The sequence below is a fragment of the Drosophila novamexicana genome, unplaced genomic scaffold, assembly GCF_003285875.2.
Source record: "Drosophila novamexicana strain 15010-1031.04,08,12 unplaced genomic scaffold, DnovRS2.1 tig00002145-arrow-arrow-pilon, whole genome shotgun sequence".
Lineage (NCBI taxonomy): Eukaryota > Metazoa > Arthropoda > Insecta > Diptera > Drosophilidae > Drosophila > Drosophila novamexicana.
The window spans coordinates 79,302-140,661 of record NW_020824947.1 but is presented as its reverse complement, the minus strand read 5'-3'; the positions used below and the strand labels follow the sequence as shown (position 1 = coordinate 140,661).

The window sequence follows — 61,360 nt, the reverse complement described above, 5'->3', positions numbered from 1 at the left end:
CGTGGATATAGAGTAAATTATACGGAATCACATCGCACCACTCCCTGTGACTGGCTACGTGCCCAACTAGCACAACTAGGGTATGCGACCAGGTACATCAACGTCTTGAAACATCGCTTCACCGGCAAGACTATGAATATTTTTGAAGTTGAGCTGAAGCCAAGAGCTGACGGCGAGCACGAGAAAAATATGCAATCTAAAGGAGCTGGGTAACCAGCACATATCTGTCGAACGCCAACTAAGAAGAACAGACCCAGTGCAGTGCCACCGCTGCCAGGAGTTCGGCCACAGTAAGAATTACTGCCGTAGGCCGTTTGTTTGCTTAAAATGCGCAGGAGGCCACATGACAACTGAGTGTACCAAAGACAGGAACACAGAAGCCAAATGTGCCAACTGCCACGGAAAGCACATAGCCAGCTACAAGGGGTGCCCGGCATTTAAAAACGCGCAGAGCAAGCTTCTAGCAAATCGAGTTCGAGCCACAAGTGGGCGCCAGAAACATCAACAGCAGACCGGACCTGCAGCCAACAAGCAGCCAAACATAGGCAGCTCCTCACCTCCGCAGTGGCAGCAACAACAACAGCACACCGGCATGCAACAGCAACATCATGAACGCCAGACCAGTGAACGCCAACAAGGGGAACAAATGCAGCACCAGCATAGTGAACGCCAGCAACATAAGCAGCAGCTGCAACACCAGCACCAATACAAACAAAATAACAACAATCTTACTCTCACTTACAGTCAAGTTGCACGCAGCAAGGGCCCTTCTGCAGAAGGGCGCAACCCGGCTATGAGGCACCTGCAGAAAGTCCAGCAGCAGCTTCGACTGGAGCAGGAGAAACAGCAGCCAAGCAAGCAGAAGAAGCAACAGCAGCAACTCCATCTCCAGCAACTGACTAGCAGTCCTCGCCTACAGATAGATACGCAACAGCAGCATCAGCAAATACAGCCCAGTCATCGGCAGCAACATCAGCCACAGCAGCGACAGCTAAACAACAGCAGGGAATTCAACCCCACCCCAGGTCAACTGACTCCAGTAAAAAACACAGAGAGGAAAATACGCAACCCGGCAATGTTGCATCTACAAAACCTGCAGCAACAGCTTCGACTCAAGCAGTCACAACACCAGCACGGTGTACAACATCTGCAGCAGCAAGAAGAAGGCCCCCGCATGCATGAACAGCACCACAGTGAGCAACAACAGCAACAAGGACAGCGGCAACAGCATGATGGGCCTCTTATGTACGCACTGGAGCGAAACCTGCGCATTGTTAACGATATGGGTGAAAAGATTGACAAATTGCTAAGCATCTTGCATGCACTTGTTCTGCCCAGAATTAACAACCAGCCCATGGCAGTATTAAATCCACAAGTCTCAGCGCAAGAATATAGCGCTGCAGACCCAACTAATGACTGTCAAATGACTGATGATCATAATCCCAACACTGTCAATGACATGTCAAATGATGGATAGACTACAATCAAACTACCTTCCTGACGGCCAGATCAACATGACTGCAAATATATTAAATTATGATGATGCTAATAATATCAGAGCCACAGAGAATAGCCCCACAGTAGTTGCCGGCCAAGGCGGCGATCAATATGGCGACTCCTTTAAAATCGCCTATTGGAACGCCGCCGGTGTCGGCAACAAGCAATTGGAGCTGGAAATATTCATGCAACGAAACAAAATAGACATCATGATGGTAATTGAAACCCGCATCTCTCCAACAAGAACACTTCAGGTGAATGGATACTACACATACACTTCCTCGCATCCGCATAGTCACAGAAGTGGTGGAGTTGCAACATTAATAAAACACGGGATCAAGCATTCAGCTCTTCAGCCAATAGCAGCATCGTTCCTGCAATGTGCTCCAATTACCGTGACCACTGAAGAAAACAACAGAATAAACACGGTCATTATTGCGCCAATATATTGCCCTCCACAACATACCTGGTCTACAAATCACTTTAAGATGCTATTCAAACACTTCGACAGTCTCATCAAAGGTTCCAGTTTCATCCTTTGCGGCGACTGGAACGCAAAGCATCAGTGGTGGGGCAATACTCGTTCCTGTCGCCGTGGTAGAGCCATAATGGAGTGTATTCATAAATACAATCGCTACAATGTGCTTGCAACAGGAGGTGCAACGCACTTTCCTTACGACAAGAAGAAGAAACCGTCCGCCATTGATTTCGCCGTCTACGGTGGACTGAGTAAAGGATTACTCGTTACTCACTCCACAATCGATTTAGATTCCGACCACCTCCCAATCCACGTTGAACTTGGAGTCAGAGGTCCAATAACTAAAACGCAGTCTTCAAGACGTCGACTTCTGCCAAAAAAAGTAAATCTTAGAAAATTCCAAGAAGATTTAAACCAGCGAGTTCTGCTAAATACAGAAATCAAATCAGGCATCGACATCGAAGATGCGATCGATATACTCACCAATAATATCTACAACGCTGCCAAAGCTGCTACACCTTTACCTCGTCGTCCACACCAACAAGAACACCGGCATCGTCATATAAACTCTGGCAACTATGCTCTAAATAGCCAAACAAAAAAACTAATTCGGCTTAAGCACAAATGCAAGCGCGAATTTATGATCCTGAGAACACCGTGCTTGAAAAAACGATACAATAACGTCCAGAATCGTTTAAAGAAGGCTCTGCGCCTAGCCAACTCTGAGCACATAAACAAAATGTTCGATAAAATTGATGCGAACGATCGCTACAAAATGCAGAAGTTGTGGAAAATTACTAAAAACTTTAAACGGCAACCAGAGCCCAACTGGCCGCTCAAAACAAGCCCGGATAGCAACAGCAGCAGCAATAATTGGACAAGGAGCAGCAATGAAAAAGCTGAGGTCTTTGCATCACATCTGGAACAACGATTCAAGCCAATTCTTAGCAACACGGATGAAATGCGAAAAAATATAGCACATGAGTTGGCACAGCAGCAGCAACTAAAATTACAGCAGGAAAGCGGCGCAGCTAGTATTGTTAGTGGTACTAAATCTAACACATTACCATTCCGACCAGTAACCGTAAGCGAGACTATGCTGGTTATAAGCTCTCTAACGTTGAATAAATCACCTGGCCTCGACAACATAGATAACCAGACCATTAAATCGTTGCCACAGAAAGCAATTACTTACCTGGTACTTATTTATAACTGCATCTTCAGACTTGGGCATTTTCCTAAGCAGTGGAAGTGTGCTGCTATCACGATGATCTTGAAGCCTGGCAAAAGCACGGACAGCGTAACATCCTATCGTCCAATAAGCCTTCTGGCGGGTTTCTCGAAGATATTCGAAAGGCTCCTCATGCGCAGACTTTTCGAATGTGATGACTTCGCCAAAGCTGTACCCACCCACCAATTCGGTTTCAGGAAAGAACATGGCACAGAGCAGCAACTTGCTAGAGTAACCCAGTTTATTCTAGACGCGTATGAGAACCGCATGTTCTGCTCTGCAGTATTCATTGACATTAGCGAGGCCTTTGACAGAGTCTGGCATACTGGCCTCCTATGGAAGCTAATCAAGCTGATGCCAATCAAGTTATTCAATGTACTGCAAAGTTATCTCGAAAATCGAACATTCATCGTATGCTGCAATGATGGGACCAAGTCAAAGCTTGGTAAACTTGGTGCCGGAGTACCACAGGGTAGTGTTCTCGGCCCCATCTTGTACACCATATACTCGTCTGATATGCCACTCCCAGCGGATGCACAATACTTTTTCCACAGACACAACGACGACAGTATGCTTCTATCTACTTACGCGGATGACACCATTATAATGAGCAAGGCCGCCACAGCCCAAAGTGCAATCAATATTAACCAAGCGTACCTAAACTGCTTCAATAACTGGGCCAATCGCTGGTGTATAAGCATTAATACCAATAAAACGGCACACGTCATCTATACTGCAAATAGAATTGATCAAATGCATACTTTGCGTCCACCACGTTTGAACGAACAGTCAATTGTTACCAAAACATGCCACCAATATTTGGGATTCCACATGGATCGGAAGCTAAATTGCACAATCCACATCACACAACTTTGTAATCGTCTGCGAGCCACATATAAAAACCTGGAGTGGATGCTTGGATGGGATAGCAAGCTGTCAAACACCTGTAAAGCAGTCATTTATAAACAGCTCATAGTACCAATATGGCAATATGCCTTACCTATTTATGGAGCTTTGGCATCAAATGCGCAGCTAAAACGCCTTGAGGTACTACAGAACATCACTTTACGTAGGATCATGAGAGCCCCCTGGTTTACCAGAAACCAAGCAATCAGAGACACCTATAATATAAAGACAATTGAGGAAACATTTCAGCTTGCTAGTGGCAGGTTTGCCGCCTCACTCAGTATCCATCCGAATGTGGAAGCACGCAAATTAATTCTCCATCCACACGTGCCGCAACGTCTGCAACGGCCGAGATACAAGCAGCAATTAAACCAGCATGTTCTACCACTCCAAAAACGGCTACAGCAGAAACCGCAACAACAACAGCAGACACAGCACGACGGCTTGCCAACGTTGCTGAGGTTGGAGAAAGAGAAGCAGGATGCCTTGCGACTTGCAGACACTTCGCTCACCCGGCAACACCAGCAGTCAAAACCACCAAAGCGGTTCGGTGAATCATTGATAAACTCATTGAGGCGTAGCTACAGGGATGGAGAGATGACGCTAGAGCAGGTCCAGGACATGATCAAAGACCAGCCTTTAGTAATTCAACGTCTAATTCTGCCAGCGCCACCTCCGACTGAGCAACAGAACGAGCCACAACAACAATTGCTCATTGACGATGAAGAGCAGCTTGCCACACGACTAAAGCTCCTCCAGCTGCACATGGAACGCGAACTCGACGAGGCGCCTAATGAAGATACAACAGCGCAACATCACCAATTGTCGGGGTCGACTGAATCACATGCGGATTCAATCCAGCACGAACTCTTCAGGCCACAGCAGATAAGGCAGCAATATACACTAGCAGGCGAGCAAACGCAGCACGAAGTTTGTCAGCAGAAGCGAGCCTTTGAGCTGACCATAGCCATGTTCGGCATGCCTCCAATCTGGCCCCATCAGCCATGGCAACAGCAACAACATAGCCTGCCAATTACTTTTCCTCTGCCAGGACACAAACGACAATGGCAGAAGGGGAACACTGAGCAACAGCATCAGAGCCGGGCTGATAGCCCACCCACAAAAACACAACGAGTTAATTCTGTAAATGAAGGCCAAATATACGGATTATTGACTGAGCCAAGTACAGAATGCACAAAGTCACCTGCAAATCCAATTCGATCGGCCCTGCCACGACATCAACAACAAAGGCAGCACGTAATTATCGAGCGAACAGCTGAGCAGCAGCAGCAGACCCGGGCGGATGGCCCATCATCAGCGTCACAGCGAGTTATTTCTGCAAATGAACACCAAACATATGCACTATTTACCGAGTCAAATACAGAATGCATACATCTACCTGCACAACCATTTCGATCTCTTCCGCCATGGCATCAACGACAAAGGCAGCAAGAGATCATAGAACAGCAACAACTAGTTTCAGCAGAACAGCTCCTCCAGCCATGGCAACAGCAACCACAAAGCCAGCCAGCAAGTTTCTCCCAGTCGGGACAACAGCGACAAGAGCAGCCGGGGAACACTGAGCAGCAGCAGCAGAGCCGGGCTGAAGCTACATCAACAACAACGCGGCCAGCTAATTCTGAAAATGGAAAACAAACTTATGTATTGACTGAGCCAAGTACAGAATGCACAAAGTCACCTGCAAATCCAATTCGATCGGCCCTGCCACGACATCAACAACAATGGCAGCACTTAATTATCGAGCGATCAGCTGAGCAGCAGCAGCAGATCCGGGCGGATGGCCCATCATCAACGTCACAGCGAGTTATTTCTGCAAATGAATATAAAAAATATGCATTATTTACCGAGCCAAGCATAGAATGCATACACTTACCTGTACAATCAATTCAATCTCTTCCGCCATGGCATCTACGACAAAGGCAGCAAGATACCATAGAACAGCAACAACTAGCTTCAGCAGAGCAGCTCCTCCAGCCATGGCAACACCAACAACTAAGCCAACCAGTAAGTTTCTCTCAGTTGGGACAACAACGACAAGAGCAGCCGGGGAACACTGAGCAGCAGCAGCAGAGCCGGGCTGAAGCTACATCAACAACAACGCGGACAGCTAATTCTGAAAATGGAAAACAAATTGATGTATTGACTGAGCCAAGTATAGAATGCTCACAGTTAGCTACAAATCCAATTCGATCGCCCCTGCCACGACGTCAACAACGAAGGCAGCAAGTGATCATCGAGCGAACAACTGAGCAGCAGCAAATTCGGTCTGAAACCAACATGACACAGAAGTGGCCAGATCAGCACTGGGATACCGAGCGAGAAACTCTACAGCAATTGCCTGTTACTCAGCTTAAAAAATCTGGAAACAAATTCATAAAACAGGCTTCATTATCGGTGCCTAATAGTAAATGCACTCACTTACCTGAACAGACAATTCGATTTCCATTTCCACGGCAACGAGTTGGTCAACTTGGGATTTTAGACCAGCAGCAAATCCAGCCCTCAGCTAAACGACGGAGGCAACTTGAACCTGCAGAGCCGCCTTCGACTCACCTAGACCAATTGGCAAAAAAACGTAAGATGAGTGCAAACGAAAATCGACGACCAAGTTGCTCCTTCCTACCAGGACAACAAAGACAAGGGCAGCCGGAGAATATTAAACAGCAGCAGAGCCGGGCGGAAGCCTCATCAACAACAGCGCAGCGAGCTAATTCTGAAAATGGAAAACAAACATATGTATTGACCAAGCCAAGTATAGAATGCACATATTTACCTGCGCTACCAATTCAATCGCCTTTGCCACGGCATCAACGGCAAAAGCTGCAAGAGCAGCTCCTCCAGCCATGGCAACAGCAACATCAAAGCCAGCCAATGAGTTTCCCTCAGCCAGGACAACAACGACAAGAGCACCCGGGGAACACTGAGCAGCAGCAGCAGATCCGGGCGGATGGCCCACCATCAACGTCACAGCGAGTTATTTCTGCAAACGAATATCAAACATATGCATTACTTACCGAGCCAAGTAGAGAGTGCATACACTTACCTGTTCAATCTCTTCCGCCATGGCACCAACGACAAAGGCAGCAAGATATCATTAAACAGCAGCAATTGGCAGAGGGGCTCCTCCATTTATGCCAACAGCAACAACAAAGCCAGCGAATGAGTTTCTCTCTGCCAAGACACAAACGACAAAGGCAGCCGAGGAACACTGAGCAACAGCAACAGAGCCAGGCAGAAGGCCCACCAGCAAAAATGCAGCTAGTTAATTCTGTAAAGGAAGATCAAATACACGAATTATTAAATGAGCCAAGTATAATATGCACACTGTTACCTGCAAATCCAATTCGGTCGCCCCTGCCACGACGTCAAAAACAAAGGCAGCAAGTGATTACTAAGCGAACAACTGTACGAAGTTTTGCACAGTTGCGGAGTATGGAGCGGCAGCAGCAGAGCCAGGCAGAAGCCTCATCAACAACGAAACAGCGAATCATCCCTGCAAGGAAAGATCAAATACACAAATTAATGAAAGAGCCAAGTGTGGAATGCATACATTTACCTGCACAACCAATTAAATCTCTTCCGCCACGCTATCAACGACAAAGGCAGCAAGAGATCATTGAACAGCAGCAACTAGTTTCAGCAGAGCAGCTCCGCAAACCACGACAAAAACAACAACAAAGTCTGCCAATGAGTTTCCCTCAGCCAGGGCAACAACGACAAGGGCAGCCGGGGATCTTTCAGCAGCAGCCATCAATATCTGCAAATGGAGATAATACACATCTACCACTGACTGAGACAAGTGTGAAGTTCACATACTCACCTGCACAACCAACCCGATCACCTCCGCCACGGCATCACCGGCATAGGCAGCAAGGGTTCAGTGAGCACACTAAGCTACAACAACAAACTCCGACAGGCACCAAGCGCAAGCGATCCCCTCAGTTAGCACAGCAGCAACAACACAGGCATCTTCCAACCACAGACCAGGAGCAGCTCCAAATTGGGCCGCATTCCTTGCAAAGTCCACTACGGCACGCGACATGTGGCCAACGGCAACGGACGCCGCAGCAGTATCCAGTTAGCGAGTGGCGACCCGGACATAACTGGAGGCAACTCGCACATCGAAAGGCACGCCCGCTTGCGAATTCACCAGAGTCCCCTGGAAAGATAAGAATAATTAATTAATTAGTAACTGGTGTTAAAAAAAAAAAAAAAAAAAAAAAAAAAAAAAAAAAACAATGTATCATGTGTAACTTATTTGTAAGAAAATATTGCCAGACTGCAATACACTGCAGTCGATCACTTCCGATGCATGCGATGAATTCTCGTTCATCGCATGCGGAGTTGCCACTTTGTTTTAAGTATCGATATGTACGCTAATTATATTTGAATAAGTTGCTCGATAGTAACGCACAAATAAAATAGGTAAGCTGCCGATTGTCTCATTCGACAGCAAGCCCTCATCGTGTACAATAGTGCACAGCAACCTGAAAAAAAAGCAACCTGAAAAAAAAAACCTGAAAAAGCAACCTGAAAAAACACAGCAACCTGAAAAACCTGAAAAAAAAAAAAAAAAAAAAAAAAAGAATTTTTCAATTCTACTCCGCTGCAAATAATTGCAATAATAGTTATTTCGAATAACTAATCTATTGCAAAATAAGTAATCGTGTGCGTGTTCTATGTCGTTTTGTCCTGACAAAACATATATGTGAACCCGACGTGCGCGAAAAAATTAGCGCGAGACCGCTGCGCTGCATGTACGTACATTAAACTGTACTTGCGGCTCCCAGCCTCTGTGTTAAGTGTAAAAATGCCTAAAAAGCGAAAAAATAGGTACAGCAACCTAGCCTATGAGTGGTCAGATGGAGACTCCGAGATTGCCAATGTGCTATCCCCGGAAAATTCCAACAGCTCAAAAAGTACAGATGCCGAGTGCACCGGCACTGTACCTGGGAACAAAATGGCCCCCAAAACCGACGCCAACACCAATACTAGCAAAATTGGTCAGCAACAACAACATAATGAAGACAGTGCACAGCAACTGCAAAAAACAAAATGGCCGACAGCGTCACCTCATAAAATTGGCGCGCGTGCCATTGATGTAACCTGTGATGTAAGCAACTATGTATACTGTGATGCAACTTGTGATGTCAACCGTGAAAACAATGTGATCATCTATGATTCAGATGACACTGCTAATTCGGAAGTCGTATCGGCCTGGGGCCTCTCACTTTCACCGACTGTATCCTCTCTGGATGCTACAATTGACAAAGCCGTAAATTCAAAACGCGAAAACAAAAACTCGCAACATCAGCAGCAAGTGTATAATTCGGCGCTGAATCTTCCAACAAATATCAATGCGCCAACTGCAGCTTCACTTGCTGCGCCAATACTGGAGCACTCGCCGCCTCAGGGGAGCGCACAACAACAACAACAGGTCAGAAATTTGGTGCCAGGCTTGCCGCCAAATGCAATCTCAGCTGAAGAAACACAGCATCAAATGCCTAAAGCTTCTCCGGGCCATTCGCCTAATGCAAACTCAACACCTACAAACGTACTGTCACTACTAGAACAGTCGCCGACGGAAGCGAGGGCGCTCAATCAACATCAGCAGCAACAATATCAAAGTCAAAACTTGAGGCCAATTGTTCTGTCGAATCTCCTATTAAACTCAACAACCACTGCAATTGCAGCGCCAATTCGGGAACACTCTGTAAGCGAGGTGAATGCCCACCAAGAACAAACACTTAGTCAGATGCTAAATTTAGTGACAAAATCACCGGCTACGCTGTCTAAAACGGCTCTGCCGGCCTCAACAACAACAAGGCCACCAAACCCAAAACGCGCTGCACCGTATAAACATGCAACTGCAAATCAACTTAAACGCAAAGTTACCACGCCAATGCAGCACCACAACTTAAAACGCTCTGCATACTCTTTAAGCGATGCTTCACTAAGGAAAGCTATACATACAAGCGCACGGCCTATTGTCAAGCTATATGACTTTTCGAAATTAAAAACAAGATCGGCAGATAAATCAGCAAAGCCGACTAAGCCAGCAACAACAACTCGACTGAACAACTCTGAGGAATGTATGGACATCAGTGATGAATGCCTGGACCTTGATAGTCTGATGGTAGACAGCAACGACTCAAATGATTCCGGCACCTTTCCCACCATCATGCCTCTCAGCACCGATACACAGCAGAATCAGCAGCAACAACAGCAACAGCAACAACAACAGCCGCAGCCAACTCGGAGTGCCAAAATTCCATCTCTCTTCCTGCCCAACGTCCACGAGATTCAACCTTTGCTGGATAGACTCAATGGGACACCAGGCGTTAGTAAATTCACGACAAAGTGCACGCAGAACGACGGCATTCGAGTTCAGTGCAGCGATATTGCAACTTATAATGCCATACTGGCGACTCTTAACGCTGAGAATACGCACATGCACACCCATCAGCCTCGAAGGGAACGTGGATATAGAGTAATTATACGGAATCTACATCGCACCACTCCCTGTGACTGGCTACGTGCCCAACTAGCACAACTAGGGTATGCGACCAGGTACATCAACGTCTTGAAACATCGCTTCACCGGCAAGACTATGAATATTTTTGAAGTTGAGCTGAAGCCAAGAGCTGACGGCGAGCACGAGAAAATATGCAATCTAAAGGAGCTGGGTAACCAGCACATATCTGTCGAACGCCAACTAAGAAGAACAGACCCAGTGCAGTGCCACCGCTGCCAGGAGTTCGGCCACAGTAAGAATTACTGCCGTAGGCCGTTTGTTTGCTTAAAATGCGCAGGAGGCCACATGACAACTGAGTGTACCAAAGACAGGAACACAGAAGCCAAATGTGCCAACTGCCACGGAAAGCACATAGCCAGCTACAAGGGGTGCCCGGCATTTAAAAACGCGCAGAGCAAGCTTCTAGCAAATCGAGTTCGAGCCACAAGTGGGCGCCAGAAACATCAACAGCAGACCGGACCTGCAGCCAACAAGCAGCCAAACATAGGCAGCTCCTCACCTCCGCAGTGGCAGCAACAACAACAGCACACCGGCATGCAACAGCAACATCATGAACGCCAGACCAGTGAACGCCAACAAGGGGAACAAATGCAGCACCAGCATAGTGAACGCCAGCAACATAAGCAGCAGCTGCAACACCAGCACCAATACAAACAAAATAACAACAATCTTACTCTCACTTACAGTCAAGTTGCACGCAGCAAGGGCCCTTCTGCAGAAGGGCGCAACCCGGCTATGAGGCACCTGCAGAAAGTCCAGCAGCAGCTTCGACTGGAGCAGGAGAAACAGCAGCCAAGCAAGCAGAAGAAGCAACAGCAGCAACTCCATCTCCAGCAACTGACTAGCAGTCCTCGCCTACAGATAGATACGCAACAGCAGCATCAGCAAATACAGCCCAGTCATCGGCAGCAACATCAGCCACAGCAGCGACAGCTAAACAACAGCAGGGAATTCAACCCCACCCCAGGTCAACTGACTCCAGTAAAAAACACAGAGAGGAAAATACGCAACCCGGCAATGTTGCATCTACAAAACCTGCAGCAACAGCTTCGACTCAAGCAGTCACAACACCAGCACGGTGTACAACATCTGCAGCAGCAAGAAGAAGGCCCCCGCATGCATGAACAGCACCACAGTGAGCAACAACAGCAACAAGGACAGCGGCAACAGCATGATGGGCCTCTTATGTACGCACTGGAGCGAAACCTGCGCATTGTTAACGATATGGGTGAAAAGATTGACAAATTGCTAAGCATCTTGCATGCACTTGTTCTGCCCAGAATTAACAACCAGCCCATGGCAGTATTAAATCCACAAGTCTCAGCGCAAGAATATAGCGCTGCAGACCCAACTAATGACTGTCAAATGACTGATGATCATAATCCCAACACTGTCAATGACATGTCAAATGATGGATAGACTACAATCAAACTACCTTCCTGACGGCCAGATCAACATGACTGCAAATATATTAAATTATGATGATGCTAATAATATCAGAGCCACAGAGAATAGCCCCACAGTAGTTGCCGGCCAAGGCGGCGATCAATATGGCGACTCCTTTAAAATCGCCTATTGGAACGCCGCCGGTGTCGGCAACAAGCAATTGGAGCTGGAAATATTCATGCAACGAAACAAAATAGACATCATGATGGTAATTGAAACCCGCATCTCTCCAACAAGAACACTTCAGGTGAATGGATACTACACATACACTTCCTCGCATCCGCATAGTCACAGAAGTGGTGGAGTTGCAACATTAATAAAACACGGGATCAAGCATTCAGCTCTTCAGCCAATAGCAGCATCGTTCCTGCAATGTGCTCCAATTACCGTGACCACTGAAGAAAACAACAGAATAAACACGGTCATTATTGCGCCAATATATTGCCCTCCACAACATACCTGGTCTACAAATCACTTTAAGATGCTATTCAAACACTTCGACAGTCTCATCAAAGGTTCCAGTTTCATCCTTTGCGGCGACTGGAACGCAAAGCATCAGTGGTGGGGCAATACTCGTTCCTGTCGCCGTGGTAGAGCCATAATGGAGTGTATTCATAAATACAATCGCTACAATGTGCTTGCAACAGGAGGTGCAACGCACTTTCCTTACGACAAGAAGAAGAAACCGTCCGCCATTGATTTCGCCGTCTACGGTGGACTGAGTAAAGGATTACTCGTTACTCACTCCACAATCGATTTAGATTCCGACCACCTCCCAATCCACGTTGAACTTGGAGTCAGAGGTCCAATAACTAAAACGCAGTCTTCAAGACGTCGACTTCTGCCAAAAAAAGTAAATCTTAGAAAATTCCAAGAAGATTTAAACCAGCGAGTTCTGCTAAATACAGAAATCAAATCAGGCATCGACATCGAAGATGCGATCGATATACTCACCAATAATATCTACAACGCTGCCAAAGCTGCTACACCTTTACCTCGTCGTCCACACCAACAAGAACACCGGCATCGTCATATAAACTCTGGCAACTATGCTCTAAATAGCCAAACAAAAAAACTAATTCGGCTTAAGCACAAATGCAAGCGCGAATTTATGATCCTGAGAACACCGTGCTTGAAAAAACGATACAATAACGTCCAGAATCGTTTAAAGAAGGCTCTGCGCCTAGCCAACTCTGAGCACATAAACAAAATGTTCGATAAAATTGATGCGAACGATCGCTACAAAATGCAGAAGTTGTGGAAAATTACTAAAAACTTTAAACGGCAACCAGAGCCCAACTGGCCGCTCAAAACAAGCCCGGATAGCAACAGCAGCAGCAATAATTGGACAAGGAGCAGCAATGAAAAAGCTGAGGTCTTTGCATCACATCTGGAACAACGATTCAAGCCAATTCTTAGCAACACGGATGAAATGCGAAAAAATATAGCACATGAGTTGGCACAGCAGCAGCAACTAAAATTACAGCAGGAAAGCGGCGCAGCTAGTATTGTTAGTGGTACTAAATCTAACACATTACCATTCCGACCAGTAACCGTAAGCGAGACTATGCTGGTTATAAGCTCTCTAACGTTGAATAAATCACCTGGCCTCGACAACATAGATAACCAGACCATTAAATCGTTGCCACAGAAAGCAATTACTTACCTGGTACTTATTTATAACTGCATCTTCAGACTTGGGCATTTTCCTAAGCAGTGGAAGTGTGCTGCTATCACGATGATCTTGAAGCCTGGCAAAAGCACGGACAGCGTAACATCCTATCGTCCAATAAGCCTTCTGGCGGGTTTCTCGAAGATATTCGAAAGGCTCCTCATGCGCAGACTTTTCGAATGTGATGACTTCGCCAAAGCTGTACCCACCCACCAATTCGGTTTCAGGAAAGAACATGGCACAGAGCAGCAACTTGCTAGAGTAACCCAGTTTATTCTAGACGCGTATGAGAACCGCATGTTCTGCTCTGCAGTATTCATTGACATTAGCGAGGCCTTTGACAGAGTCTGGCATACTGGCCTCCTATGGAAGCTAATCAAGCTGATGCCAATCAAGTTATTCAATGTACTGCAAAGTTATCTCGAAAATCGAACATTCATCGTATGCTGCAATGATGGGACCAAGTCAAAGCTTGGTAAACTTGGTGCCGGAGTACCACAGGGTAGTGTTCTCGGCCCCATCTTGTACACCATATACTCGTCTGATATGCCACTCCCAGCGGATGCACAATACTTTTTCCACAGACACAACGACGACAGTATGCTTCTATCTACTTACGCGGATGACACCATTATAATGAGCAAGGCCGCCACAGCCCAAAGTGCAATCAATATTAACCAAGCGTACCTAAACTGCTTCAATAACTGGGCCAATCGCTGGTGTATAAGCATTAATACCAATAAAACGGCACACGTCATCTATACTGCAAATAGAATTGATCAAATGCATACTTTGCGTCCACCACGTTTGAACGAACAGTCAATTGTTACCAAAACATGCCACCAATATTTGGGATTCCACATGGATCGGAAGCTAAATTGCACAATCCACATCACACAACTTTGTAATCGTCTGCGAGCCACATATAAAAACCTGGAGTGGATGCTTGGATGGGATAGCAAGCTGTCAAACACCTGTAAAGCAGTCATTTATAAACAGCTCATAGTACCAATATGGCAATATGCCTTACCTATTTATGGAGCTTTGGCATCAAATGCGCAGCTAAAACGCCTTGAGGTACTACAGAACATCACTTTACGTAGGATCATGAGAGCCCCCTGGTTTACCAGAAACCAAGCAATCAGAGACACCTATAATATAAAGACAATTGAGGAAACATTTCAGCTTGCTAGTGGCAGGTTTGCCGCCTCACTCAGTATCCATCCGAATGTGGAAGCACGCAAATTAATTCTCCATCCACACGTGCCGCAACGTCTGCAACGGCCGAGATACAAGCAGCAATTAAACCAGCATGTTCTACCACTCCAAAAACGGCTACAGCAGAAACCGCAACAACAACAGCAGACACAGCACGACGGCTTGCCAACGTTGCTGAGGTTGGAGAAAGAGAAGCAGGATGCCTTGCGACTTGCAGACACTTCGCTCACCCGGCAACACCAGCAGTCAAAACCACCAAAGCGGTTCGGTGAATCATTGATAAACTCATTGAGGCGTAGCTACAGGGATGGAGAGATGACGCTAGAGCAGGTCCAGGACATGATCAAAGACCAGCCTTTAGTAATTCAACGTCTAATTCTGCCAGCGCCACCTCCGACTGAGCAACAGAACGAGCCACAACAACAATTGCTCATTGACGATGAAGAGCAGCTTGCCACACGACTAAAGCTCCTCCAGCTGCACATGGAACGCGAACTCGACGAGGCGCCTAATGAAGATACAACAGCGCAACATCACCAATTGTCGGGGTCGACTGAATCACATGCGGATTCAATCCAGCACGAACTCTTCAGGCCACAGCAGATAAGGCAGCAATATACACTAGCAGGCGAGCAAACGCAGCACGAAGTTTGTCAGCAGAAGCGAGCCTTTGAGCTGACCATAGCCATGTTCGGCATGCCTCCAATCTGGCCCCATCAGCCATGGCAACAGCAACAACATAGCCTGCCAATTACTTTTCCTCTGCCAGGACACAAACGACAATGGCAGAAGGGGAACACTGAGCAACAGCATCAGAGCCGGGCTGATAGCCCACCCACAAAAACACAACGAGTTAATTCTGTAAATGAAGGCCAAATATACGGATTATTGACTGAGCCAAGTACAGAATGCACAAAGTCACCTGCAAATCCAATTCGATCGGCCCTGCCACGACATCAACAACAAAGGCAGCACGTAATTATCGAGCGAACAGCTGAGCAGCAGCAGCAGACCCGGGCGGATGGCCCATCATCAGCGTCACAGCGAGTTATTTCTGCAAATGAACACCAAACATATGCACTATTTACCGAGTCAAATACAGAATGCATACATCTACCTGCACAACCATTTCGATCTCTTCCGCCATGGCATCAACGACAAAGGCAGCAAGAGATCATAGAACAGCAACAACTAGTTTCAGCAGAACAGCTCCTCCAGCCATGGCAACAGCAACCACAAAGCCAGCCAGCAAGTTTCTCCCAGTCGGGACAACAGCGACAAGAGCAGCCGGGGAACACTGAGCAGCAGCAGCAGAGCCGGGCTGAAGCTACATCAACAACAACGCGGCCAGCTAATTCTGAAAATGGAAAACAAACTTATGTATTGACTGAGCCAAGTACAGAATGCACAAAGTCACCTGCAAATCCAATTCGATCGGCCCTGCCACGACATCAACAACAATGGCAGCACTTAATTATCGAGCGATCAGCTGAGCAGCAGCAGCAGATCCGGGCGGATGGCCCATCATCAACGTCACAGCGAGTTATTTCTGCAAATGAATATAAAAAATATGCATTATTTACCGAGCCAAGCATAGAATGCATACACTTACCTGTACAATCAATTCAATCTCTTCCGCCATGGCATCTACGACAAAGGCAGCAAGATACCATAGAACAGCAACAACTAGCTTCAGCAGAGCAGCTCCTCCAGCCATGGCAACACCAACAACTAAGCCAACCAGTAAGTTTCTCTCAGTTGGGACAACAACGACAAGAGCAGCCGGGGAACACTGAGCAGCAGCAGCAGAGCCGGGCTGAAGCTACATCAACAACAACGCGGACAGCTAATTCTGAAAATGGAAAACAAATTGATGTATTGACTGAGCCAAGTATAGAATGCTCACAGTTAGCTACAAATCCAATTCGATCGCCCCTGCCACGACGTCAACAACGAAGGCAGCAAGTGATCATCGAGCGAACAACTGAGCAGCAGCAAATTCGGTCTGAAACCAACATGACACAGAAGTGGCCAGATCAGCACTGGGATACCGAGCGAGAAACTCTACAGCAATTGCCTGTTACTCAGCTTAAAAAATCTGGAAACAAATTCATAAAACAGGCTTCATTATCGGTGCCTAATAGTAAATGCACTCACTTACCTGAACAGACAATTCGATTTCCATTTCCACGGCAACGAGTTGGTCAACTTGGGATTTTAGACCAGCAGCAAATCCAGCCCTCAGCTAAACGACGGAGGCAACTTGAACCTGCAGAGCCGCCTTCGACTCACCTAGACCAATTGGCAAAAAAACGTAAGATGAGTGCAAACGAAAATCGACGACCAAGTTGCTCCTTCCTACCAGGACAACAAAGACAAGGGCAGCCGGAGAATATTAAACAGCAGCAGAGCCGGGCGGAAGCCTCATCAACAACAGCGCAGCGAGCTAATTCTGAAAATGGAAAACAAACATATGTATTGACCAAGCCAAGTATAGAATGCACATATTTACCTGCGCTACCAATTCAATCGCCTTTGCCACGGCATCAACGGCAAAAGCTGCAAGAGCAGCTCCTCCAGCCATGGCAACAGCAACATCAAAGCCAGCCAATGAGTTTCCCTCAGCCAGGACAACAACGACAAGAGCACCCGGGGAACACTGAGCAGCAGCAGCAGATCCGGGCGGATGGCCCACCATCAACGTCACAGCGAGTTATTTCTGCAAACGAATATCAAACATATGCATTACTTACCGAGCCAAGTAGAGAGTGCATACACTTACCTGTTCAATCTCTTCCGCCATGGCACCAACGACAAAGGCAGCAAGATATCATTAAACAGCAGCAATTGGCAGAGGGGCTCCTCCATTTATGCCAACAGCAACAACAAAGCCAGCGAATGAGTTTCTCTCTGCCAAGACACAAACGACAAAGGCAGCCGAGGAACACTGAGCAACAGCAACAGAGCCAGGCAGAAGGCCCACCAGCAAAAATGCAGCTAGTTAATTCTGTAAAGGAAGATCAAATACACGAATTATTAAATGAGCCAAGTATAAAATGCACACTGTTACCTGCAAATCCAATTCGGTCGCCCCTGCCACGACGTCAAAAACAAAGGCAGCAAGTGATTACTAAGCGAACAACTGTACGAAGTTTTGCACAGTTGCGGAGTATGGAGCGGCAGCAGCAGAGCCAGGCAGAAGCCTCATCAACAACGAAACAGCGAATCATCCCTGCAAGGAAAGATCAAATACACAAATTAATGAAAGAGCCAAGTGTGGAATGCATACATTTACCTGCACAACCAATTAAATCTCTTCCGCCACGCTATCAACGACAAAGGCAGCAAGAGATCATTGAACAGCAGCAACTAGTTTCAGCAGAGCAGCTCCGCAAACCACGACAAAAACAACAACAAAGTCTGCCAATGAGTTTCCCTCAGCCAGGGCAACAACGACAAGGGCAGCCGGGGATCATTCAGCAGCAGCCATCAATATCTGCAAATGGAGATAATACACATCTACCACTGACTGAGACAAGTGTGAAGTTCACATACTCACCTGCACAACCAACCCGATCACCTCCGCCACGGCATCACCGGCATAGGCAGCAAGGGTTCAGTGAGCACACTAAGCTACAACAACAAACTCCGACAGGCACCAAGCGCAAGCGATCCCCTCAGTTAGCACAGCAGCAACAACACAGGCATCTTCCAACCACAGACCAGGAGCAGCTCCAAATTGGGCCGCATTCCTTGCAAAGTCCACTACGGCACGCGACATGTGGCCAACGGCAACGGACGCCGCAGCAGTATCCAGTTAGCGAGTGGCGACCCGGACATAACTGGAGGCAACTCGCACATCGAAAGGCACGCCCGCTTGCGAATTCACCAGAGTCCCCTGGAAAGATAAGAATAATTAATTAATTAGTAACTGGTGTTAAAAAAAAAAAAAAAAAAAAAAAAAAAAAAAAAAAACAATGTATCATGTGTAACTTATTTGTAAGAAAATATTGCCAGACTGCAATACACTGCAGTCGATCACTTCCGATGCATGCGATGAATTCTCGTTCATCGCATGCGGAGTTGCCACTTTGTTTTAAGTATCGATATGTACGCTAATTATATTTGAATAAGTTGCTCGATAGTAACGCACAAATAAAATAGGTAAGCTGCCGATTGTCTCATTCGACAGCAAGCCCTCATCGTGTACAATAGTGCACAGCAACCTGAAAAAAAAGCAACCTGAAAAAAAAAACCTGAAAAAGCAACCTGAAAAAACACAGCAACCTGAAAAACCTGAAAAAAAAAAAAAAAAAAAAAAAAAGAATTTTTCAATTCTACTCCGCTGCAAATAATTGCAATAATAGTTATTTCGAATAACTAATCTATTGCAAAATAAGTAATCGTGTGCGTGTTCTATGTCGTTTTGTCCTGACAAAACATATATGTGAACCCGACGTGCGCGAAAAAATTAGCGCGAGACCGCTGCGCTGCATGTACGTACATTAAACTGTACTTGCGGCTCCCAGCCTCTGTGTTAAGTGTAAAAATGCCTAAAAAGCGAAAAAATAGGTACAGCAACCTAGCCTATGAGTGGTCAGATGGAGACTCCGAGATTGCCAATGTGCTATCCCCGGAAAATTCCAACAGCTCAAAAAGTACAGATGCCGAGTGCACCGGCACTGTACCTGGGAACAAAATGGCCCCCAAAACCGACGCCAACACCAATACTAGCAAAATTGGTCAGCAACAACAACATAATGAAGACAGTGCACAGCAACTGCAAAAAACAAAATGGCCGACAGCGTCACCTCATAAAATTGGCGCGCGTGCCATTGATGTAACCTGTGATGTAAGCAACTATGTATACTGTGATGCAACTTGTGATGTCAACCGTGAAAACAATGTGATCATCTATGATTCAGATGACACTGCTAATTCGGAAGTCGTATCGGCCTGGGGCCTCTCACTTTCACCGACTGTATCCTCTCTGGATGCTACAATTGACAAAGCCGTAAATTCAAAACGCGAAAACAAAAACTCGCAACATCAGCAGCAAGTGTATAATTCGGCGCTGAATCTTCCAACAAATATCAATGCGCCAACTGCAGCTTCACTTGCTGCGCCAATACTGGAGCACTCGCCGCCTCAGGGGAGCGCACAACAACAACAACAGGTCAGAAATTTGGTGCCAGGCTTGCCGCCAAATGCAATCTCAGCTGAAGAAACACAGCATCAAATGCCTAAAGCTTCTCCGGGCCATTCGCCTAATGCAAACTCAACACCTACAAACGTACTGTCACTACTAGAACAGTCGCCGACGGAAGCGAGGGCGCTCAATCAACATCAGCAGCAACAATATCAAAGTCAAAACTTGAGGCCAATTGTTCTGTCGAATCTCCTATTAAACTCAACAACCACTGCAATTGCAGCGCCAATTCGGGAACACTCTGTAAGCGAGGTGAATGCCCACCAAGAACAAACACTTAGTCAGATGCTAAATTTAGTGACAAAATCACCGGCTACGCTGTCTAAAACGGCTCTGCCGGCCTCAACAACAACAAGGCCACCAAACCCAAAACGCGCTGCACCGTATAAACATGCAACTGCAAATCAACTTAAACGCAAAGTTACCACGCCAATGCAGCACCACAACTTAAAACGCTCTGCATACTCTTTAAGCGATGCTTCACTAAGGAAAGCTATACATACAAGCGCACGGCCTATTGTCAAGCTATATGACTTTTCGAAATTAAAAACAAGATCGGCAGATAAATCAGCAAAGCCGACTAAGCCAGCAACAACAACTCGACTGAACAACTCTGAGGAATGTATGGACATCAGTGATGAATGCCTGGACCTTGATAGTCTGATGGTAGACAGCAACGACTCAAATGATTCCGGCACCTTTCCCACCATCATGCCTCTCAGCACCGATACACAGCAGAATCAGCAGCAACAACAGCAACAGCAACAACAACAGCCGCAGCCAACTCGGAGTGCCAAAATTCCATCTCTCTTCCTGCCCAACGTCCACGAGATTCAACCTTTGCTGGATAGACTCAATGGGACACCAGGCGTTAGTAAATTCACGACAAAGTGCACGCAGAACGACGGCATTCGAGTTCAGTGCAGCGATATTGCAACTTATAATGCCATACTGGCGACTCTTAACGCTGAGAATACGCACATGCACACCCATCAGCCTCGAAGGGAACGTGGATATAGAGTAATTATACGGAATCTACATCGCACCACTCCCTGTGACTGGCTACGTGCCCAACTAGCACAACTAGGGTATGCGACCAGGTACATCAACGTCTTGAAACATCGCTTCACCGGCAAGACTATGAATATTTTTGAAGTTGAGCTGAAGCCAAGAGCTGACGGCGAGCACGAGAAAATATGCAATCTAAAGGAGCTGGGTAACCAGCACATATCTGTCGAACGCCAACTAAGAAGAACAGACCCAGTGCAGTGCCACCGCTGCCAGGAGTTCGGCCACAGTAAGAATTACTGCCGTAGGCCGTTTGTTTGCTTAAAATGCGCAGGAGGCCACATGACAACTGAGTGTACCAAAGACAGGAACACAGAAGCCAAATGTGCCAACTGCCACGGAAAGCACATAGCCAGCTACAAGGGGTGCCCGGCATTTAAAAACGCGCAGAGCAAGCTTCTAGCAAATCGAGTTCGAGCCACAAGTGGGCGCCAGAAACATCAACAGCAGACCGGACCTGCAGCCAACAAGCAGCCAAACATAGGCAGCTCCTCACCTCCGCAGTGGCAGCAACAACAACAGCACACCGGCATGCAACAGCAACATCATGAACGCCAGACCAGTGAACGCCAACAAGGGGAACAAATGCAGCACCAGCATAGTGAACGCCAGCAACATAAGCAGCAGCTGCAACACCAGCACCAATACAAACAAAATAACAACAATCTTACTCTCACTTACAGTCAAGTTGCACGCAGCAAGGGCCCTTCTGCAGAAGGGCGCAACCCGGCTATGAGGCACCTGCAGAAAGTCCAGCAGCAGCTTCGACTGGAGCAGGAGAAACAGCAGCCAAGCAAGCAGAAGAAGCAACAGCAGCAACTCCATCTCCAGCAACTGACTAGCAGTCCTCGCCTACAGATAGATACGCAACAGCAGCATCAGCAAATACAGCCCAGTCATCGGCAGCAACATCAGCCACAGCAGCGACAGCTAAACAACAGCAGGGAATTCAACCCCACCCCAGGTCAACTGACTCCAGTAAAAAACACAGAGAGGAAAATACGCAACCCGGCAATGTTGCATCTACAAAACCTGCAGCAACAGCTTCGACTCAAGCAGTCACAACACCAGCACGGTGTACAACATCTGCAGCAGCAAGAAGAAGGCCCCCGCATGCATGAACAGCACCACAGTGAGCAACAACAGCAACAAGGACAGCGGCAACAGCATGATGGGCCTCTTATGTACGCACTGGAGCGAAACCTGCGCATTGTTAACGATATGGGTGAAAAGATTGACAAATTGCTAAGCATCTTGCATGCACTTGTTCTGCCCAGAATTAACAACCAGCCCATGGCAGTATTAAATCCACAAGTCTCAGCGCAAGAATATAGCGCTGCAGACCCAACTAATGACTGTCAAATGACTGATGATCATAATCCCAACACTGTCAATGACATGTCAAATGATGGATAGACTACAATCAAACTACCTTCCTGACGGCCAGATCAACATGACTGCAAATATATTAAATTATGATGATGCTAATAATATCAGAGCCACAGAGAATAGCCCCACAGTAGTTGCCGGCCAAGGCGGCGATCAATATGGCGACTCCTTTAAAATCGCCTATTGGAACGCCGCCGGTGTCGGCAACAAGCAATTGGAGCTGGAAATATTCATGCAACGAAACAAAATAGACATCATGATGGTAATTGAAACCCGCATCTCTCCAACAAGAACACTTCAGGTGAATGGATACTACACATACACTTCCTCGCATCCGCATAGTCACAGAAGTGGTGGAGTTGCAACATTAATAAAACACGGGATCAAGCATTCAGCTCTTCAGCCAATAGCAGCATCGTTCCTGCAATGTGCTCCAATTACCGTGACCACTGAAGAAAACAACAGAATAAACACGGTCATTATTGCGCCAATATATTGCCCTCCACAACATACCTGGTCTACAAATCACTTTAAGATGCTATTCAAACACTTCGACAGTCTCATCAAAGGTTCCAGTTTCATCCTTTGCGGCGACTGGAACGCAAAGCATCAGTGGTGGGGCAATACTCGTTCCTGTCGCCGTGGTAGAGCCATAATGGAGTGTATTCATAAATACAATCGCTACAATGTGCTTGCAACAGGAGGTGCAACGCACTTTCCTTACGACAAGAAGAAGAAACCGTCCGCCATTGATTTCGCCGTCTACGGTGGACTGAGTAAAGGATTACTCGTTACTCACTCCACAATCGATTTAGATTCCGACCACCTCCCAATCCACGTTGAACTTGGAGTCAGAGGTCCAATAACTAAAACGCAGTCTTCAAGACGTCGACTTCTGCCAAAAAAAGTAAATCTTAGAAAATTCCAAGAAGATTTAAACCAGCGAGTTCTGCTAAATACAGAAATCAAATCAGGCATCGACATCGAAGATGCGATCGATATACTCACCAATAATATCTACAACGCTGCCAAAGCTGCTACACCTTTACCTCGTCGTCCACACCAACAAGAACACCGGCATCGTCATATAAACTCTGGCAACTATGCTCTAAATAGCCAAACAAAAAAACTAATTCGGCTTAAGCACAAATGCAAGCGCGAATTTATGATCCTGAGAACACCGTGCTTGAAAAAACGATACAATAACGTCCAGAATCGTTTAAAGAAGGCTCTGCGCCTAGCCAACTCTGAGCACATAAACAAAATGTTCGATAAAATTGATGCGAACGATCGCTACAAAATGCAGAAGTTGTGGAAAATTACTAAAAACTTTAAACGGCAACCAGAGCCCAACTGGCCGCTCAAAACAAGCCCGGATAGCAACAGCAGCAGCAATAATTGGACAAGGAGCAGCAATGAAAAAGCTGAGGTCTTTGCATCACATCTGGAACAACGATTCAAGCCAATTCTTAGCAACACGGATGAAATGCGAAAAAATATAGCACATGAGTTGGCACAGCAGCAGCAACTAAAATTACAGCAGGAAAGCGGCGCAGCTAGTATTGTTAGTGGTACTAAATCTAACACATTACCATTCCGACCAGTAACCGTAAGCGAGACTATGCTGGTTATAAGCTCTCTAACGTTGAATAAATCACCTGGCCTCGACAACATAGATAACCAGACCATTAAATCGTTGCCACAGAAAGCAATTACTTACCTGGTACTTATTTATAACTGCATCTTCAGACTTGGGCATTTTCCTAAGCAGTGGAAGTGTGCTGCTATCACGATGATCTTGAAGCCTGGCAAAAGCACGGACAGCGTAACATCCTATCGTCCAATAAGCCTTCTGGCGGGTTTCTCGAAGATATTCGAAAGGCTCCTCATGCGCAGACTTTTCGAATGTGATGACTTCGCCAAAGCTGTACCCACCCACCAATTCGGTTTCAGGAAAGAACATGGCACAGAGCAGCAACTTGCTAGAGTAACCCAGTTTATTCTAGACGCGTATGAGAACCGCATGTTCTGCTCTGCAGTATTCATTGACATTAGCGAGGCCTTTGACAGAGTCTGGCATACTGGCCTCCTATGGAAGCTAATCAAGCTGATGCCAATCAAGTTATTCAATGTACTGCAAAGTTATCTCGAAAATCGAACATTCATCGTATGCTGCAATGATGGGACCAAGTCAAAGCTTGGTAAACTTGGTGCCGGAGTACCACAGGGTAGTGTTCTCGGCCCCATCTTGTACACCATATACTCGTCTGATATGCCACTCCCAGCGGATGCACAATACTTTTTCCACAGACACAACGACGACAGTATGCTTCTATCTACTTACGCGGATGACACCATTATAATGAGCAAGGCCGCCACAGCCCAAAGTGCAATCAATATTAACCAAGCGTACCTAAACTGCTTCAATAACTGGGCCAATCGCTGGTGTATAAGCATTAATACCAATAAAACGGCACACGTCATCTATACTGCAAATAGAATTGATCAAATGCATACTTTGCGTCCACCACGTTTGAACGAACAGTCAATTGTTACCAAAACATGCCACCAATATTTGGGATTCCACATGGATCGGAAGCTAAATTGCACAATCCACATCACACAACTTTGTAATCGTCTGCGAGCCACATATAAAAACCTGGAGTGGATGCTTGGATGGGATAGCAAGCTGTCAAACACCTGTAAAGCAGTCATTTATAAACAGCTCATAGTACCAATATGGCAATATGCCTTACCTATTTATGGAGCTTTGGCATCAAATGCGCAGCTAAAACGCCTTGAGGTACTACAGAACATCACTTTACGTAGGATCATGAGAGCCCCCTGGTTTACCAGAAACTAAGCAATCAGAGACACCTATAATATAAAGACAATTGAGGAAACATTTCAGCTTGCTAGTGGCAGGTTTGCCGCCTCACTCAGTATCCATCCGAATGTGGAAGCACGCAAATTAATTCTCCATCCACACGTGCCGCAACGTCTGCAACGGCCGAGATACAAGCAGCAATTAAACCAGCATGTTCTACCACTCCAAAAACGGCTACAGCAGAAACCGCAACAACAACAGCAGACACAGCACGACGGCTTGCCAACGTTGCTGAGGTTGGAGAAAGAGAAGCAGGATGCCTTGCGACTTGCAGACACTTCGCTCACCCGGCAACACCAGCAGTCAAAACCACCAAAGCGGTTCGGTGAATCATTGATAAACTCATTGAGGCGTAGCTACAGGGATGGAGAGATGACGCTAGAGCAGGTCCAGGACATGATCAAAGACCAGCCTTTAGTAATTCAACGTCTAATTCTGCCAGCGCCACCTCCGACTGAGCAACAGAACGAGCCACAACAACAATTGCTCATTGACGATGAAGAGCAGCTTGCCACACGACTAAAGCTCCTCCAGCTGCACATGGAACGCGAACTCGACGAGGCGCCTAATGAAGATACAACAGCGCAACATCACCAATTGTCGGGGTCGACTGAATCACATGCGGATTCAATCCAGCACGAACTCTTCAGGCCACAGCAGATAAGGCAGCAATATACACTAGCAGGCGAGCAAACGCAGCACGAAGTTTGTCAGCAGAAGCGAGCCTTTGAGCTGACCATAGCCATGTTCGGCATGCCTCCAATCTGGCCCCATCAGCCATGGCAACAGCAACAACATAGCCTGCCAATTACTTTTCCTCTGCCAGGACACAAACGACAATGGCAGAAGGGGAACACTGAGCAACAGCATCAGAGCCGGGCTGATAGCCCACCCACAAAAACACAACGAGTTAATTCTGTAAATGAAGGCCAAATATACGGATTATTGACTGAGCCAAGTACAGAATGCACAAAGTCACCTGCAAATCCAATTCGATCGGCCCTGCCACGACATCAACAACAAAGGCAGCACGTAATTATCGAGCGAACAGCTGAGCAGCAGCAGCAGACCCGGGCGGATGGCCCATCATCAGCGTCACAGCGAGTTATTTCTGCAAATGAACACCAAACATATGCACTATTTACCGAGTCAAATACAGAATGCATACATCTACCTGCACAACCATTTCGATCTCTTCCGCCATGGCATCAACGACAAAGGCAGCAAGAGATCATAGAACAGCAACAACTAGTTTCAGCAGAACAGCTCCTCCAGCCATGGCAACAGCAACCACAAAGCCAGCCAGCAAGTTTCTCCCAGTCGGGACAACAGCGACAAGAGCAGCCGGGGAACACTGAGCAGCAGCAGCAGAGCCGGGCTGAAGCTACATCAACAACAACGCGGCCAGCTAATTCTGAAAATGGAAAACAAACTTATGTATTGACTGAGCCAAGTACAGAATGCACAAAGTCACCTGCAAATCCAATTCGATCGGCCCTGCCACGACATCAACAACAATGGCAGCACTTAATTATCGAGCGATCAGCTGAGCAGCAGCAGCAGATCCGGGCGGATGGCCCATCATCAACGTCACAGCGAGTTATTTCTGCAAATGAATATAAAAAATATGCATTATTTACCGAGCCAAGCATAGAATGCATACACTTACCTGTACAATCAATTCAATCTCTTCCGCCATGGCATCTACGACAAAGGCAGCAAGATACCATAGAACAGCAACAACTAGCTTCAGCAGAGCAGCTCCTCCAGCCATGGCAACACCAACAACTAAGCCAACCAGTAAGTTTCTCTCAGTTGGGACAACAACGACAAGAGCAGCCGGGGAACACTGAGCAGCAGCAGCAGAGCCGGGCTGAAGCTACATCAACAACAACGCGGACAGCTAATTCTGAAAATGGAAAACAAATTGATGTATTGACTGAGCCAAGTATAGAATGCTCACAGTTAGCTACAAATCCAATTCGATCGCCCCTGCCACGACGTCAACAACGAAGGCAGCAAGTGATCATCGAGCGAACAACTGAGCAGCAGCAAATTCGGTCTGAAACCAACATGACACAGAAGTGGCCAGATCAGCACTGGGATACCGAGCGAGAAACTCTACAGCAATTGCCTGTTACTCAGCTTAAAAAATCTGGAAACAAATTCATAAAACAGGCTTCATTATCGGTGCCTAATAGTAAATGCACTCACTTACCTGAACAGACAATTCGATTTCCATTTCCACGGCAACGAGTTGGTCAACTTGGGATTTTAGACCAGCAGCAAATCCAGCCCTCAGCTAAACGACGGAGGCAACTTGAACCTGCAGAGCCGCCTTCGACTCACCTAGACCAATTGGCAAAAAAACGTAAGATGAGTGCAAACGAAAATCGACGACCAAGTTGCTCCTTCCTACCAGGACAACAAAGACAAGGGCAGCCGGAGAATATTAAACAGCAGCAGAGCCGGGCGGAAGCCTCATCAACAACAGCGCAGCGAGCTAATTCTGAAAATGGAAAACAAACATATGTATTGACCAAGCCAAGTATAGAATGCACATATTTACCTGCGCTACCAATTCAATCGCCTTTGCCACGGCATCAACGGCAAAAGCTGCAAGAGCAGCTCCTCCAGCCATGGCAACAGCAACATCAAAGCCAGCCAATGAGTTTCCCTCAGCCAGGACAACAACGACAAGAGCACCCGGGGAACACTGAGCAGCAGCAGCAGATCCGGGCGGATGGCCCACCATCAACGTCACAGCGAGTTATTTCTGCAAACGAATATCAAACATATGCATTACTTACCGAGCCAAGTAGAGAGTGCATACACTTACCTGTTCAATCTCTTCCGCCATGGCACCAACGACAAAGGCAGCAAGATATCATTAAACAGCAGCAATTGGCAGAGGGGCTCCTCCATTTATGCCAACAGCAACAACAAAGCCAGCGAATGAGTTTCTCTCTGCCAAGACACAAACGACAAAGGCAGCCGAGGAACACTGAGCAACAGCAACAGAGCCAGGCAGAAGGCCCACCAGCAAAAATGCAGCTAGTTAATTCTGTAAAGGAAGATCAAATACACGAATTATTAAATGAGCCAAGTATAAAATGCACACTGTTACCTGCAAATCCAATTCGGTCGCCCCTGCCACGACGTCAAAAACAAAGGCAGCAAGTGATTACTAAGCGAACAACTGTACGAAGTTTTGCACAGTTGCGGAGTATGGAGCGGCAGCAGCAGAGCCAGGCAGAAGCCTCATCAACAACGAAACAGCGAATCATCCCTGCAAGGAAAGATCAAATACACAAATTAATGAAAGAGCCAAGTGTGGAATGCATACATTTACCTGCACAACCAATTAAATCTCTTCCGCCACGCTATCAACGACAAAGGCAGCAAGAGATCATTGAACAGCAGCAACTAGTTTCAGCAGAGCAGCTCCGCAAACCACGACAAAAACAACAACAAAGTCTGCCAATGAGTTTCCCTCAGCCAGGGCAACAACGACAAGGGCAGCCGGGGATCATTCAGCAGCAGCCATCAATATCTGCAAATGGAGATAATACACATCTACCACTGACTGAGACAAGTGTGAAGTTCACATACTCACCTGCACAACCAACCCGATCACCTCCGCCACGGCATCACCGGCATAGGCAGCAAGGGTTCAGTGAGCACACTAAGCTACAACAACAAACTCCGACAGGCACCAAGCGCAAGCGATCCCCTCAGTTAGCACAGCAGCAACAACACAGGCATCTTCCAACCACAGACCAGGAGCAGCTCCAAATTGGGCCGCATTCCTTGCAAAGTCCACTACGGCACGCGACATGTGGCCAACGGCAACGGACGCCGCAGCAGTATCCAGTTAGCGAGTGGCGACCCGGACATAACTGGAGGCAACTCGCACATCGAAAGGCACGCCCGCTTGCGAATTCACCAGAGTCCCCTGGAAAGATAAGAATAATTAATTAATTAGTAACTGGTGTTAAAAAAAAAAAAAAAAAAAAAAAAAAAAAAAAAAAAAACAATGTATCATGTGTAACTTATTTGTAAGAAAATATTGCCAGACTGCAATACACTGCAGTCGATCACTTCCGATGCATGCGATGAATTCTCGTTCATCGCATGCGGAGTTGCCACTTTGTTTTAAGTATCGATATGTACGCTAATTATATTTGAATAAGTTGCTCGATAGTAACGCACAAATAAAATAGGTAAGCTGCCGATTGTCTCATTCGACAGCAAGCCCTCATCGTGTACAATAGTGCACAGCAACCTGAAAAAAAAGGAAGATCAAATACACGAATTATTAAATGAGCCAAGTATAAAATGCACACTGTTACCTGCAAATCCAATTCGGTCGCCCCTGCCACGACGTCAAAAACAAAGGCAGCAAGTGATTACTAAGCGAACAACTGTACGAAGTTTTGCACAGTTGCGGAGTATGGAGCGGCAGCAGCAGAGCCAGGCAGAAGCCTCATCAACAACGAAACAGCGAATCATCCCTGCAAGGAAAGATCAAATACACAAATTAATGAAAGAGCCAAGTGTGGAATGCATACATTTACCTGCACAACCAATTAAATCTCTTCCGCCACGCTATCAACGACAAAGGCAGCAAGAGATCATTGAACAGCAGCAACTAGTTTCAGCAGAGCAGCTCCGCAAACCACGACAAAAACAACAACAAAGTCTGCCAATGAGTTTCCCTCAGCCAGGGCAACAACGACAAGGGCAGCCGGGGATCATTCAGCAGCAGCCATCAATATCTGCAAATGGAGATAATACACATCTACCACTGACTGAGACAAGTGTGAAGTTCACATACTCACCTGCACAACCAACCCGATCACCTCCGCCACGGCATCACCGGCATAGGCAGCAAGGGTTCAGTGAGCACACTAAGCTACAACAACAAACTCCGACAGGCACCAAGCGCAAGCGATCCCCTCAGTTAGCACAGCAGCAACAACACAGGCATCTTCCAACCACAGACCAGGAGCAGCTCCAAATTGGGCCGCATTCCTTGCAAAGTCCACTACGGCACGCGACATGTGGCCAACGGCAACGGACGCCGCAGCAGTATCCAGTTAGCGAGTGGCGACCCGGACATAACTGGAGGCAACTCGCACATCGAAAGGCACGCCCGCTTGCGAATTCACCAGAGTCCCCTGGAAAGATAAGAATAATTAATTAATTAGTAACTGGTGTTAAAAAAAAAAAAAAAAAAAAAAAAAAAAAAAAAAACAATGTATCATGTGTAACTTATTTGTAAGAAAATATTGCCAGACTGCAATACACTGCAGTCGATCACTTCCGATGCATGCGATGAATTCTCGTTCATCGCATGCGGAGTTGCCACTTTGTTTTAAGTATCGATATGTACGCTAATTATATTTGAATAAGTTGCTCGATAGTAACGCACAAATAAAATAGGTAAGCTGCCGATTGTCTCATTCGACAGCAAGCCCTCATCGTGTACAATAGTGCACAGCAACCTGAAAAAAATGCACACTTGGAGAAGCTTGCAGATGCCAATTCTTTCCCCAAGAATTTTGGATCAACGGCTCACCACAGAAGAAAGGATTTCATACCTGGGAGTGCAAGTCGATAAAAAGCTTCTTTTGAGCAGCCACGTCACCACCATTGTCGCCAGGGTTAGAGACAGGGCCAAAAAGCTGCACTGGCTAATATCAGAAAGGAGCAAGCTACCATTAAAATGCAAAGTATCACTCTACAAGCAGCTCATAGCCCCAATATGGCAGTTCGCACTTCCGGTCTGGGGATCACTTCTATGCGAAGGCCAATTTGAACGGATTCAAGTTGCGCAAAACAAGATATTGCGAACCATTGCTGGAGCACCTTGGTACGTGCGAAACCAAAGCATCCACACTGATCTGAAGGTCGTGCCGGTGGAAAAAATGTATCAGGATGCTTGCTCCAGGTACTGGGCTCGGCTCAGCAACCACAGCAACGATGAAGCCAAAAATATTGCCCTTAAAGCAAGACTCCCACAACGTCACCTAGGTGTCAGAAGAAGATACGCTGAAATGCTTCGGAAGCACCTACCTCTGGGTCGCCTAGCACAGCAGCAGCGGTCACAGCAGGGCCAGCTACCTTCTCATGGGCAGCCACGTCCGCTCCCACGACCACCCAGTCTCAGAGACTACCTTGTATTTGACATACAAGAACTGCTAAGTCAAACAGTGGTGCAGCCCAACTACCTCCAGGATAGACGAAACAGCCCGTCTCATATACAGCTGTGCTCAACTCTCGCTACCACTACAAGGCCAGGAGCTCTCATTCCTCCCAGTCCAGAGACACCAAGCTCGCATCCAAATCCACAGACGCAGCGGGACGTGGCCACCAGTGCGGATCAAGAAGCAGTGTGCAACACCATGTGCACACTTGCTACACTGTTCATGATGGCAGCCAACCTCTATGTACTTGTACCACAGCGAGGGCCTAAGACTAGGACTACTTGCAGGACACGGCAACTCATCCAATTGCGACTGGCTGAAAGGCAGATAAAGCAAAGATTGCGTTACGCTAACGAACCAATCAGATGGCTTCATACAACTCGTTGCCAAAGGGTTGCCTACTTACAGAAATTCAGACTGCGACATCCCATACAATGGAAAAAGGCCTTGATGCTACGTCTCTCAAGCACCCACACCAATGGCATCTGGCGGCAGGATCAACGGTGGTCACGCTGGCGGCTCCAGCTCATCCAGATGCAACGGCTATCAGACTGGGTAGCTTCCAGACAATTGGGGATTTTCCCAATCCTCAAATAATTAATTTGACAGCAATCCCCATGCCAAGGCTGGGAAACTTCACTTGAATTGTATATAACATGTCACTTAATTCATTGTAAGTACTCTAGGTATTAAATGAATAAAAAAAAAAAACAGTCTGGATCCCAGTCCCCACTTCTCTGTCTGTCAACCAGGCATGGAGCTGGGCTCTGGAATCCAGACCGACATTGCGTTTGTTCCCTTGTGTCGAACGGTAAACAAAGGTGCTGCAAACGCTCAGGCCGTCGCGAGTGGAACAGATGCCTCTGTGTCGGCTAGATCTAGCAAGACATCGTCACTTAGAGAAAACTATCTAAAAGCACGACAAGAGGAGACTTGTCAAAAAGTGCAGCGAAAACGTCGTGTCACTGGTGGTGAAAGCCCTAGGACACAGAAGAAAAAAGCCAATGAAGATGAAAATGTTGAAACTGTGTCCTTGGAAGATGAAGATGTGGACGTTGAAGCAATGGACGTTACCCCTCAGCCGATTATAAACCCAAATCCTGAAACAGATGCTGAGGACATCGCTACTATCAATATGAATGCCAGGCCTGAGGGACCACAACATATACCCCCACTTATGCCTACCAATAACTCTAACGCAGAACCCAATGTTCCAGACGTTGCCAGCAATGTTAAGATCAGGCCTGAACCGCTCTACGTGCCTGGACTTAACGGTAATATTGTCCCATTCCTAAAGGACATTGATGACTTAATTGGAGAGGGTAACTACCACACCAAACCGACTTCGGATCGCGGACTTCGTATTCAGTGCAACGACATTAGCTCATACCGCGCACTAGTAAGATTCTTTGAAGAATGTAGTGTTGAGTCCCATACTTACCAACTGAGCAGTGACCGTGGCTTCAGAGTAGTAATTAGACACCTTCACCGAGCTACTCCTAATGACTGGATCAAGCAGAAGCTTAGTGACAAGGGACACAACGTTCGATTTGTAAATGTTATCAAGAAGCGTTTCTCTGGCGAGCCTCTTGATCTCTTTCAAGTTGAGCTTGAGCCTAAAAAGAACAATAACGAAATTTTCGACTTAACAGTCCTGGGAGGCCAGCGAGTCAAAGTCGAAAAGCCAATAAGAAATACGGATGTTGTGCAGTGCCACCGTTGCCAACAGATTGGACACACAAAAAATTACTGTCGCCGCATATTTAGATGCGTAAAGTGCGGACAAGAGCACCCATCAACACTCTGTGAAAAGGCGCCTAGTGCAGAAGCGAAATGTGCTAATTGTAAGGGCCCACATGCTGCTAGTTACAGGGGCTGCATCTTCTTCAAAAACAATGCTAAAAAGAGGGAACCTGCCGTTCTACAAAGAGCCAATAGATTGCTATTTCAGCTTGGAGAACCCACCATTCCAATTAGCTCTGGTAGGCAACAGGGACGACCAAAGCAGCAACCGCTTCGGCCTCCAGTTGTTCAGGGCCAGCAGGCACAACAGCAGCAACCACAGCGGCCCTCTGAGCAGCAGAAGCAGCCGCAGCACAACCCATTCCGTCAGCAAGTGCAACACCAGCAGCCAATGCCTCAAGCTGCAAGCAGCTATGCAGCCGCCCTTAAAACTGGCCTGCCAGATGAGCGCTCCCGAAAGCAGAAGCAGACCGCACAGCGCCAAACAACTCGACAGCAGCCTCAACATGATTCGAGATTGCAGCACAACAATCAGCCGCCTCAGCGCCACCAGCATTATCAGGAGCGAGAAACTCGGCAAGTGATAGCACATCCTGCAGAAGCGCGCCAGCAACACAGGAGCCGCAGCCGCAGCTCACCGCGAACTGCATACCCGCGAGATGACCTCAGCCGAAAACTTGATCAGCTGATCAACATAATGGTTGAACAACAAAGGAGCGCAATTGCCCCTGCCAATAACAGCAACCTGGAAAGTAAAATTGACAGATTAGTTGATCTAATGACGAGTATGATGGCTACCGTAAGCACTCTCATGTCTACCATGGAGCGCGTCAATGGTAACCAAAATGTCTAGCCACGACGCCAACTCCATCACTTCCTCCTCAGAGAGAAATGGGCATAACATATATGCCAGACTCAACACCAACGCCCTTAAAATTGTAGCCTGGAATGCAGCAGGACTACACAATAAACTGGAAGAGATGGAGTTATTTATGCTGCAAAACGAAATCGACATAATGTTAATAGCTGAAAGCTACCTACGGGATGCAGAAACTATTGATATAAGGGGATACCACACTTACCTGGCAAACCACCCATCTAACAACCGCCGTGGAGGTGCAGCCATCCTAGTAAAGCGCACAATCCAACACATAGCGCTCATGCCGACAACCCTGGAGAAAATTCAGTGTGCGCCAGTTGCAATTACACTGCTAAATGGCTCAGTCATTAATGTTGCGGCCATATACTGCCCCCCGCGGGAACATTGGCTGGTTCAAGACTTCAACTACGTATTTAGACAGCTTGGTGCTAAATTTATTGCTGCTGGTGACTGGAATGCCAGAAGTTATTGGTGGGGCAACAGCAGATCAAATCGCAGGGGTAATATACTCCTTGAAAGTGTGCAGCAGCAAAACCTTGACATTCTGGCAACTGGCTCGTCAACGCGCTTTCCAAATAATGCGCGGCAGTCCCCGACAGCCATTGACTTCGCAGTATATAAAGGTGTGCAGTATGGTCTGCTAAAAATAAGCACATCCAATGACTTAGGATCGGATCACCTGCCGCTGCTGATTGAACTACTGAGTAAGCCAGCAGAAGGCGAACCCAAGTGTCATCTTCTTCCAGCAAATGCGAGCATACCCAAATTTCAATTGTGGCTAAACATGCACATCAATTTGAACACTGAGCTTCACTGTGGCGAAGATATTGACGATGCGGTAGACATACTGGAAAATAATATCCACTCTGCAGCGAAATTTGCAACAAACCTAACTCACCAGCCTTACCGAGGGCAACCAAAATATAACTACACAATCAACAGGCGCATTCAACAAATGATTGAGGCCAAGAGGCTGATTAAACGCCACATACAGGCATACCACAACCCGGCTGCTAGGCAAGCACACAACAGATTAGCCAACAACATTAGCCGGGAAATCAAGCATGCCAAGGCGAGAAGACTTGATGAGTTGCTGGAATCTATCGATGCAAGGGATAGATACAGTATGCAAAAGTTATGGCGGCTAACGGGGAACATCAAAAGGCAGCCCGCACCTAATTTACCAGTGAGGAAGCACACTGAGGGAGCTGGGACTTCCCAGTGGTGCAAGACCACCGAAGAAAAAGCCGAAGCCTTTGCGCAGCACCTTGAACAAAGGTTTAGGCCAATGATCACCACGCTGCCCTCTGACAAGAGCCATGTCGAGATGCAAGTATCGCTACCTGTGGCCCAAGGTGAACTCTGCTTCCCTCCAGTCACGCTAGGGGAAGTACAAGCTATAATCAAAATGCTGCAAACAAAAAAGTCTCCGGGGATTGACCGAATCGATAATCGCACGATCAAGGAACTGCCACAGTCAGCTGTACTGTACCTAGTGCTTATTTTTAACGGTATCCTACGCTTTGGACACTTTCCTTGCAAGTGGAAATGTGCCAAAATAACAATGATCCAAAAGCCAGGCAAGCCCTCTGATCAGCTTGGATCATACAGGCCAATAAGCTTGCTCGCTGGCTTTTCAAAAATCTTTGAGCGACTGCTGCTGCGCCGGATGTTCCAATTGGACAACATCATCAATGCAATTCCGAGCCACCAATTCGGTTTCAGACGTGAGCATGCTGCTGAACAACAATTGGGTCGAGTTACGCAGTTTATACTAGAAGCGTACGAGGACAATAAATACTGCTCTGCGGTCTATATGGACATACAGGAGGCGTTTGATCGTGTCTGGCATGACGGACTGCGATTCAAGCTCAAACAGCTATTGCCGGAAGTCCTCTACCGAGTTATGAATAGCTATCTAAGCGAACGCACATTCATTGTGGACTGCTGTGGAGGTACGCATTCCAGCCTAAAAGAAATCTGCGCCGGCGTTCCGCAGGGTAGTGTTTTAGGGCCTGTACTGTACACCCTATACACATCCGACATGCCCCTACCTGCACCGCTACGACACGGCAAACTGATGCTGGCAACTTATGCCGATGACACGGCCATCTTGTCATCGGCAAACTTGCAAGAAGATGCCATTGCCAATTTGGATCTGTTCCTTGCCACCATTACAACATGGACACAAAAGTGGAGCATTAGCATCAACATTACCAAAACCAAGCACATAATGCACACTTGGAGAAGCTTGCAGATGCCAATTCTTTCCCCAAGAATTTTGGATCAACGGCTCACCACAGAAGAAAGGATTTCATACCTGGGAGTGCAAGTCGATAAAAAGCTTCTTTTGAGCAGCCACGTCACCACCATTGTCGCCAGGGTTAGAGACAGGGCCAAAAAGCTGCACTGGCTAATATCAGAAAGGAGCAAGCTACCATTAAAATGCAAAGTATCACTCTACAAGCAGCTCATAGCCCCAATATGGCAGTTCGCACTTCCGGTCTGGGGATCACTTCTATGCGAAGGCCAATTTGAACGGATTCAAGTTGCGCAAAACAAGATATTGCGAACCATTGCTGGAGCACCTTGGTACGTGCGAAACCAAAGCATCCACACTGATCTGAAGGTCGTGCCGGTGGAAAAAATGTATCAGGATGCTTGCTCCAGGTACTGGGCTCGGCTCAGCAACCACAGCAACGATGAAGCCAAAAATATTGCCCTTAAAGCAAGACTCCCACAACGTCACCTAGGTGTCAGAAGAAGATACGCTGAAATGCTTCGGAAGCACCTACCTCTGGGTCGCCTAGCACAGCAGCAGCGGTCACAGCAGGGCCAGCTACCTTCTCATGGGCAGCCACGTCCGCTCCCACGACCACCTAGTCTCAGAGACTACCTTGTATTTGACATACAAGAACTGCTAAGTCAAACAGTGGTGCAGCCCAACTACCTTCAGGATAGACGAAACAGCCCGTCTCATATACAGCTGTGCTCAACTCTCGCTACCACTACAAGGCCAGGAGCTCTCATTCCTCCCAGTTCAGAGACACCAAGCTCGCATCCAAATCCACAGACGCAGCGGGACGTGGCCACCAGTGCGGATCAAGAAGCAGTGTGCAACACCATGTGCACACTTGCTACACTGTTCATGATGGCAGCCAACCTCTATGTACTTGTACCACAGCGAGGGCCTAAGACTAGGACTACTTGCAGGACACGGCAACTCATCCAATTGCGACTGGCTGAAAGGCAGATAAAGCAAAGACTGCGTTACGCTAACGAACCAATCAGATGGCTTCATACAACTCGTTGCCAAAGGGTTGCCTACTTACAGAAATTCAGACTGCGACATCCCATACAATGGAAAAAGGCCTTGATGCTACGTCTCTCAAGCACCCACACCAATGGCATCTGGCGGCAGGATCAACGGTGGTCACGCTGGCGGCTCCAGCTCATCCAGATGCAACGACTATCAGACTGGGTAGCTTCCAGACAATTGGGGATTTTCCCAATCCTCAAATAATTAATTTGACAGCAATCCCCATGCCAAGGCTGGGAAACTTCACTTGAATTGTATATAACATGTCACTTAATTCATTGTAAGTACTCTAGGTATTAAATGAATAAAAAAAAAACAGTCTGGATCCCAGTCCCCACTTCTCTGTCTGTCAACCAGGCATGGAGCTGGGCTCTGGAATCCAGACCGACATTGCGTTTGTTCCCTTGTGTCGAACGGTAAACAACAACGTCACCTAGGTGTCAGAAGAAGATACGCTGAAATGCTTCGGAAGCACCTACCTCTGGGTCGCCTAGCACAGCAGCAGCGGTCACAGCAGGTCCAGCTACCTTCTCATGGGCAGCTACGTCCGCTCCCACGACCACCTAGTCTCAGAGACTACCTTGTATTTGACATACAAGAACTGCTAAGTCAAACAGTGGTGCAGCCCAACTACCTTCAGGATAGACGAAACAGCCCGTCTCATATACAGCTGTGCTCAACTCTCGCTACCACTACAAGGCCAGGAGCTCTCATTCCTCCCAGTTCAGAGACACCAAGCTCGCATCCAAATCCACAGACGCAGCGGGACGTGGCCACCAGTGCGGATCAAGAAGCAGTGTGCAACACCATGTGCACACTTGCTACACTGTTCATGATGGCAGCCAACCTCTATGTACTTGTACCACAGCGAGGGCCTAAGACTAGGACTACTTGCAGGACACGGCAACTCATCCAATTGCGACTGGCTGAAAGGCAGATAAAGCAAAGACTGCGTTACGCTAACGAACCAATCAGATGGCTTCATACAACTCGTTGCCAAAGGGTTGCCTACTTACAGAAATTCAGACTGCGACATCCCATACAATGGAAAAAGGCCTTGATGCTACGTCTCTCAAGCACCCACACCAATGGCATCTGGCGGCAGGATCAACGGTGGTCACGCTGGCGGCTCCAGCTCATCCAGATGCAACGGCTATCAGACTGGGTAGCTTCCAGACAATTGGGGATTTTCCCAATCCTCAAATAATTAATTTGACAGCAATCCCCATGCCAAGGCTGGGAAACTTCACTTGAATTGTATATAACATGTCACTTAATTCATTGTAAGTACTCTAGGTATTAAATGAATAAAAAAAAAAAAACAGTCTGGATCCCAGTCCCCACTTCTCTGTCTGTCAACCAGGCATGGAGCTGGGCTCTGGAATCCAGACCGACATTGCGTTTGTTCCCTTGTGTCGAACGGTAAACAAACAAAGGCATAAATTAAACAATGTCTAAATAAAGCTTTAAATACATACATACCAAGAAGACGATGCACCCACGACGGTAAATTGGGCCAAATACTCATTTGAAGTGAGCGACTGCTTCGGTATCGCTCATACAAACAATTCCTGGTCAAGCTGCGTGGCGTGTGAGAGACGCCACCAGATATTTCCAAATCACGAAGATGATGCGCTGTCCTGCAACCAAAGGCACATAATTAAAAGCAAAAAATTGTTTAAAACACATACTTACCAAGAAGATGACATGCTCCACGACGGCCTGCTGGCTAAATACTCAACCTGGAGTGAGCGACAGCTCCGGCACCGCCCTCTCAAACAAAGTGGGCAACAGCTCAGCAGCTCCTGTTGGGCTCCATCTAGCAATCTGAATCGCTACCGGCCTGCTTCCAGGCCATCCATTACTATTGAGCCGATTGAATGCGTTACTGTGACCGCCAAGCCAACTGACATGCAATTACTGGCAAGCTTCGTGGCGAGTGAGAGACGCCAACGGATGTTTCCAAACCATGACACTAAGTGCTGTCCTGCAAATAAAGACGATGCGCCTATGACGGTCGACTGGGCCCAGTACTCAATTTGAGGTGAGCGATTGCTTCGGTATCGCCCAGTCAAACAATTTCTGGCCAAGCTGCGTGGCGTGTGAGAGACGACGCTGGACGCTTCCAAATCACGACGAAAATGCGCTGTCCTGCAACCAAAGGCACATAAATAAAAGCAAAAATTGTTTTAAAATACATACTCACCAAAAGATGACATGCTCCACGACGGCCTGCTGGTTGAATACCCAACTTGGAGTGGGCGACTGCTCCGGCATCGCCCATACAAACAATTCCTGGTCAAACTGCATGGCGTGTGAGAGACGCCATTAGAAGCTTCCTAACCACAACGATGATGCGCTGTCTTGCAAGCAAAAGCACAAATAAAAAAATTGTTTACATACTTACCAAGAAGATGATACGCCCCACGATGGCCTCCTGGTTAAATACACAATTTGCAGTGAGCGACGGCATCGGCATCGCCCACTCGAACAAAATATGCAACAGCTCAGCAGCTCCTTGTGGGCTCCACCTAGCACCCTGAACTGCAACCGGCCTGTACTGCGGGCCACCCAATGCGTTGCTGCGGCTGCCAAGCCAGCTGACATGCAATACTCAGATAAGATGATCTGCTCCACGACGATCCACTGAGCCAAACCACTAATTGGCATGAGCGACGGTATAGCCCAGCAGCTTCATGTGGGCTCCCCTCACTTCCTGAATTGCCCGAGTGGCCATCCATCATAAGCGTACCTGCCAGCTGAGTGAGATGCATGACGCGCGATAGCCGCCACAGAGGAAGTTACCACGGTTTTCAATAAGACGCAGGTTCCCACGGCGGATTACTGGGCCAAAACTCAGGAAACGCTGCCATTGATGCTGCTCCTAAAGATGAGTAATGCAGGACGATAAATATCGTTGCAAATAAAAATACCAAAAACGCGTTTAGCCGATAAGTTAATACCGACACGCTGTAACAGGGCTGCAAAATGTTTTGCCCACAAATTATAATACTTCTGTTGCCATTTAAATTTAAAATAAGTTGCTATGTTAAAGTAATGAGTTAAATTAAAAATAAAGACACCGTCAGTATCTTTCTGGCGGGCAAGTGGTTAAGATTAAAGAGTGAGAGACGCCAACGGATGTTTCCAAACCATGACACTAAGTGCTGTCCTGCAAATAAAGACGATGCGCCTATGACGGTCGACTGGGCCCAGTACTCAATTTGAGGTGAGCGATTGCTTCGGTATCGCCCAGTCAAACAATTTCTGGCCAAGCTGCGTGGCGTGTGAGAGACGACGCTGGACGCTTCCAAATCACGACGAAAATGCGCTGTCCTGCAACCAAAGGCACATAAATAAAAGCAAAAATTGTTTTAAAATACATACTCACCAAAAGATGACATGCTCCACGACGGCCTGCTGGTTGAATACCCAACTTGGAGTGGGCGACTGCTCCGGCATCGCCCATACAAACAATTCCTGGTCAAACTGCATGGCGTGTGAGAGACGCCATTAGAAGCTTCCTAACCACAACGATGATGCGCTGTCTTGCAAGCAAAAGCACAAATAAAAAAATTGTTTACATACTTACCAAGAAGATGATACGCCCCACGATGGCCTCCTGGTTAAATACACAATTTGCAGTGAGCGACGGCATCGGCATCGCCCACTCGAACAAAATATGCAACAGCTCAGCAGCTCCTTGTGGGCTCCACCTAGCACCCTGAACTGCAACCGGCCTGTACTGCGGGCCACCCAATGCGTTGCTGCGGCTGCCAAGCCAGCTGACATGCAATACTCAGATAAGATGATCTGCTCCACGACGATCCACTGAGCCAAACCACTAATTGGCATGAGCGACGGTATAGCCCAGCAGCTTCATGTGGGCTCCCCTCACTTCCTGAATTGCCCGAGTGGCCATCCATCATAAGCGTACCTGCCAGCTGAGTGAGATGCATGACGCGCGATAGCCGCCACAGAGGAAGTTACCACGGTTTTCAATAAGACGCAGGTTCCCACGGCGGATTACTGGGCCAAAACTCAGGAAACGCTGCCATTGATGCTGCTCCTAAAGATGAGTAATGCAGGACGATAAATATCGTTGCAAATAAAAATACCAAAAACGCGTTTAGCCGATAAGTTAATACCGACACGCTGTAACAGGGCTGCAAAATGTTTTGCCCACAAATTATAATACTTCTGTTGCCATTTAAATTTAAAATAAGTTGCTATGTTAAAGTAATGAGTTAAATTAAAAATAAAGACACCGTCAGTATCTTTCTGGCGGGCAAGTGGTTAAGATTAAAACCAATCAGGTGGCCTATGCCAAATATTCCTAAACAATATTGTTAAATTCCAAATTTTAAACCAATTGTCTCTGTATGCATTATGTACACTAATCTGATGGCCAATGCCATATTCATAAACAATATTGTCAATTCCAAATTCAAATACCAATTGTATTCGAATGCACTAAGTGCACCAGCCTAATGGCCATTACCAAGTCTTCTAATCAATATTGCAAATTCCAAATTTAAATACCAATTGTATTTGTACACATTATGTACACCAGTCTGATGGCCAATGCCATGCTTATAGCTGATATTATAAATTCCAAATTTATATACCAATTCATTTGTGCACATTATGTTCACCAGTCCACTGGCCATTGCCAAGTATTCCTAAACAATATTGTTAAATTCCAAATTTAAATACCAATCATATTTGTACACACTATGTCCACCAGTCTGATGGCCAATGCCATGTTTATAGCCAATATTAAAAATTCCAAACTTATATGCCAATTGCATCAGTGCGCATATACGCGCAAGCATAGTTATCTCCAGAATTAATTACAGGCTCGGCCAATATGAGACATGGCCAATTTACAATAACATAATATCCAGATTCTCTATTTCTTATGCTAACACGCATAAACGTTAAAGTTTAACACTATCAAGTGATCATCGATACATCGATACACTGATCTTGACACGATAATTGTCTCTCTCCGCCTCTAAGCGATATTCTAGAAATCATCATAAGCTGCGAGTTGACACTGCAAAGTTAATGCGAAAGTGAAATTGGCGGGAGCTGAAAATACCATCGTGCGCGAAAAACTTGTAAAACTTATAAAAAAACTCATAAAAACTCTGAAAGTAAAAGCATTAATTGCTAATACAAAGACAAAGTGTGTGAAAATAACGAATTTAGCGATTTAAATAAAAGTAAGTCTCAGGAAAATTTAAGTGTCCATAAAAGTCCCAAATAGCCGGTGTCTGCCTGTGTGTGTATGGCCACAAGTGCCAGTATAAGCAATTAATATTAAATAATTGCAAGTCAAACTTAAATCAAAGCCACACTTAAGTGGAATATTGATCAAATTCTCTCTCTGTCCATAATAATTCCCAAAATAAGTGCGCGCAAAATTAAGTCATAATTAATCCACAATAGTTGAAATCAAATGGTGTCCGTCTACCAAAATAATTCCATATATTGCAATAATAATTAAATCCAGTGAATATATAACCAATTCAAGCTAGTCAAACTCCAGAAATTTCCAAAGGAGTCTCAAAATAGTGCGCGAATAATTATTTCACAATTTGTGAATCTGGCCGATGGGTGTCTGTGAATTATCTGGGGAAATTAATTGAAAGCCTAACATCCAACTTAAATAGTGGAAAGCGCTAAATCAAGTCAGAATTCCATAATTTTCGGGGTAAGTCTCGTACCAAAATTTTATGTCCAAAGAAGTCTCAAGATGGCGTCCACAAAAATTTTACCAGAAGCGTTACTGTACACGCACACTCGCAGCTGTAGACGTCTATGATTTTTGGCGACGGCCTTGCTGGCGCCAGCCCAAGCCGACGCGTATGTACATACATACACATAACCTTGCTTTGAATTCTCTCTTGCTGCCCGGCATTGCCAGGCCGAATTATAAACTCAACCTCATACTACATATATTTATATTTCTATATTTATATACCTATTTTTAAGCCTTTTTACAAATTAATGCATACACCCAAAAGTATGCTTTCAAATTTTGAGAGTTCACCCATGTCCATACACACATAAGTGCAGCTGCGTACGCTTTGATTTTTGGCGGCCACTGCTGACACTTATGCACATACCCACTCAGTTTTCTCAATATTCTTTGCCATTCTCTGCATTACCAAAATAAGAACAGCTATGATGTAGGGTCTCTGGGGGAATTTAGTAGTCCGTCCGTAATTTACTAAATTACTTATCCCAATAAGTAAAGTATTGACTAGTTAAACCTGTCGTGAGTCCAGCAATTAAACCGGACCAGATCAACAGCTCGGCCAATTAGAGACAATATATCACCCAATAACTGCATAGCCAAAGTAAATATGCCTCAAAACCAGCACAAAGTTGCACCAATCACGCCTTCATTTTGATCTGCTCAGCCAACATGAGCCATCACTTTCACAGCCGATTTACATTGTGATCCAAGCAGCCAGTGTAGAAGACACCAGTATAATACCTTTACCTGCTCAACCAAGATGAGCCAAAAAAAGCAACTACAATAAATTTAATGTTGCAAACTAGGCAAATATTTCATCGAAATATCTTACTGCCTGTGACAAATTTGCACAAACTCATTACCAGTTCAACAGCTCCACCACGAGCCAAAAGCAACCAAAACGCTATAATGCCATACTAACACTATTATTAAAACAGCTCAGCCAATTGAGCCAATAACTGCACAACCGAGTTACACTGTGCCAAGCCAGAATAGTAATCTATTTCTCTCACCCAAGATCCAGCAAACCATCGCTTGCAACTGTCCACAATCCCAAATTTGGAATCACCGCATTAATAACCCATAACAACTCCGGGGAATCGCTAAGGACCACCAGTATTTAGATTGTCCTATGGAGCAGCATATATTGCCATCAACGACCAGCAGTAATTTCAAATATGGATATATTTGCCCGCCGCTGATCAGTTTTATGCATGTGTGTAAAATGTACGCACTTTCATACTGTGTCAATACCCAGGGCTCCAACGGTGAACATCTGATGCCAGCCTCTGATTCGACTGTGCCAGTGCCAACCGCCCAAAGGACTCCAATCTTAAACATAAATACAAATAGGTTCCCAAATTGGGAAGATAGTCAGACTAGTATGCTTAAGATTGTTAATTCAAATCCATGTCTCCTAGTGGCCAATGCCAAGCTTTCCAAACAATATGTCAAATTTAAAATTCCAAATTCTAAATCAATTGTATTTTTACTCATACATATACACCAATCAGGTGGCCTATGCCAAATATTCCTAAACAATATTGTTAAATTCCAAATTTTAAACCAATTGTCTCTGTATGCATTATGTACACTAATCTGATGGCCAATGCCATATTCATAAACAATATTGTCAATTCCAAATTCAAATACCAATTGTATTCGAATGCACTAAGTGCACCAACCTAATGGCCATTACCAAGACTTCTAATCAATATTGCAAATTCCAAATTTAAATACCAATTGTATTTGTACACATTATGTACACCAGTCTGATGGCCAATGCCATGCTTATAGCTGATATTATAAATTCCAAATTTATATACCAATTCATTTGTGCACATTATGTTCACCAGTCCACTGGCCATTGCCAAGTATTCCTAAACAATATTGTTAAATTCCAAATTTAAATACCAATCATATTTGTACACACTATGTCCACCAGTCTGATGGCCAATGCCATGTTTATAGCCAATATTAAAAATTCCAAACTTATATGCCAATTGCATCAGTGCGCATATACGCGCAAGCATAGTTATCTCCAGAATTAATTACAGGCTCGACCAATATGAGACATGGCCAATTTACAATAACATAATATCCAGATTCTCTATGCTAACACGCATAAACGTTAAAGTTTAACACTATCAAGTGATCATCGATACATCGATACACTGATCTGGACACGATATTTGTCTCTCTCCGCCTCTAAGCGATATTCTTTAAATCGTCATAAGCTGCGAGTTGTCTCTGCAAAGTAAATGCGAAAGTGAAACTGGCGGGAGCTGAAAATACCATCGTGCGCGAAAAACTTGTAAAACTTATAAAAAACTCATAAAAACTCTGAAAGTAAAAGCATTAATTGCTAATACAAAGACAAAGTGTGTGAAAATAACGAATTTAGCGATTTAAATAAAAGTAAGTCTCAGGAAAATTTAAGTGTCCATAAAAGTCCCAAATAGCCGGTGTCTGCCTGTGTGTGTATGGCCACAAGTGCCAGTATAAGCAATTAATATTAAATAATTGCAAGTCAAATTTAAATCAAAGCCACACTTAAGTGGAATATTGATCAAATTCTCTCTCTGTCCATAATAATTCCCAAAATAAGTGCGCGCAAAATTAAGTCATAATTAATCCACAATAGTTGAAATCAAATGGTGTCCGTCTACCAAAATAATTCCATATATTGCAATAATAATTAAATCCAGTGAATATATAACCAATTCAAGCTAGTCAAACTCCAGAAATTTCCAAAGGAGTCTCAAAATAGTGCGCGAATAATTATTTCACAATTTGTGAATCTGGCCGATGGGTGTCTGTGAATTATCTGGGGAAATTAATTGAAAGCCTAACATCCAACTTAAATAGTGGAAAGCGCTAAATCAAGTCAGAATTCCATAATTTTCGGGGTAAGTCTCGTACCAAAATTTTATGTCCAAAGAAGTCTCAAGATGGCGTCCACAAAAATTTTACCAGAAGCGTTACTGTACACGCACACTCGCAGCTGTAGACGTCTATGATTTTTGGCGACGGCCTTGTTGGCGCCAGCCCAAGCCGACGCGTATGTACATACATACACATAACCTTGCTTTGAATTCTCTCTTGCTGCCCGGCATTGCCAGGCCGAATTATAAACTCAACTTCATACTACATATATTTATATTTCTATATTTATATACCTATTTTTAAGCCTTTTTACAAATTAATGCATACACCCAAAAGTATGCTTTCAAATTTTGAGAGTTCACCCATGTCCATACACACATAAGTGCAGCTGCGTACGCTTTGATTTTTGGCGGCCACTGCTGACACTTATGCACATACCCACTCAGTTTTCTCAATATTCTTTGCCATTCTCTGCATTACCAAAATAAGAACAATTATGATTTAGGGTCTCTGGGGGAATTTAGTAGTCCGTCCGTAATTGACTAAATTACTTATCCCAATAAGTAAAGTATTGACTAGTTAAAACCTGTCGTGAGTCCAGCAATTAAACCGGACCAGATCAACAGCTCGGCCAATTAGAGACAATATATCACCCAATAACTGCATAGCCAAAGTAAATATGCCTCAAAGCCAGCACAAAGTTGCACCAATCACGCCTTCAATTTGATCTGCTCAGCCAACATGAGCCATCACTTTCACAGCCGATTTACATTGTGATCCAAGCAGCCAGTGTAGAAGGCACCAGTATAATACCTCTACCTGCTCCACCAAGATGAGCCAAAAAGCAACTACAATAAATTAATGTTGCAAACTAGGCAAATATTTCATCGAAATATCGTACTGCCTGTGACAAATCTGCACAAACTCATTACCAGTTCAACAGCTCCACCACGAGCCAAAGCAACCAAAATGCCATACAAATGCCATACTAACACTATTATTAAAACAGCTCAGCCAATTGAGCCAATAACTGCACAACCGAGTTACACTGTGCCAAGCCAGAATAGTAATCTATTTCTCTCACCCAAGATCCAGCAAACCATCGCTTGCAACTGTCCACAATCCCAAATTTGGAATCACCGCATTAATAACCCATAACAACTCCGGGGAATCGCTAAGGACCACCAGTATTTAGATTGTCCTATGGAGCAGCATATATCGCCATCAACGACCAGCAGTAATTTCAAATATGGATATATTTGCCCGCCGCTGATCTGTTTTATGCATGTGTGTAAAATGTACGCACTTTCATACTGTGTCAATACCCAGTGCTCCAACGGTGAACATCTGATGCCAGCCTCTGATTCGACTGTGCCAGTGCCAACCGCCCAAAGGACTCCAATCTCTAACATAAATACAAATAGGTTCCCAAATTGGGAAGATAGTCAGACTAGTATGCTTAAGATTGTTAATTCAAATCCATGTCTCCTAGTGGCCAATGCCAAGCTTTCCAAACAATATGTCAAATTTAAAAAATTCCAAATTCTAAATCAACTGTATTTATACTCATGCATATACACCAGTCAGGTGGCCAATGCCATGTTTATAAACAATATTATTAATTCCAAATACCAATTGTAATTGTACGCACTATGTACACCAGTCCGCTGGCCATTGCCAAGTATTCCTAAACAATATTGTTAATTCCAAATTTAAATACCAATTGCCTCTGTATGCATTATGTACACTAATCTGATGGCCAATGCCATATTCATAAACAATATTGTCAATTCCAAATTTAAATACCAATTGTATTCGAATGCACTAAGTGCACCAGCCTACTGGCCATTGCCAAATATTCCTAATCAATATTGTTAAATTCCAAATATTAAACCAATTGTCTTTGTACACATGCATATACACCAGTCAGGTGGCCAATGCCATGTTTATAGCCAATATTGTTAATTCCAAATACCAATTGTAATTGTACGCACTATGTACACCAGTCCGCTGGCCATTGCCAAGTATTCCTAAACAATATTGTTAATTCCAAATTTAAATACCAATTGTCTCTGTATGCATTATGTACACTAATCTGATGGCCAATGCCATATTCATAAACAATATTGTCAATTCCAAATTTAAATACCAATTGTATTCGAATGCACTAAGTGCACCAGCCTACTGGCCATTGCCAAATATTCCTAATCAATATTGTTAAATTCCAAATTATAAATCAATTGTATTTGTACTCATACATATACACCAGTCAGGCGGCCAATGCCATATTCATAAACAATATTGTCAATTCCAAATTCAAATACCAATTGTATTCGAATGCACTAAGTGCACCAGCCTAATGGCCATTACCAAGTCTTCTAATCAATATTGCAAATTCCAAATTTAAATACCAATTGTATTTGTACACATTATGTACACCAGTCTGATGGCCAATGCCATGCTTATAGCTGATATTATAAATTCCAAATTTATATACCAATTCATTTGTGCACATTATGTTCACCAGTCCACTGGCCATTGCCAAGTATTCCTAAACAATATTGTTAAATTCCAAATTTAAATACCAATCATATTTGTACACACTATGTCCACCAGTCTGATGGCCAATGCCATGTTTATAGCCAATATTAAAAATTCCAAACTTATATGCCAATTGCATCAGTGCGCATATACGCGCAAGCATAGTTATCTCCAGAATTAATTACAGGCTCGGCCAATATGAGACATGGCCAATTTACAATAACATAATATCCAGATTCTCTATTTCTTATGCTAACACGCATAAACGTTAAAGTTTAACACTATCAAGTGATCATCGATACATCGATACACTGATCTTGACACGATAATTGTCTCTCTCCGCCTCTAAGCGATATTCTAGAAATCATCATAAGCTGCGAGTTGACACTGCAAAGTTAATGCGAAAGTGAAATTGGCGGGAGCTGAAAATACCATCGTGCGCGAAAAACTTGTAAAACTTATAAAAAACTCATAAAAACTCTGAAAGTAAAAGCATTAATTGCTAATACAAAGACAAAGTGTGTGAAAATAACGAATTTAGCGATTTAAATAAAAGTAAGTCTCAGGAAAATTTAAGTGTCCATAAAAGTCCCAAATAGCCGGTGTCTGCCTGTGTGTGTATGGCCACAAGTGCCAGTATAAGCAATTAATATTAAATAATTGCAAGTCAAACTTAAATCAAAGCCACACTTAAGTGGAATATTGATCAAATTCTCTCTCTGTCCATAATAATTCCCAAAATAAGTGCGCGCAAAATTAAGTCATAATTAATCCACAATAGTTGAAATCAAATGGTGTCCGTCTACCAAAATAATTCCATATATTGCAATAATAATTAAATCCAGTGAATATATAACCAATTCAAGCTAGTCAAACTCCAGAAATTTCCAAAGGAGTCTCAAAATAGTGCGCGAATAATTATTTCACAATTTGTGAATCTGGCCGATGGGTGTCTGTGAATTATCTGGGGAAATTAATTGAAAGCCTAACATCCAACTTAAATAGTGGAAAGCGCTAAATCAAGTCATAATTCCATAATTTTCGGGGTAAGTCTCGTACCAAAATTTTATGTCCAAAGAAGTCTCAAGATGGCGTCCACAAAAATTTTACCAGAAGCGTTACTGTACACGCACACTCGCAGCTGTAGACGTCTATGATTTTTGGCGACGGCCTTGCTGGCGCCAGCCCAAGCCGACGCGTATGTACATACATACACATAACCTTGCTTTGAATTCTCTCTTGCTGCCCGGCATTGCCAGGCCGAATTATAAACTCAACCTCATACTACATATATTTATATTTCTATATTTATATACCTATTTTTAAGCCTTTTTACAAATTAATGCATACACCCAAAAGTATGCTTTCAAATTTTGAGAGTTCACCCATGTCCATACACACATAAGTGCAGCTGCGTACGCTTTGATTTTTGGCGGCCACTGCTGACACTTATGCACATACCCACTCAGTTTTCTCAATATTCTTTGCCATTCTCTGCATTACCAAAATAAGAACAGCTATGATGTAGGGTCTCTGGGGGAATTTAGTAGTCCGTCCGTAATTTACTAAATTACTTATCCCAATAAGTAAAGTATTGACTAGTTAAACCTGTCGTGAGTCCAGCAATTAAACCGGACCAGATCAACAGCTCGGCCAATTAGAGACAATATATCACCCAATAACTGCATAGCCAAAGTAAATATGCCTCAAAACCAGCACAAAGTTGCACCAATCACGCCTTCATTTTGATCTGCTCAGCCAACATGAGCCATCACTTTCACAGCCGATTTACATTGTGATCCAAGCAGCCAGTGTAGAAGACACCAGTATAATACCTTTACCTGCTCAACCAAGATGAGCCAAAAAAAGCAACTACAATAAATTTAATGTTGCAAACTAGGCAAATATTTCATCGAAATATCTTACTGCCTGTGACAAATTTGCACAAACTCATTACCAGTTCAACAGCTCCACCACGAGCCAAAAGCAACCAAAACGCTATAATGCCATACTAACACTATTATTAAAACAGCTCAGCCAATTGAGCCAATAACTGCACAACCGAGTTACACTGTGCCAAGCCAGAATAGTAATCTATTTCTCTCACCCAAGATCCAGCAAACCATCGCTTGCAACTGTCCACAATCCCAAATTTGGAATCACCGCATTAATAACCCATAACAACTCCGGGGAATCGCTAAGGACCACCAGTATTTAGATTGTCCTATGGAGCAGCATATATTGCCATCAACGACCAGCAGTAATTTCAAATATGGATATATTTGCCCGCCGCTGATCAGTTTTATGCATGTGTGTAAAATGTACGCACTTTCATACTGTGTCAATACCCAGTGCTCCAACGGTGAACATCTGATGCCAGCCTCTGATTCGACTGTGCCAGTGCCAACCGCCCAAAGGACTCCAATCTTAAACATAAATACAAATAGGTTCCCAAATTGGGAAGATAGTCAGACTAGTATGCTTAAGATTGTTAATTCAAATCCATGTCTCCTAGTGGCCAATGCCAAGCTTTCCAAACAATATGTCAAATTTAAAATTCCAAATTCTAAATCAATTGTATTTTTACTCATACATATACACCAATCAGGTGGCCTATGCCAAATATTCCTAAACAATATTGTTAAATTCCAAATTTTAAACCAATTGTCTCTGTATGCATTATGTACACTAATCTGATGGCCAATGCCATATTCATAAACAATATTGTCAATTCCAAATTCAAATACCAATTGTATTCGAATGCACTAAGTGCACCAACCTAATGGCCATTACCAAGACTTCTAATCAATATTGCAAATTCCAAATTTAAATACCAATTGTATTTGTACACATTATGTACACCAGTCTGATGGCCAATGCCATGCTTATAGCTGATATTATAAATTCCAAATTTATATACCAATTCATTTGTGCACATTATGTTCACCAGTCCACTGGCCATTGCCAAGTATTCCTAAACAATATTGTTAAATTCCAAATTTAAATACCAATCATATTTGTACACACTATGTCCACCAGTCTGATGGCCAATGCCATGTTTATAGCCAATATTAAAAATTCCAAACTTATATGCCAATTGCATCAGTGCGCATATACGCGCAAGCATAGTTATCTCCAGAATTAATTACAGGCTCGACCAATATGAGACATGGCCAATTTACAATAACATAATATCCAGATTCTCTATGCTAACACGCATAAACGTTAAAGTTTAACACTATCAAGTGATCATCGATACATCGATACACTGATCTGGACACGATATTTGTCTCTCTCCGCCTCTAAGCGATATTCTTTAAATCGTCATAAGCTGCGAGTTGTCTCTGCAAAGTAAATGCGAAAGTGAAACTGGCGGGAGCTGAAAATACCATCGTGCGCGAAAAACTTGTAAAACTTATAAAAAACTCATAAAAACTCTGAAAGTAAAAGCATTAATTGCTAATACAAAGACAAAGTGTGTGAAAATAACGAATTTAGCGATTTAAATAAAAGTAAGTCTCAGGAAAATTTAAGTGTCCATAAAAGTCCCAAATAGCCGGTGTCTGCCTGTGTGTGTATGGCCACAAGTGCCAGTATAAGCAATTAATATTAAATAATTGCAAGTCAAATTTAAATCAAAGCCACACTTAAGTGGAATATTGATCAAATTCTCTCTCTGTCCATAATAATTCCCAAAATAAGTGCGCGCAAAATTAAGTCATAATTAATCCACAATAGTTGAAATCAAATGGTGTCCGTCTACCAAAATAATTCCATATATTGCAATAATAATTAAATCCAGTGAATATATAACCAATTCAAGCTAGTCAAACTCCAGAAATTTCCAAAGGAGTCTCAAAATAGTGCGCGAATAATTATTTCACAATTTGTGAATCTGGCCGATGGGTGTCTGTGAATTATCTGGGGAAATTAATTGAAAGCCTAACATCCAACTTAAATAGTGGAAAGCGCTAAATCAAGTCAGAATTCCATAATTTTCGGGGTAAGTCTCGTACCAAAATTTTATGTCCAAAGAAGTCTCAAGATGGCGTCCACAAAAATTTTACCAGAAGCGTTACTGTACACGCACACTCGCAGCTGTAGACGTCTATGATTTTTGGCGACGGCCTTGCTGGCGCCAGCCCAAGCCGACGCGTATGTACATACATACACATAACCTTGCTTTGAATTCTCTCTTGCTGCCCGGCATTGCCAGGCCGAATTATAAACTCAACTTCATACTACATATATTTATATTTCTATATTTATATACCTATTTTTAAGCCTTTTTACAAATTAATGCATACATCCAAAAGTATGCTTTCAAATTTTGAGAGTTCACCCATGTCCATACACACATAAGTGCAGCTGCGTACGCTTTGATTTTTGGCGGCCACTGCTGACACTTATGCACATACCCACTCAGTTTTCTCAATATTCTTTGCCATTCTCTGCATTACCAAAATAAGAACAGCTATGATTTAGGGTCTCTGTGGGAATTTAGTAGTCCGTCCGAAATTTAATAAGTTACTTATCCCAATAAGTAAAGTATTGACTAGTTAAACCTGTCGTGAGTCCAGCAATTAAAACGGACCAGATCAACAGCTCGGCCAATTAGAGACAATATATCACCCAATAACTGCATAGCCAAAGTAAATATGCCTCAAAGCCTGCACAAAGTTGCACCAATCACGCCTTCATCTTGATCTGCTCAGCCAACATGAGCCATCACTTTCACAGCCGGTTTACATTGTGATCCAAGCAGCCAGTGTAGAAGACACCAGATTAATACCTTTACCTGCTCCACCAAGATGAGCCAAAAAGCAACTTACGTTGCAAGCTAGGCAAATATTTCATCGAAATATCGTACTGCCCGTGACAAATCTGCACAAACTCATTACAAGTTCAACAGCTCCACCACGAGCCAAAGCAACCAAAATGCAACCAAAACACCATACTAACACTATTATTACAACAGCTCAGCCAACAAGAGCCAATAACTGCACAACCGATTTACACTGTGCCAAGCCAGAATAGTAATCTATTTCTCTCACCCAAGATCCAGCAAACCATCGCTTGCAACTGTCCACAATCCCAAATTTGGAATCACCGCATTAATAACCCATAACAACTCCGGGGAATCGCTAAGGACCACCAGTATTTAGATTGTCCTATGGAGCAGCATATATTGCCATCAACGACCAGCAGTAATTTCAAATATGGATATATTTGCCCGCCGCTGATCAGTTTTATGCATGTGTGTAAAATGTACGCACTTTCATACTGTGTCAATACCCAGTGCTCCAACGGTGAACATCTGATGCCAGCCTCTGATTCGACTGTGCCAGTGCCAACCGCCCAAAGGACTCCAATCTTAAACATAAATACAAATAGGTTCCCAAATTGGGAAGATAGTCAGACTAGTATGCTTAAGATTGTTAATTCAAATCCATGTCTCCTAGTGGCCAATGCCAAGCTTTCCAAACAATATGTCAAATTTAAAATTCCAAATTCTAAATCAATTGTATTTTTACTCATACATATACACCAATCAGGTGGCCTATGCCAAATATTCCTAAACAATATTGTTAAATTCCAAATTTTAAACCAATTGTCTCTGTATGCATTATGTACACTAATCTGATGGCCAATGCCATATTCATAAACAATATTGTCAATTCCAAATTCAAATACCAATTGTATTCGAATGCACTAAGTGCACCAACCTAATGGCCATTACCAAGACTTCTAATCAATATTGCAAATTCCAAATTTAAATACCAATTGTATTTGTACACATTATGTACACCAGTCTGATGGCCAATGCCATGCTTATAGCTGATATTATAAATTCCAAATTTATATACCAATTCATTTGTGCACATTATGTTCACCAGTCCACTGGCCATTGCCAAGTATTCCTAAACAATATTGTTAAATTCCAAATTTAAATACCAATCATATTTGTACACACTATGTCCACCAGTCTGATGGCCAATGCCATGTTTATAGCCAATATTAAAAATTCCAAACTTATATGCCAATTGCATCAGTGCGCATATACGCGCAAGCATAGTTATCTCCAGAATTAATTACAGGCTCGACCAATATGAGACATGGCCAATTTACAATAACATAATATCCAGATTCTCTATGCTAACACGCATAAACGTTAAAGTTTAACACTATCAAGTGATCATCGATACATCGATACACTGATCTGGACACGATATTTGTCTCTCTCCGCCTCTAAGCGATATTCTTTAAATCGTCATAAGCTGCGAGTTGTCTCTGCAAAGTAAATGCGAAAGTGAAACTGGCGGGAGCTGAAAATACCATCGTGCGCGAAAAACTTGTAAAACTTATAAAAAACTCATAAAAACTCTGAAAGTAAAAGCATTAATTGCTAATACAAAGACAAAGTGTGTGAAAATAACGAATTTAGCGATTTAAATAAAAGTAAGTCTCAGGAAAATTTAAGTGTCCATAAAAGTCCCAAATAGCCGGTGTCTGCCTGTGTGTGTATGGCCACAAGTGCCAGTATAAGCAATTAATATTAAATAATTGCAAGTCAAACTTAAATCAAAGCCACACTTAAGTGGAATATTGATCAAATTCTCTCTCTGTCCATAATAATTCCCAAAATAAGTGCGCGCAAAATTAAGTCATAATTAATCCACAATAGTTGAAATCAAATGGTGTCCGTCTACCAAAATAATTCCATATATTGCAATAATAATTAAATCCAGTGAATATATAACCAATTCAAGCTAGTCAAACTCCAGAAATTTCCAAAGGAGTCTCAAAATAGTGCGCGAATAATTATTTCACAATTTGTGAATCTGGCCGATGGGTGTCTGTGAATTATCTGGGGAAATTAATTGAAAGCCTAACATCCAACTTAAATAGTGGAAAGCGCTAAATCAAGTCAGAATTCCATAATTTTCGGGGTAAGTCTCGTACCAAAATTTTATGTCCAAAGAAGTCTCAAGATGGCGTCCACAAAAATTTTACCAGAAGCGTTACTGTACACGCACACTCGCAGCTGTAGACGTCTATGATTTTTGGCGACGGCCTTGCTGGCGCCAGCCCAAGCCGACGCGTATGTACATACATACACATAACCTTGCTTTGAATTCTCTCTTGCTGCCCGGCATTGCCAGGCCGAATTATAAACTCAACCTCATACTACATATATTTATATTTCTATATTTATATACCTATTTTTAAGCCTTTTTACAAATTAATGCATACACCCAAAAGTATGCTTTCAAATTTTGAGAGTTCACCCATGTCCATACACACATAAGTGCAGCTGCGTACGCTTTGATTTTTGGCGGCCACTGCTGACACTTATGCACATACCCACTCAGTTTTCTCAATATTCTTTGCCATTCTCTGCATTACCAAAATAAGAACAGCTATGATGTAGGGTCTCTGGGGGAATTTAGTAGTCCGTCCGTAATTTACTAAATTACTTATCCCAATAAGTAAAGTATTGACTAGTTAAACCTGTCGTGAGTCCAGCAATTAAACCGGACCAGATCAACAGCTCGGCCAATTAGAGACAATATATCACCCAATAACTGCATAGCCAAAGTAAATATGCCTCAAAACCAGCACAAAGTTGCACCAATCACGCCTTCATTTTGATCTGCTCAGCCAACATGAGCCATCACTTTCACAGCCGATTTACATTGTGATCCAAGCAGCCAGTGTAGAAGACACCAGTATAATACCTTTACCTGCTCAACCAAGATGAGCCAAAAAAAGCAACTACAATAAATTTAATGTTGCAAACTAGGCAAATATTTCATCGAAATATCTTACTGCCTGTGACAAATTTGCACAAACTCATTACCAGTTCAACAGCTCCACCACGAGCCAAAAGCAACCAAAACGCTATAATGCCATACTAACACTATTATTAAAACAGCTCAGCCAATTGAGCCAATAACTGCACAACCGAGTTACACTGTGCCAAGCCAGAATAGTAATCTATTTCTCTCACCCAAGATCCAGCAAACCATCGCTTGCAACTGTCCACAATCCCAAATTTGGAATCACCGCATTAATAACCCATAACAACTCCGGGGAATCGCTAAGGACCACCAGTATTTAGATTGTCCTATGGAGCAGCATATATTGCCATCAACGACCAGCAGTAATTTCAAATATGGATATATTTGCCCGCCGCTGATCAGTTTTATGCATGTGTGTAAAATGTACGCACTTTCATACTGTGTCAATACCCAGTGCTCCAACGGTGAACATCTGATGCCAGCCTCTGATTCGACTGTGCCAGTGCCAACCGCCCAAAGGACTCCAATCTTAAACATAAATACAAATAGGTTCCCAAATTGGGAAGATAGTCAGACTAGTATGCTTAAGATTGTTAATTCAAATCCATGTCTCCTAGTGGCCAATGCCAAGCTTTCCAAACAATATGTCAAATTTAAAATTCCAAATTCTAAATCAATTGTATTTTTACTCATACATATACACCAATCAGGTGGCCTATGCCAAATATTCCTAAACAATATTGTTAAATTCCAAATTTTAAACCAATTGTCTCTGTATGCATTATGTACACTAATCTGATGGCCAATGCCATATTCATAAACAATATTGTCAATTCCAAATTCAAATACCAATTGTATTCGAATGCACTAAGTGCACCAGCCTAATGGCCATTACCAAGTCTTCTAATCAATATTGCAAATTCCAAATTTAAATACCAATTGTATTTGTACACATTATGTACACCAGTCTGATGGCCAATGCCATGCTTATAGCTGATATTATAAATTCCAAATTTATATACCAATTCATTTGTGCACATTATGTTCACCAGTCCACTGGCCATTGCCAAGTATTCCTAAACAATATTGTTAAATTCCAAATTTAAATACCAATCATATTTGTACACACTATGTCCACCAGTCTGATGGCCAATGCCATGTTTATAGCCAATATTAAAAATTCCAAACTTATATGCCAATTGCATCAGTGCGCATATACGCGCAAGCATAGTTATCTCCAGAATTAATTACAGGCTCGACCAATATGAGACATGGCCAATTTACAATAACATAATATCCAGATTCTCTATGCTAACACGCATAAACGTTAAAGTTTAACACTATCAAGTGATCATCGATACATCGATACACTGATCTGGACACGATATTTGTCTCTCTCCGCCTCTAAGCGATATTCTTTAAATCGTCATAAGCTGCGAGTTGTCTCTGCAAAGTAAATGCGAAAGTGAAACTGGCGGGAGCTGAAAATACCATCGTGCGCGAAAAACTTGTAAAACTTATAAAAAACTCATAAAAACTCTGAAAGTAAAAGCATTAATTGCTAATACAAAGACAAAGTGTGTGAAAATAACGAATTTAGCGATTTAAATAAAAGTAAGTCTCAGGAAAATTTAAGTGTCCATAAAAGTCCCAAATAGCCGGTGTCTGCCTGTGTGTGTATGGCCACAAGTGCCAGTATAAGCAATTAATATTAAATAATTGCAAGTCAAATTTAAATCAAAGCCACACTTAAGTGGAATATTGATCAAATTCTCTCTCTGTCCATAATAATTCCCAAAATAAGTGCGCGCAAAATTAAGTCATAATTAATCCACAATAGTTGAAATCAAATGGTGTCCGTCTACCAAAATAATTCCATATATTGCAATAATAATTAAATCCAGTGAATATATAACCAATTCAAGCTAGTCAAACTCCAGAAATTTCCAAAGGAGTCTCAAAATAGTGCGCGAATAATTATTTCACAATTTGTGAATCTGGCCGATGGGTGTCTGTGAATTATCTGGGGAAATTAATTGAAAGCCTAACATCCAACTTAAATAGTGGAAAGCGCTAAATCAAGTCAGAATTCCATAATTTTCGGGGTAAGTCTCGTACCAAAATTTTATGTCCAAAGAAGTCTCAAGATGGCGTCCACAAAAATTTTACCAGAAGCGTTACTGTACACGCACACTCGCAGCTGTAGACGTCTATGATTTTTGGCGACGGCCTTGCTGGCGCCAGCCCAAGCCGACGCGTATGTACATACATACACATAACCTTGCTTTGAATTCTCTCTTGCTGCCCGGCATTGCCAGGCCGAATTATAAACTCAACTTCATACTACATATATTTATATTTCTATATTTATATACCTATTTTTAAGCCTTTTTACAAATTAATGCATACACCCAAAAGTATGCTTTCAAATTTTGAGAGTTCACCCATGTCCATACACACATAAGTGCAGCTGCGTACGCTTTGATTTTTGGCGGCCACTGCTGACACTTATGCACATACCCACTCAGTTTTCTCAATATTCTTTGCCATTCTCTGCATTACCAAAATAAGAACAGCTATGATTTAGGGTCTCTGTGGGAATTTAGTAGTCCGTCCGAAATTTAATAAGTTACTTATCCCAATAAGTAAAGTATTGACTAGTTAAACCTGTCGTGAGTCCAGCAATTAAAACGGACCAGATCAACAGCTCGGCCAATTAGAGACAATATATCACCCAATAACTGCATAGCCAAAGTAAATATGCCTCAAAGCCTGCACAAAGTTGCACCAATCACGCCTTCATCTTGATCTGCTCAGCCAACATGAGCCATCACTTTCACAGCCGATTTACATTGTGATCCAAGCAGCCAGTGTAGAAGACACCAGTATAATACCTTTACCTGCTCCACCAAGATGAGCCAAAAAGCAACTTACGTTGCAAACTAGGCAAATATTTCATCGAAATATCGTACTGCCAGTGACAAATTTGCACAAACTCATTACCAGTTCAACAGCTCCACCACGAGCCAAAGCAACCAAAACGCTATACAAATGCCATACTAACATCATAATACCAACAGCTCAGCCAACAAGAGCCAATAACTGCACAACCGATTTACACTGTGCCAAGCCAAAATAGTAATCTATTTCTCTCACCCAAGATCCAGCAAACCATCGCTTGCAACTGTCCACAATCCCAAATTTGGAATCACCGCATTAGTAACCCATAACAACTGCGTGGATTTGCTAAGGACTTGATCCAGCAAACCACCGCTTGCAACTGTCCACAATCCCAAATTTGGAATCACCGCATTAGTAACCCATAACAACTCCGGGGAATCGCTAAGGACCACCAGGTTAGTCTAAGTTGGGACTCTTTGCCCAACACTACTTACATTTCATGAACCATTAATCACCTCGTTTGAAAGCATTTAGATTGTCCTATAGAGCAGCATATATTGCCATCAACGACCAGCAGTAATTTCAAATATGGATATATTTGCCCGCCGCTGATCAGTTTTATGCATGTGTGTAAAATGTACGCACTTTCATACTGTGTCAATACCCAGTGCTCCAACGGTGAACATCTGATGCCAGCCTCCGATTCGACTGTGCCAGTGCCAACCGCCCAAAGGACTCCAATCTTAAACATAAATACAAATAGGTTCCCAAATTGGGAAGATAGTCAGACTAGTATGCTTAAGATTGTTAATTCAAATCCATGTCTCCTAGTGGCCAATGCCAAGCTTTCCAAACAATATGTCAAATTTAAAAATTCCAAATTCTAAATCAACTGTATTTATACTCATGCATATACACCAGTCAGGTGGCCAATGCCATGTTTATAAACAATATTATTAATTCCAAATACCAATTGTATTTGTGAGCACTATGTACACCAGTCCGCTGGCCATTGCCAAGTATTCCTAAACAATATTGTTAAATTCCAAAATACCAATTATATTTGTACACACTATGTACACCAGTCTGATGGCCAATGCCAAGTATTCCTAAACAATATTGTTAAATTCCAAATTTAAATACCAATCATATTTGTACACACTATGTCCACCAGTCTGATGGCCAATGCCATGATTATAGCCAATTTTGTTAATTCCAAATACCAATTGTATTCGAATGCACTAAGTGCACCAGCCTAATGGCCATTACCAAGTCTTCTAATCAATATTGCAAATTCCAAATTTAAATACCAATTGTATTTGTAAGCACTATGTGCACCAGTCCGCTGGCCATTGCCAAGTATTCCTAAACAATATTGTTAAATTCCAAATTTATATACCAATTCATTTGTACACATTATGTACATCAGTCTGCTGGCCATAGTTAGTATTCCCAAATAATGTTGTTAAGCTCCAAATTTATATACCAATTCATGTGTACACATTATGTACACCAGTCTGATGGCCAATGCCATGTGTATAGCTGATATTATAAATTCCAAATTTATATACCAATCCATTTGTACACATCATGTACACCAGTCTGCAGGCCATCACCAAGCGTGTGAACATGAGCTGTCAAACCCTAGATTATGAACTAATTGTATTCATACACATATGCGTACACTAATCTCTGGACAAATGCTCACATCAGTCTGTACAAAAATGGGTTTTTATACCGTGAAGTAATTTCCTG

General features: G+C 44.0%; 1 protein-coding gene and 7 long non-coding RNA genes across 9 annotated transcripts; all 8 read right to left on the bottom strand.

The window, feature by feature from the left end:
* Nucleotides 1–5,716: 5,716 nt before the first annotated feature.
* LOC115768966 lies at nt 5,717–6,223 on the bottom strand. The gene is made up of 3 exons (XR_004018659.1): nt 6,007–6,223; nt 5,812–5,943; nt 5,717–5,751 (listed from the first exon to the last, which is right to left on the bottom strand). It is a non-coding gene; the product is annotated as an uncharacterized LOC115768966 (long non-coding RNA).
* Nucleotides 6,224–6,662: 439 nt separating this feature from the next.
* On the bottom strand, nt 6,663–7,859 carry LOC115768965. The gene is made up of 6 exons (XR_004018658.1): nt 7,690–7,859; nt 7,465–7,626; nt 7,177–7,401; nt 6,907–7,113; nt 6,757–6,846; nt 6,663–6,686 (listed from the first exon to the last, which is right to left on the bottom strand). It is a non-coding gene; the product is annotated as an uncharacterized LOC115768965 (long non-coding RNA).
* An 8,467-nt stretch (nt 7,860–16,326) lies between these two features.
* LOC115768968 lies at nt 16,327–16,833 on the bottom strand. Its single transcript, XR_004018661.1, has 3 exons — nt 16,617–16,833; nt 16,422–16,553; nt 16,327–16,361 (listed from the first exon to the last, which is right to left on the bottom strand). It is a non-coding gene; the product is annotated as an uncharacterized LOC115768968 (long non-coding RNA).
* A 439-nt stretch (nt 16,834–17,272) lies between these two features.
* Nucleotides 17,273–18,724, bottom strand: LOC115768963. The gene is made up of 7 exons (XR_004018655.1): nt 18,564–18,724; nt 18,300–18,500; nt 18,075–18,236; nt 17,787–18,011; nt 17,517–17,723; nt 17,367–17,456; nt 17,273–17,296 (listed from the first exon to the last, which is right to left on the bottom strand). It is a non-coding gene; the product is annotated as an uncharacterized LOC115768963 (long non-coding RNA).
* Nucleotides 18,725–26,936: 8,212 nt separating this feature from the next.
* On the bottom strand, nt 26,937–27,443 carry LOC115768967. Its single transcript, XR_004018660.1, has 3 exons — nt 27,227–27,443; nt 27,032–27,163; nt 26,937–26,971 (listed from the first exon to the last, which is right to left on the bottom strand). It is a non-coding gene; the product is annotated as an uncharacterized LOC115768967 (long non-coding RNA).
* Nucleotides 27,444–27,882: 439 nt separating this feature from the next.
* On the bottom strand, nt 27,883–30,559 carry LOC115768964. 2 transcript variants are annotated; one of them, XR_004018657.1, is made up of 7 exons: nt 30,399–30,559; nt 30,135–30,335; nt 29,910–30,071; nt 28,397–28,621; nt 28,127–28,333; nt 27,977–28,066; nt 27,883–27,906 (listed from the first exon to the last, which is right to left on the bottom strand). It is a non-coding gene; the product is annotated as an uncharacterized LOC115768964 (long non-coding RNA). The 2 variants fall into 2 exon arrangements; XR_004018656.1 differs by lacking the exons at nt 29,910–30,071; nt 30,135–30,335; nt 30,399–30,559 and adding exons at nt 28,685–28,846; nt 28,910–29,110; nt 29,174–29,334.
* An 8,635-nt stretch (nt 30,560–39,194) lies between these two features.
* LOC115768970 lies at nt 39,195–40,714 on the bottom strand. Its single transcript, XR_004018662.1, has 4 exons — nt 40,116–40,714; nt 39,915–40,012; nt 39,404–39,859; nt 39,195–39,348 (listed from the first exon to the last, which is right to left on the bottom strand). It is a non-coding gene; the product is annotated as an uncharacterized LOC115768970 (long non-coding RNA).
* Nucleotides 40,715–40,770: 56 nt separating this feature from the next.
* Nucleotides 40,771–41,899, bottom strand: LOC115768972. Its single transcript, XM_030713687.1, has 3 exons — nt 41,301–41,899; nt 41,100–41,197; nt 40,771–41,044 (listed from the first exon to the last, which is right to left on the bottom strand). Exons 1-3 carry the CDS (start codon nt 41,370–41,372, stop codon nt 40,771–40,773), a joined length of 444 nt encoding a protein of 147 aa, XP_030569547.1. The 5' UTR covers nt 41,373–41,899.
* Nucleotides 41,900–61,360: the final 19,461 nt, after the last annotated feature.

Coding starts and splice junctions, on each gene's coding strand:
- LOC115768972 (XM_030713687.1), bottom strand. CDS start 41,372: ATGCCGATGCCGTCGCTCACTGCAAATTGTGTATTTAACCAGGAGGCC. Junction 41,198..41,300: donor TGGGGCGTATCATCTTCTTG/GTAAGTATGTAA, acceptor CACGCCATGCAG/TTTGACCAGGAATTGTTTGT. Junction 41,045..41,099: donor GTGGAGCATGTCATCTTTTG/GTGAGTATGTAT, acceptor CTTTGGTTGCAG/GACAGCGCATTTTCGTCGTG.